General features: G+C 36.9%; 1 protein-coding gene across 10 annotated transcripts; it reads left to right on the top strand.

Moving 5' to 3' along the window:
- The first annotated feature begins 544 nt into the window (after positions 1-544).
- Positions 545-56488, top strand: LOC122400598. Of its 10 annotated transcripts, XM_043402124.1 has the most exons (7): positions 31743-32296; positions 33808-39032; positions 39402-40203; positions 49026-49187; positions 51568-51826; positions 52024-52317; positions 52980-56488. In XM_043402124.1, exons 3-7 carry the CDS (start codon positions 39700-39702, stop codon positions 53192-53194), a joined length of 1434 nt encoding a protein of 477 aa, XP_043258059.1. In that variant the 5' UTR covers positions 31743-32296; positions 33808-39032; positions 39402-39699; the 3' UTR covers positions 53195-56488. The 10 variants fall into 10 exon arrangements, with proteins under 10 accessions (XP_043258065.1, XP_043258059.1, XP_043258061.1 ...); XM_043402130.1 differs by lacking the exons at positions 31743-32296; positions 33808-39032 and adding an exon at positions 545-982 and having other exon boundaries at positions 39992-40203; XM_043402126.1 differs by lacking the exon at positions 31743-32296 and having other exon boundaries at positions 33626-34245; positions 39468-40203.
- Positions 56489-56954: the final 466 nt, after the last annotated feature.

The following is a 56954-nucleotide window of genomic DNA, read 5'->3' as shown; positions in this document are numbered from 1 at the left end:
TGTTGGAAGAGCAGTTATCCAAGTTTTCGTTCCAGTGAATTGGTGTATGCGGGTCGTGGGTAGGACATGTTTGTTATCTCTATGGTATCGAAATTTTAAAGTTGCAGAGAATCGTGAAAAGTATTATTATTTGGAAATTTTGGAATATTCTATCCATACGTGGAAAAATGTAGTTTGGAAAATCGAGGGTTGTCGATGAATTTGTATTACGAAAAGGGGTCTTTTGTACCTTTTATTGCACACGAAGTACTTTTACACTTTTTTTAGTCGTGTACATTAAATGAAAAAAGTAATACTATCATTATAAACTGTAGTAAAAGTCAAAGTTTACGCACCTGAAGAGTTAGGTCCAGATTCGTAGATTGACATTGTCATCACAGGAAGAATCTTTCTCCCGGTTCTCTAAAAATAAGTCTAGAAAGCCTAGAGAAGGCAAAGTGGCTTTTCTGACATGTACCTAACCGCGTGTATGTTGCGCTAAAGGTGATCCCGCGGTGTACGACAACGGAGGAAGGGAAGAGCCACGTTCTACAAAGGGAAGAAGACGGTTATTTCGGTGCTAATTAAGTGACGAGGTCCACCAGGCGATAGAGTGGCGCGGGACGCGAGCGGAGATCCCGAGGTGGCGGTGCCTAATTGGCACGGAAACAGCACGGGCCATCCTTAATTGGTTAATTTGCGAGGAGGCCCGTCGGCCGATGCGTCGCGGCGTCGTCGAGTGTTGCAGGATGCAGTCGTGCCCGGTTCACTCGGGATAATCGTCCTGTCGTCCACGTTGATCGGGGATCGCGACGAGTCCAGCGAGGCGGGGGCCTCTACGATACATCCTCAACGATAATCCGAACGACCTTTCTACTCTTTTATGACAAGTTCCTGCAGTACGTGACCAAATTCGCTACCATGACCAGCGGACAGAGAAACAAGTCCGTCGTGCATCCCGAGCAGAGGTACGCCTACATGCCCTGCCCGCTCTACGACACCGGTGAGTAAACGATTTTTTTACATTTTTTAAAAAATGCACGCACCTTTTGCTCGCGTTTGCTGTTTTTGCTTCGCTCGATCGTCGTTTCTGTCCTCCCCATTTGTTGTCGCGCGCTTTTTAACCTCTTATAACCACCGTGATTTCTGTTTTTAACCAGTCAGCTGTTTCAACCTCTTTTCAGACCGCTCAATTGTTTGTTTTATTTCGTTTTGATCTCCAAAGATTTTAAACATATTGATTTCTTTTTAATGGTAAATTACATCTATAACTAGCTTCATTGAGCTAACCAGCGAATTTGATGAACTACCATTAATGGCTACCATTACATGTGATGCCTCTTTTTTTACTTAAGTTTGCAAATTGGTCGGTTTGTTCCTTTTTAGTCTTCTGTGTTGTGGTGTCTGATTTAAATCCTTGACGTTATCGTTGGGGTGATTAAATATTCGTTTCTTGTGTGCTGTAGCAAATTTTTCTATCTGTTTGATATTATGTATGCCCAAATTTGTATGCAGAGAATCTGAGGTGATGTATTATGTGTCAGTGCTTTGTTCATATTGAAATTTACGAATTTATTTTAGTTTTCGCTAAAATTACAATTTAAGTAGCAAATGGTAACGAAATTTTACTTATTAAAAATATTGCCATTTCTCCATGACGGATATAGTCGTGAAACACAGTTGACTGGTTAAGGGAGGATTCTCGTGTAACGGCGTTAAAATTAGTTTCCTTTTTAATTTTTTTCGTACAAAATTAAAACTTCTATTGTACTGGACTTCTGAGGGCAGGAAGAGAGACTCTTAAACTATACGAAAATATATTTTTAGTCCATTTTTGATCATATTTTATTAAATAGTAGTTGATTCTATCCGACGATCTAACTGTGGCGTTGCCTCCTATGCTTGCCACCAGAGGGGTCGCGCTCTCACAAGCGCTCGACCGACTTCCCAATATCCCAGTCGTCTAAGGCAGAGCTTGCTAGGTCTTGCTAGTTCTGCTCTAGATTTAGTTCTGCTGTTCTTTTCTTTTCGGGATTTTTAAATCGTTTAAATACACATATAAAAATAAAAAATGTTGTTAGGTTAAATTTGAGAGGAATGTACGCAAAGGGAACGCAGTTATAGTTTAAATATTACACACAGCTTCGTATTTACGTTTTTTCTGAATACGAATTTTTCTATTCCATTTTTGTAGATTACGCATGCCAATAGATCTATACTATATGCACGTATTTGCTCTCGCGAGCAATTAAAAAACTTCGTAGTTTTGAAAAGATGTTTTCGGTGGATGCACGCTAATTATTCACACAAACCGGTGAAATTCTTCCTCGAAACAGGAAAAGTAAAATCAACCTTTCGATCGTGGTTGAAAAGTGGTCGCGACGTTTAAACGTTAATAAAACGTGCAATAAAATAACTAATCCTTCTTCGTTACATTATGCACATAGATAACGTTATTAACTGGATAATTATTTCAATATATCACGTGTTCCACCATCTGCCACACGTGCTCGACACGTATCCAGTAATCAGATTTTATTGCAGGATTGTGCAACGTTATTACAATGTTTAAAACACTGATTAATTTTGATCTCGTATGCTGGTATAATTCAAACGAAACGTGACTCTATTTAACATTCGCGAGCCATTCGTTCGAATAGAAATTTGCATTCGAAAGCATCAAAATACAAAATATCTGTTTCCACTTATAAAGTTCAATAGGTGAGATCATATTTATGCGAGGTTATCGAGTCACATTTTATTGCAAATCCCCTCCAATAATTATCACTTTGCGGTATTCTATTAAAAGCTGCATCAACGGTCGTCGATGGCGCGTTTCACCGTGTGGGAGACACAACGCGAAAACGTAAAAGGGGATTCCCGGACTTTTGCCCCGTCTCGTTCTATAGGCTTCTTATGATTGCTGTTCCACTTACTTGTTATTTGCCATCGGAATGCAAACAGTGGGGCCGCGTATTCTATAAGATCTCCCGCCGATCCGAAAGTTGGCGGTCGTACTTCGTACTAAAGGAAATTGGATTCCTATAGCGGTCGAAAGTTTCCATCGAATCGGAACGCGGGCACTTTTGTCGGTTGCCTGACTGCGGAATTTTCGAGTTACTTTGCATCCAAATATCCTTCGAGTTAATAAAGGCTGACTAATAAATAGGTTTCACTCGGAACTTTTTGATGAAACGACACTGCCTTTGTGTCAGACGCCTTCTCACCCCGGAAATGGTCGCCATGCTGATTTCTAATTAGATCCGTAAATTAAGCTTCTATTTCGTGGCAAATTTTTTCCAAAAGTCAGAGAAAAAAACCATTGCACGTGAAGAGGCTCTTTTGTATTTCGGTGCTGCAAAAATAGTATTTCTTAATTGGTTCGTTATATTTATTTCTTCATAATTAGCGTTTCAATACGTTATTTTTCGAGGCAATGAGAATGTGGTACTTTTTCCATTAATTCGAATAATTTTTATTTCATGAATTACTCTTTATTCAGATATTATATATTAAATAGACAAGACCTATGCTTGATTTGATTTTAGATTTCTAATGAATATTATTTTGTTGAAGACGATTCAAAACAAATCTGAACATTTTTAAGATAACATTATTTAAAATATTTCTTAATTATTTTCGTGCTGTGGTCATTTTTGTAATACCATTATTTAAAATACTATTTCCTTTTCAACATGTTATTCTATTTCGTAAGTATTTGGAATTATTGTGAAATTAGATAAAATATTCGAATTTTCGAAATTGTCGTTTGGTGAAAATTGTGTCCTGATTATTTCTTTGCGAAGAAAGTATTGCTTCAAACAAATTGTTATAAAGATCACATAAAATAAATCTATTTATTACCATTATTTTAAGGATTATTTCTTTGGCCAATTTGAAATAAAGAAATAACGAAATAATTCATTATTAAGGTCGAAAATAAATCATTTCAATTTGCTCAGGTGTGATTCAAAGCATAGTCGAAAATATAATATATTGCAATAAATTACTTAAATCGAGGATGATTTACGAATTCATTTTATTTTAACAATAAAATTACATTGTTTCTATTATCAGTTCGAGGTCCAGTGGTCTAGAAATGAAAATTATAATTTGTAATTGTTTCTTTATTCTTATTTCCGTGTTATTTCTTCAGTAATAAATTTTTTTGAACGGACGGGGAAGGAATGGGGGTAGGTCGGAAGACCAGTAAGCTGCCTAGTATTATTTATGACCGGGTCATAAATTAGTCGATTATTCCACGACTTACTTTTGCCATCAATATTTATTAAATCGTTATTCCGTTTCAAAGCGAACTTATGCAACAGCTTTTATATACGCACGACTCATCTGAATAACGAAATTGCGAAGTTTCTTAATTACGCTCGCGAGTAAAGTTGGCGGAACCATTCGCATGCATCTTCTACTGCACGATTTTTGTTAGCCTCTTCGTGGATGAATTAATTACATTGAAATATAAGAAAATTCAACTTTACATCTACCTGTGACGATACTGTGTTCCATCGCTTGAAAAAATTAATTATTTATACATTTTAATTATTCACAATTTTAGTGGTCACCTCTATATTAATATCAGAGTTCAGCAAAATTTTATTCAGAAAATAGATAATAGATACAATGCATAGCAATTTATTCTAAATTGATTTATTTATTTGAATTTATTTATAATTGAAAGTTTTATTTTTATGTAACGATTAACGAAAAAATAGATTCTTCTTTTATTCGTAATTTGACATTTTTATCTAAATAAGAATTTTGCCTGTCTTTGGTCGAAACGCATAAAGAAATCAAGAGAGGTTAGGAATAAATCACTATTCCTGACATCTCTTAATTTTTATAATTTAATTGGGAGTGAGGTTCTCCTAACGCAACCGACAAGATGTCAATTTAAGTCCGACTAAACACATTTGCTATATTTGTGCCAGTTCTAGATTAAACTGTTACGAAACCGTAAAGCGTAAAATCTGAAATTGGAAATAAATTCTGCGTCTCAGCGCTCGGGCCAAAACTCAACAGAAGATGGAGGAAATTCTGCGAACGAATAGCGTGGCTCGTTTTGGTACCTTTCGGTTGAAGGGTTAACGCGTCGACCGCCTCGTAATTCATTCAGAAATGACACTAATTATTCCGTTTGTGCGGCGTCATCTAAATTAGGTATGCCACAGCCGTACCTACGTCCAGTATCCTTTGACCCCTGTCACATTTACATAAGTACCGTTTACTCGTTTCGGATTAACATCTGAAATATGTAACACGCACTCGAATAAATTTATCCTCTAAAAAGTTTAAATTTATTCGAGTATACATACATACAAAAATAAAACATGTTGAGTAAATTATTAATTTACTCTGGTTGGACAAAAAGCATTGCATATTTCGGACAGACGTGAATGCTCTGTGTTCTTCAAAGTATAAAGACTTTTAATATTAAGAATACCAGTCAAGAGAAATTATAGAAAACAAGAACAATTTTCTTACATTTATCTTGTACTTATATTAAACTATATACCAATAAGCTGTATCTTTATTAAACATTATAATTCCTGTTACAGTTACAATTATTTTTCAAAAAAAATTGAGAACAAAAATTGATATACAGGGTGTTCAGCCTCTTCTGGGAAAAATTTGAATGGGAGATTCTAGAGGCCAAAATAAGACGAAAATCAAGAATAGCAATTTGTTGATTGAGGCTTCGTTAAAAAGTTATTAACGTTTAAAGTCCCGCCTGTAGAACGGCAATCTGCGAACAGCTGCGCATGCGTGATAGTGGCTCTCACTCTCTATTAAACGTTAATAACTTTTTAACGAAGCCTCAATCAACAAATTTGCATTCTTGATTTTCGTCTTATTTTTGCTTCTAGAATCTTCCATTAAAATTTTTCGCAGAGGTATAAAAATAAATTCATAAAAGTGCAGTTTAAGTGCCTTTTAAGTTCGTCGATGTGGTCCAACCCCTTGAAATGGTATTTACTATTTAGGAGAGAATTTCAAAATTTAGATGAAATCGGTCTGGTAACCCGACGCGTTAACCTAGGGATCTTCACGCCCATCCAGAAATTACTACGACCAGCTCACGATTATGTTTACACGCGGAAGGACTCCGCCATCGTTGCGGCGATGCTCCGCGCGCCGCATGCATGTGTCCAATTATGCTCGGAGATTAATTATAGTGACGAAACAATAACTCCCTGGTGCTCGTGATCCATCGCCGTAATTCCTGCGAGAGTCGAAGCGACGGCCGCGCATAATTGACGAAGTTTGAACATAGTTCTCGAAGCAACTTGACCGTCTATAGCGTGGAGCACGGTGACGACGTTTACGCCGAAATACGTGTATCGAACTTCGATATGATAAACGAGCCTGACAACGATCGTAAATTTATGGTGTCCGTGACGAGGCTGCGGTAGAAAATTCACCGAAATTTCGTTCAACGTAACCGTGTACCCGTTTAGGGTTCCACACCGTCGCCAATTCCCATCGTTCGGGGTAAAAAATGACACTCTGGTCTCGATAAATATCAATCGACTACCGGGGGTAGTTCGACTCGTTTCGATAGATTTTAGTTTCGTCTAATTTTATAGGTCTGAATTTCAAAATAAAATAGATGGTTGGATTCTATACTTTTCTTTATACTTTGTATCAATTTTTCGTGTTCGATTAATTCTCTAATGGCGTCCTCTGCGATATATTTCGGTGTTTTTCTTGACTAATATTAAGTTTTATGGGTCTGGGTTTTATTGTTGTTTCAAAGTAATGTACAAGGAAGGATAAGATTAGTTTTGACATTGACAATTGATGTTGGCGTTGAGAAATATTTTTCGCTTCTAATATTAAACCTTTCCAAACAATTAACATTCTGACGTTTCTTTTCATGTCGTTATACAACACTGGTTTAGCCTTGATTTCCATTATTAAATAACTCTAATAAAAAATACCACTAAAAATATATCGATGACCTTGAAATCTTGAAAGCATTCAAAAAAAAATTTTTTACGAGTCATGATAGTCGAATCTTCGAACCAAAAAATTATCTAATTTTCTGTTGATGGCGGTGAATTCATAACGTGCAAATAATTATGTACCCAAATTTTCGAGAATTTGAAATTTTTTAGTTACAAGTATTCTATCCCCAGATTAAAATCGTACATAATTTAAGAACTAAATTTCGTTTAACTCAGTGAGCGCAGTTTGGTTTAATAATTCAGAATGAACAGGTTGGAAGTTTGACAAAAGAAATTAATGTATCGAACGTTTCGCAACAGGGAATGCATTTGCAGGCAACATCGTTTCCGAGTACTATTGTAGACTGATTTTAGACAATGTACCAACCAGAATTTGCATAATTGAGAACTCGGTTTCTCGATTTGCTCGACAATTGGGGTGGCGCGTTCAACCAACGCGTGGCGAGCAGCGCAAACATGGCAGACCTAGCTTTCCAGACCACTCTGGACGTTAATGGATGGTTTTGACGAGCGTGGCATGGACATTGAGTCCCATACGTCCGGATAGGGATGAATGTGGGCCTTTCATTGACTACTATAACGTCGGTTATGCCTGTAAAGGGTCCTTTGCATCTAATCACGATATTCACTATATGTTGTCGTCGGGATCAAAGTCAATAGTATGGTGTTTGTGCTTGTTTCGAATAAAAGCAATCAAAATTTAGGGTTTTATCTAGGTTCGAAGATATTTGTTTGACTAAGTATGGTTGACTGTTTTAAAATTTTAATAATTATGTTAGCCTAACGAAGGAAATTGTTTAGGGAACTCTAACATGGGAATTAAATTCTTATTTTTGAATACAATCTAAAGCTGTTTAAAAAAATGTGTTTATAATTAAAAGATTTTTACTAAATTTCGATATTAGTATATCTTTTAATTTAAAAGTTTTCTATATTGTTTATGTGGAAAAAAGTATCTATGTTTTTTGTTTTGATGTTCGGGGAAGTCTCCAATTCCAGTTTGAGAAACGCTGCTCCACAGAATCTCAAGCATGTTGGAAGTCCTTGTACAGGATGTCTCAGATTTAAGGTGCAAAATTTCATTGGTAAATTCTACGGGTGCAGACAAGGAAAACATGTTACATAAACATATTTATGTTTGTTTTATATTGCTCGAATATTAAGCTATTGATATTAATTTCTACCAGAATTATTAATATATATTCAGTTTTCTAATTAAACAAATGAACTAAACAAAAAATTGAGGATGTATTTACAGACTCGAAACAAAATGCAAATGAGCTTGGTACAGTGATAAATTTCATTTTCAATCGTTTTGAATCTCGTGGTGCCAATTTTGAAATGGAATATTAGAGTTTCGCATTTCTATATGTAACATTCTAATAAATCGTTAAACAACCCACGTTTGTATAACATTTTTCTCTTGTTTGCACTCGTAGAATCTACTGATAAAGTTTTGCGCCTAAAATCTGGGACATCCTGTATAATTGAGGTATCCACTATCTGTTGTCTTCAAGATCGAAGTCAGTATTAATAATAGATTTAGTTGAGGCAAGTATGGAGCCAATCAAAATCTGGACTTCAACCTAGATTCAGGTATACGCGTTTCATTAAATCTATGTGACATTTCTGACAATTGACCGTGCTTGGTCGTCGAAAATTCATCTCACAAGTGTCTGTTGTCCTGCGTACAATATTGCTGCCATATTGGTCATCCCCATACAATCCGATAATGATATCTACCAGCTATTGTCTTCGAAATTGATAATATTGAATTCAACCGAAACTAGTACAGGCCACTCTTGGATAGATATTAGTTGTTTTATTATTCCATTACTTATTTTACGAGCAACGTAAATATAAGGTAACTTTATTTCGCGAGATACGAATAAATTATTTTCAAACAATTTTTTATTCGAGTTAATTCACTCAAATAATTTTATAGGATAGTAGCTGAGTTTATCTATTATTTTATTTGAACAAATAAAGAATACAAAATTACTTCTCTAATTATAACGATTATTTTTCAAATGCTGCACATAGCCTATAAAAACAAATGTATCTCTGAATATGTTTTATTAACATTAAAACTACCAAAGCAATCAAAATGACCTGTACGTAATTTCTAATAAAACTTGTAAAAAATTTACTCGACTGAATTTTTGAAAACCATAATTTTCTATAAGGGAATGAATAAACACTTATTTCCATTGTATTATACATTTCTCCAAGTATCTATCGTTTTAATTGCTTTGGTACAAATGAATACACTATAATTGTCGACAGTTCTAGTGTTAAATATTGACAATTCTAACAATTGGCTATCTCCATGCCATTATCCATCGTGTTGCTCATCTCCATTCGATCTAATTATGGTTCTCAGTAGCTATTGTCGACAACATCAAAGCCAATCCTAACATGACGCAAATATTAGATCAGAGACTATTATAGAGCTAATTAAATATTAGAGTATAACGTAGATGAGGGATGCGTTTCATTAAACGTTCGTTACGATTTATCAATTCTAGCAAATTGACTCCCAAAGTTGTCTAATTATTGACTTAGGCACGTACAGTAGATAGGAATTAATGTCAGCGTTCCAGTGAGACCATTAATCTCACGTAATCCTATTTTCTCATAATTTCTACGCATCCCCTTGATGTATTCTACCATCGATAGCTATTAGCTAGAGCCTCTAAGTAGGATCTACTATTAATACACTATGCAATACACGTTAATCATGCACAACCACTTAGATCAATTTCATCGATCAAAATTGAGCCAAAATTTCTTTGAAAAAATCTGAGAATGATAAAACTGCAGTTTCACGTGGTTTCTTTGATGGTACACCTAAGATAGGGACATTTGTCATCATTTTATATTTATATCAAAATATTTACGCAGAAAATAACGGTTCAATCCAGATCCATATCAGTTCATATGTCATAACTGTATTTCCTCGTCTATGTTCCCAGAAAATAATTACACAATGTCTCCTAATAACCTAATACCCTTTGGAGGTCAGTTTCGAATTAGGTAAACCCATTCGTCATAATCATATTTCTTCACGAAACTATTCTCAAAGTAGGTGAATAATAAAGAATCCGGGTAATTTATTCAGGATCGAAGCTTATGAATAATTCCAGATTCTACGAAAAACCTACAAACTTTGAGGTTCCTTGATGACTAAACGCTCTCGTGGTGCATGATTTATAATCGTTCGCCACGGAGAACCGCGTCGTTTCATGTTTCATTCACCGTCTGTTTTATTATGCGTCGCGGTGGTTAGCGGGCCTGGATTCCACGTGTTCCCGGATTAATTGCAATTTCCGACGCCTCGCGACAGAAACGTAACCAGCACCGTGACGGATGAAAGCGTCCCGGCGCCCAGCCTCTGTAAATATCGGTTTTTTCGGCCGGTTACTTAACGAGAGAAGGACAGATACGTCAATCCGCTTTATCAGTGGATTTCGCGAACGACCGACACGCAAACAAGGAGTTGCACGATGGAGCGTCGAGCGCCCAGATTAAACGACGCTGGGAAGAATTTTTGCCGTGGGATTTGAACGTACCGATCGAACAATGATTCGCCAAGCACTTTTTACTCTTATCGTTTCATTCGACGGGCAAAACTGTACGTGTTCGGAATTTAACGTTAGGAACAGAGAAATTCGGGACAGCAAGGACGTGGAAATAACAGGAGCTTTATTTTCTATAAAAAACGATTACCCTCGAGTACAGGACGACCTGGTAATCGTGGTACGATTTGGAGAGTGGACGATTTTTTGCGCAAAAAACACTTTGAACATGCAAAGTGAAATTTTATAAAATGTATATACCTATATGTATACGTTACCTGAATTTAAAATAGTATATTATTTTATTTGGTAATCTTAGTACGATCTGGAAAGTGGGTCATTTGTTGAAAATGCAAAACGAAATTTGATATAATTTAATATTTATGTATAGTATTTTCTATTAATTTGTAAGTACTATTATATATACGTCACCTGGATTTAAAGGGCTAAAATAATATATTATTTTATTATTTTATTTCGTAGTCGTGGTATGATCTGGAAAGTGGATGATTTGTTGAAAATGCAAAACGAAATTTTATAAAATTTAATATTTATGTATATGTCACCTAGATTTGAGGATTTAAAATAATATATTACTTCATTTGGTAGTCGTGGTTCGATCTGGATAGTGGACGATTTTTTGTGTAAAAAACAATTTGAAAATGCAGAATAAAATTCATAAAATACATATTCCCATAAATATCAATTGCAATTTTTCTGTCTTCTGTTATCCATAGAATCGCGATATTCCGTTTGCAAACATCCAGGAAAACAGTTTCTTTCGACCAACCAGCGACCAAATTTTTCGAAAAATAAAGAAGCGATTCTGTCGTTGATGAATCTAAATTGTGACGATAGATCGATCGGCGGATCCACTGGGGAAGTGAGTTAATGAGAAGTTGAAAGATTCAATAGCTCTTTTCAATCGTCCAAAGCTAATTGCTTGGTTGTTTTCGTTCTGACCAGTGCGGATCAGCGCTTTTATTTGGCACACGTAAAGTCTGCAGCGTTTCGTCGGCTCGATAAATATCAGAAATATCAGAAAAATCCGGCCGTGCTGGCAGCGACGCGAGAACTATCTAATTAAGGAAACTATCTATTCCGCAACGGGCGGTTCCCGATATTCCGTTCGTCGAACGAACTATTTGTCGCATAGGATCCACCGAACTATCGAACATAGATAAAACTATTTACCTTCGGGGCGAGCGACTGTCGAATTGTCTCGATTAATGATTTGTCTTCGAACAATGTCAGCGATTTTAAATTTTGGGCGACTTTGGGTCATTCATGATCCACGCCATTGTAAAGGGTTGCATAATACAGGTCACCACATATTGTCATTATTATTACGTTTGGCGCAAGTATAATTACTAGTTTATAAATTAAAATATTAAAATATGACATACGAAGATCATTAACATTTTTTTTTCAATGGAATAATAATTTTTATCGCATCAGTTGATATCCTCTACAAAAAAATATTAATCTATTTATGGTTTAGGAAATATTTTGATTTTAACGTTATTAGGAAATCATTACTCATTCGTCAATATTATGAATTTAATACACATTATATGACACTTTCTGCTTCGATAACATTTGCCCTCTTACTTAATGCTAGTTTTGTTTACGATTTTATTCAATGACATTATGAAATGTCGCCAGAATAGTTCAAGTTGAAAAATGAGGCGTTCGATGAGCCTCCGATTACAAAGGCCAATATAGGAGTATTAAAATAACACCAGATATATTGCACAATGTGCGTGAAACATTAATCTATCGATTCAAATTGTAATGCTAATGGTCGTTACATTGAACCTTTTCTATCATAATTTTCTAGCAACGTTTAAAATAAAATATCTCTCAAATTATTGATTTTTTAACATAGATAGGTTAATACTTTTCTGTAAAGAATATCAAAATGCATCATATGATGTAATAAAAAATGTATAATTTCGTTTAAAAAAAGACCTAACCCAGCCCTTCATGTCTTCTACACGTTCATTTAAAAAAAAGCTAGTATTAGACTGTGATTCCCTAAAAACAATATGTGGTGACCCACCCTGTATATTTTAGAAATAGTTTCCCTACCAAAATTCTACATTATTATATCACTAACGAATTTTTTCAAAAAGTAACTTTAAAAGAGATTATTTAATAAAATGAATATAATTATTTGGATAATTGATCCAATATCATGACTTTTCGTGGAAGGATTTTTACTAATATGCCCATTATAGATTTTACATTTCATTTGTAGCAGAATACTTTAAGTAAGAATCTCGAGAAATAGCGGACTTTAATTTGCAGCAGTAAAAATATGATAATAGCAATTAGGATAAATGCTTGCTCGGGAGTAATGAGAAAGATTCATTGTAGCCCTGCAAGTTTTTTTATAATGTTCTCGATCGCAATATCAGCCCTCAGTAAATTATACAATCACTATAAACGATTACAAATTATTAAAAATTATTCTTTCGTAAATCGCAATGAGTTTTTGTAATTTCTTTCGGGTAAATATTTATTTTAATCGATAAACTCAAAATAAATTGTTAACAAACAATATTTCCGTAAATGTAGCATTATTTTGGAGAGTCTAACAAATTGCTATTTTCAAAGCATTGTCAACGTTGTATAGGGAACACCACCTTCAGTTTAATTTTTTTAAATTATTAGGTTTCACGTTGGAATTATAAATATCTTAGAATGCAAGATATTCGTTAATTTTTAACCAACAATATTTCCGTAAATGTAGCATTATTTTGGAGAATCTAAGAAATTGTTATTTTCAATGCATTGTCAACGTTGTATAGGGAACACCCCCTTCAGTTTAATTTTTTTAAATTATTAGGTTTCACGTTGAAATTATAAATATCTTAGAATGCAAGATATTCGTTAATTTTTAACCAACAATATTTCCGTAAATGTAGCATTATTTTGGGCAGTCTAACAAATTGCTATTTTCAATGCATCGTCAACGTTGTATACGAAACACCCCCTTCAGTTTAATTTTTTTAAATTATTAGGTTTCACGTTGGAATTATAAATATCTTAGGATATAAGATATTCGTTAATATTGCAATAATCGCACGGGAACCTAGAAGAAATTCTTGTCGGGCCTATTAAACAGTAATTGCATGTTTCATCAGCGGAGAGTACGTCGGAGTAAACGATTCCAACTGTGGAAACGCAACTAGCTTGCGATCTAAATGCGTCAGGAAGTCAAGGTTGTCGGTTGGGGGAGGGGGTTTGATACATGCTAGGCCGCACACGGGGAGAAAAAGAAATTTTGCATGGGCGCATCAAGGTGTGCAATCGATTCCGGTGCAGTCGACCAAGCACGCGTCTAGCTGCTCTCGTCGCTGATATCTTTACGCTGGTCGACGTGTATGCCACCTGGAACAGATAAACTTATTTACCTACGAACGTTCAACGATGAAAAATTACGCGATATAGGGAAAGCTATTATGCTTGGTCATAATATAAATACATGCACTGCAGAGTCGAAGTTGGACGAATTTTATTCTGTGCAACCAACACATTTTTATTCGCAAACAACTTTTATTCGTTAGCGACGAATACATTTGCATTTCTATTTCTATGAAAATTGATTCGACTGCAATTTTGCTCTTTGCTCTCTGGACTTCAATTTCCAATATACGAGCGACCACGTGTGGTTTTTAAGTCCATGGAATGTACGTGACATTCGTGTGCACGAGAAACTGCTTTGATAGGAAAATTTGCGAATACAGGAACGATAACATTTTCCATTTCTGCTTCTGTTGTTGTAGGTTTATATGTACGTGTTATCCGTGTGTCGGGTATGCAAGGTCGGCTCATTCCTTGATACTATCACTGCGGACTATCTACTTTCTCCCTGGATCGCACGATGTTACAAGCAATACTTTAAATAGAGGCTTTGATCATACATATTCATGCTCGAATGAAAAATTTTAATGGTCGTGTAAGAGATCCGTACACTTGGCTTAATGACATGTAATCAGAAGTTGCTGCACTCAAGATGGCGACCACGAGATAACGGTACAAGTCCAGTTTGTATCACGTGTTGAAAATATCACTTGAAAATATCAACTTGTAAGCGTTTGTAGAGCCAGGAACAAGTACCGTTCGACCAGCGGTTTATCACGATGATTTATCGTCCAAGAGTTGTTCATTTTTGCATACGAGTGGCTCGGTTCTGCAACGGTGAAAGGCAGAAAATGTCGTTCGATGCAGCGCAACGTCGATGCTTAATTTTAATCGGTGAAACAGATGATCGTTATTCGGGTGGAAACAAAAATTGTCACGGTTTTGACTCGTAAACTGATGCACTTATTGTAATTAATCTTTTCGATCTTAAATGGTTAATGAGACAGATAATCGACACGATAAACATCGATGATTGATAAGTCTGATACAAGTCGGGGTCAATTTGAATATAATATAGTTAGTATTATATAGTGTTATTCAAATTATACAATATTATATTATACAGGGTGTTTGACCAACCCTGGGAAAAATTTTAATAGGAGATTCTAGAGACCAAAATAAGACTATAATCAAGAATACCAATTTGTTAATTGAGGCTTCCTTAAAAAGTTATTAACGTTTAAAGTAAGGCTGTCGATACGTCAGTGAGTAGAGAACACGAACTTTAAACGTTAATAACTTTTTAACGAAGCCTCGATTAACAAATTGGTATTCTTGATTTTCATTTTATTTTGGTCTCTAGAATCTCACGTTGAAATTTTATATGCCAGGTAAGTCGACTATACCTACATATGAAGTGATAAAAAGGGGGGTATAATCACAGATCTCTGCTTACACATTATATTTGCGGTAAAGAATTTTTTTCTCAAAAATGCGTAGGATTTCAGAGGTATGTGTATTCACCAAGATTGATTGTAATTGACCCCCACAGCCGACAATAATTTTTTTAGAATGATTTGAAACTTTTTAATTTTGTCCACTTATTCGAATTTTTTTCTCGAAAGTACGTAGGAATTCGGGGGCGTGTCTACTAACCAAAAACAATTGTAATTGACCCTTGCAACTGAAAATAATTTTTTCAGAACGATTTGAAATTTTTTTTTTCACCGAATAACTTAGGCACTGTCGATTTATCTTAAAAATGCGTTTTTCATTTTTAATGAATTTGTTTGACGCGCTATGGAAAAGTTGTTTAATACTTTTTTGTAGATGCCCATGGACTCTACTGCAGAAAAAAATTTCATTGAAATATATTCACTATTGTAGGAGTTATGGCTGTTTGAAAATTAAACCACTTTTATGAGGTTGTTTTCATTTTACGGGGTTAAGGAACAACTTTTCGGAACTTTTTAGAATTTCTACATATTTTACACCAAAATACGCGTTGTTTGCTTCTTTAAACATTAAAATTGTCCAATCCGTTCAGGAGTTATGATATTTCAAAGATTCGCATGAAATTTCAGGGCAATATTTCTGGCCTCACATTAGATTTTCGGTTCTGAATTTTTTTCTCGAAAGTGCGTAGGATTTCGGGGGTATATGTAATGACCAAAAATGATTCTAATTAACCCCCCTAGCTAAAAATAATTTTTTTAGAACGATTTGAAATTTTTTTTTCGGCGACAAATTTTAAAAACTACCCCTGTAGATTTTTCTTAAAAATTCGTTTTTGATTATAATAAATTTATTTGACGCTGTACGAAAATATTGTTTAATACTTTAACTATTAATTTCTGACTCCATGCACCTTAATAATTTTTTATTTTACATATATTCAACAAATTTTCGAATGGCATGATTAAATGTTACACATTATAGTTAAAAATCTCAAGGAGTCCTTCATATTTTGATAAGAAAGGAAAACTACAAACAATTAATTCTATGTTCCTCTTTATACAAAACAACTTTCGATTGAAACACTTTTTTATAAAACGTGTAGTTTACAGGAAAAATTATGGCGAAAGAGTTAAATGATTCACCCTGTATGTATGTCGCATATAATATTTTATATTGCCATATTGTATACTGCATTTCTAAAATAATCTTTGCAAAATTCGCCCAGCATCCGTTCCGAATTTCGTACAAACGCGATTCGTCACGATGAAATAGATGTTTCTGTTTTGTGTTTCGAGATCGCGAAGTATTTTCGACGCGGTACACGATCTGAAACGTCGCTCGGGCGGGCCAATATGCTTGATTAATATCGAGGTTAACGGCTCTGGCTGCCGGTCTCTTATCGGGTTTGCATACAATGTGTTATAGGAGTCGTTTATTCCTGCCAAAAATATTATACTCTTGACCGAGAGTGCTAGAAACCCGCTTCAATCGGGAGACAAAGTAGTTGAAAAACGCTCGAAAGTTTCGAGATCCTCGTGAAGGATGGAACTTCAACCGGTGTTTTGTCTTCGTCGTTCTACGACCTCGTTTCTTCGTCCCAACTCACGAACGTACCTGCGGAGTATAATTTGTTTCGTATTTACGTCCGTTTTTACGACGATGCGAATTTTCTTTAACGATCAAAACATCTTTCCAAGTATCGAGTCGACGAGTTTCCAAAAATTTTTCGGTTCAACTTCGTATTTCTACAGAAGCTTTCTAATTAATTTACTACATTATCGTATCCGTAAATCGTTCATCTAATACCGCCTTCTTGTAAGTGAAAGCTTAAAAATATTCTAAAATAATCAATTTCTACGGGTCACAGTTGACTCACGTCTAAAAATGGGATAAATTCTTTTTCGAAAATATCAGAGGACAAACGGGAATTTACAAAGTTTAGAATCTGTTCCAATTCGTTTTGGATCTATGTCGACCGTATTTCACCGTGTATCGTTTATCCATTTCGCGCAGGCGAAGACAGAGAGGAACGAGAAACAATACGACGGAGATAATTGGTTAACGCGTAAGTTGTACGCGATTCTGACAACGAAATGTTTAACTGCGAATTTATTCGCGACTATAAATTCCGTCGAAATCGTAAATCGACGCCGCCGGTTGTATCAAGCTTATACCAGTTTTACTACTACTTGTTGAACGGGTTCTGTACTAAAACTAGCATGGATCTCGGGCTTTTACTCTTTCTCGCGAACTTCGCGTCTTCTATATTGAATTCTTGGCTGCGTTCTTGCCGGGTACCGGCTTGTCCGATCCGTAAACTAGAATTTTAAAACATTGCGAAATTATGCAAATCGTTTGTCAAACGCAACCGTTCCTAGAATCACTGATGACTTATATTTTCTCTCTATTTTCATCAGTCCCTCCGTGCATACATCGTAGGTTGTACAGATTCTTCGTGAGAAAAAATAAAACTATTTTGTATGAATTTTCGAAAAAATGAAGTTTGAAAATTAAGGGGGCACGCGTGAAGTAGGGGTTGGACCTCAGCGCAAGTAGAAACAGCGAGTAATGGCTGGACGCGACAGGCAAATCGCATTTTTAAATACTCAAAAATTTAACTTCACATTTTCGAATTATACTTGTTAAAAGTATTATAAATGATTCGGACAGTACAGGATTGAACGATGATTGTGTTCACATTTAAATCGTTAAAAATCTATTTTTTTATTTTTGATCAATTCACGAGTCTCTAAAGTCTCTCAAAAACAGGGATTGAATATTGATATAATTTTTATATCGGCAAAACTGTACTGGAAACCGATATAATACCGAAAGACCAGTGTTTTTATAATATCGAAATCGAAATATTATCGAACACCAAAATACAGTGTAAGAGGTATTATTAAATTATCGATTGTTATCTCTGTTAGGCTTGATCGAATTGCAAACGAAGAATTGCAGTGAAATACAGAAAAATGTTCAACGTTTGTTTGTTCTAAACATTCTAAAATCGTTCAGAACTCAAAGTACATACATTTGCTCAGGTTTGATTCAAAGCAGAGTCGAAAATATAATATACTCTAATAAATTACTTAAATCTAAAATGATTTACGAATTCATTTTATTTTAACAGTTCGAGGTTCAGTGGTATAGAAATAAAAATTATAATTTATAATTATTTCTTTCTCCTTATTTCTGTGTTGTTTCTTCTATAATCAATTTTTAGGACGAATGGGGATGGAATAGGGGTAGGTCAAAAGACCCAGTAAGCTGCCTAGTATTATTTATATATTATAATTATAATTAATTATTATTTCTTATTTTTATTTGAAATGAAATTTGCCCAGGTCTGCTCATATTTCGTGGTCAACGATTACTCAATTGCTTCCTTTGTATGTTCCATCAAGGTATTTAAAAAATCACTTTCTATTTTACTTTGAAAGTTACCACACAACGTTTGGATCTCAAAATTGTGTAAATAGAATGATTAGTAATGCTAATTTTGTACACACTAAAACGGATTTAATTGAACAATCATTAGAAAGTCTAAAATGATCCTTGCAACATATTGTAAATTAATTTATTTCTGTGATAATGTTTGTGTTGTATGCTTATGGCCGCTCGATGGCGCTTTACGTTGGAGTACTCCACCGTAGGGGAACCCCCAAGTAAAGCACGCTAGTCTGTCACGGGGAATTCCCGTGCTTGTGTATTACTATCGAAACAGTTTTATAAAACATCTCTTCTTCGCTACCTTTGTAATTTCGTTGTATGGTTTATTAGAACTGAATAAATTAAATTTTATATTACTATCAGACCACAGTTTGACTACGTAAAATCCACATCTGTAGTTTCTTACATATTACATCTTTGTACTAAAGGGTTTAATCCCGTTAATAATTTATGAATTTCAGTCGAATAAAATTACGGATATTTACCGATAAAATACCTGTAAATTAAAAAATAGCGTAGTATTTGAAATAATTTTTTTTTTTAATCGATGAATTTAATTTACCATTCTTCGCTGTTTCTTGTCGATGGCGGACGCTTATGGCTCGGACGAAAGCACGAAAAGTGATTTGTCGGTGCGTGCCTCGGGGCGAGCTAGATGCTAGACTGAAAATAGAATGTAATTGCGCGTAGGCATTGCGAAGCAACGGGTGGTAAGTTCGCTCGAAGGACGGCCGTGCTACGGAATGCAGATGCACGCAGGTGCAATTGCGTTTCAATTTTGTCCCCTCCGCGAGCATTTCCGCGTGACGACACGCGGCCCGTTCATGCTCCGATCCGTGACTGCGGAATTGATCGAACGCCATTTTCGCAAGTCGACCGTTTTCTATCGATTCGTCTCGTCCCGTCCGTACTTACATGGACGTCTCGTAAAAACAAATCGAATTTTCCGTGTCGTTCGCTCGGCTCTTTTGAGCTCGATCCGACAGGGGGGGGGACCGGTTACGCCGTCGTTTGAATATTATCGATTGTCGAACGTTTACATGACTTGTTGGCGTCGAGCACGTTAAACGCTGTCGCGCTTTCGCGCACCGGGTGACCCAGAAGACGCTGTTTCTCGAACCTTTCGGTCCCGAATTTCCCATCGGGCCAACAGAACTCGATACGCGAAATTCCTGTTGAAATTCTGTACAGTTCTAAACAATTTCGAGATTTATTCAAGATTTTGAAGTCCTGATTTTGAGAAAACATAAAAAATGACTAGGAAATAATGTAGTCACTCCTGACTAATTTATTGTCAAATTTATTCTATTTTAAAATTTTCAGCTTAAATTTAATATATAAGTTTTTCTTATGAGCTTCTTACCCCGTCATGGGGCAAGTTGTTATCGCTCTGGGGTAAGATATTACTAAGAAATAAGTGTTATTTCCTAATGAGACATTTCAGTGTCTGATGTAAAAGACAATTTTATTAATAAGGTTTGTTTATTAACTTTGGATTAACATACATATACAGGGTGTTCGGTCACCCCTGGGAAAAATTTTAATGGGGGATTCTAGAGACCAAAATAAGACGAAAATCAAGAATAGCAATTTGTTGATTGATGCTTCGTTAAAAAGTTATTAACATTTAAAGTTCCGCCAGTGCTGAATTTTTTTCTAGAAAGTGGGTAGGATTTCTGGGATAGGTCTATTCACAAAAAATTATTGTTATTGACCCCCCCATCCGAAAATAATTTTTCCAGAACGATTTGAAATTTTTTAATTTTGTCAACAAATTTCACACCTTCTCGAATTTTTTTCTCGAAAGCGGGTAGAATTTCAAGGGTATGTCTATGGACCAAAAATGATTGTAATTGAACGTTGCAACCGAAAATAATTTTTCCAGAACGATTTGAAATTTTTTAATTTTGTCAAAAAATTTCACACCTTCTCGAATTTTTTTCTCGAAAGTGGGTAGAATTTCAAGGGTATGTGTAATGACCAAAAATGATTGTAATTGACCATTGCAGCCGAAAATAATTTTTCCAGAACGATTTGAAATTTTTTAATTTTGTCAACAAATTTCACACCTTCTCGAATTTTTTTCTCGAAAGCGGGTAGAATTTCAAGGGTATGTCTAATGACCAAAAATGATTGTAATTTACCGCTGCAACCGAAAATAATTTTTCCAGAACGATTTTTAAATTTTTTTTTTCGTTGAAAAATTTAGGCACCTACCCCCTGTCGACTTTTCTTAAAAGCTCGTTTTTCATTTTTAATAAATTTGTTTGACGTTCTACAGAAAAGTTAGTAAGTAAAAAACGATTCGCTGAAAGCAACGATTATTTAAAAAAAAAATCAATTCTATTTCCTGTAGCTTATACTATGATAAATTCAACCACAAAAATTTATATGAATCAAATGTTTATTTTCGTTTCCTCAATTATTTGTAATATGTCTTACTTCAAGAACGTGCTTCTTTATAAAAAAATACCCTAGAGAACATAAAAAAACGCGTCTTACAGTGGAAGACTCCCCCAAGGGTTAAACTCACTGAAACCATGAATTATAAAACAAAAATGTCAAAGTATATCGCATAAACACTCGTCGAAGGGAAGAATATTATCTATATAAATAATAGACAAAACTAAAAATCATCATTAAGTAACATAATTCAGTTGAGTGATCTTATATCGCATGTTTAGCGTGTATTAGTGTGTATCATCTTTCATCTCTCTCTAAAATGTTCTATATCCTCGAGTTCACCGAACATCATACATTTATTTCGAAAGTCGAAGAAACGTGACACTTTTTTACGTTTCTTCTCCCCGAGGAGACGATACGAAGCGTTTCTTTCCGCGGTGTCGCGTTTCCGCCATTCGATTCAACGTTCTTGTTTCATTCTGGTGCTTCGACTCGTTTCTTTACTGCACAACCCTCGTAAAGAACCACGTCCTTTACGGGGCTGAAAGTTCTCCGGGACGGGTGCGGATTCGTTGAAATTCGTTCGGTTTACTGTTCGTACGTTTCATCTACCGGCATGCGATACGCAAACGAGACGTCACGTGCGCGCGCGTGTACTTTCCATACACCCTGGTACGCGAAGTTCGTGTCTATCGGGAAATCAATGAGTACATGAACTTCGCGGTAGTTCCGTAACATTCTCCCGCATCAGTGACCGTAGAACGCAGACTGTCATTTGCTGGGACAAAGGTTGACTTCAAACGTTCGGTTTCGTATTTCTGCATGACGTGATCCAATAAAAATAACTGGATCGTGTAAATCTTCGATGGACTACAAAACCTTATCGGACCGCTCGCAACGCTGAAACGTCTCTGCAAACAGTTTTTTTTAAAACCTTAACTCGCGAGTGTCAAAAATGATGGAAAATAGTTTTCGAAATTAACCCGCGATATTCTGAGCTCGATCGATCGTCCAATTTTAAAACTCTGATATTCAAAACTTTTAACATTCTCAAGGAAACTACAGTCGTGAAAGAGTTGCTACTGGTCTTCAGGATGAATTTTCCGTATTTAGTTTTGAATTGAAAATATTCCAGACAAAATATGCGATTAAATAATAATTACTACAGTTGAATTTTTCGTTTATATTTTTAATTTAAAATGGTTCTCAAAAAAATGTTGTAATTTAGTATTCGTATACAACAACAGAATTTTATTTTTCGTTTCGAAATATTCGAACGATTTTACTATTTGAACATTGTACAAATCTCTGTCAGACGCGACAAGTTAGTTATTACAGTGTGCGTTAAGGATCGTTTAAAATCTGATTGGACCAGGAAGCAGGCACGATTCCAGCATGAGAATTAAGAGAATTTACATATCTGGACCGCGACGTCGCGTGAAATAATTAGAAACCCTTACACCGGCAAGAATTCCTTTAACGAACTATTAAATCGTACAATTTCCGTGGAATTTGGCAGAAACGTGGTAAACACAGTCGAAGAACGTACTTTGGAACTCAATTAGAGTCTCGTTTGGTCGTAAAATACATTTGTCAGATGCAAATTGAGGCGGTACGATTACGTTGAAAATTCTCGAACATTTTCCATTGCATCAGAGCTTGTAGAAATACATAAAGAGAAAGGCTCTTTTTAATTACTTTCAATCTATATTTGAAGAGAAGAACTCAATTCCATTCTAGTTTGGGGCCGTAAAAAATGTTGGAAACTGAAGTTTGAGAGACACTGAACCGAATATTGGAAAGTTATTAGAAATAATAAAAATCTTTACGCCGTCGTAATGTCGTCGATAGCGCCGTCAAAGAAAACACGAGGTTGCATCGAGGGTTCGTTGACCTCGTTAGAGCGAACAGCGTTGTTCCGCGACGAAATTAGCCAGCGATAAACGGTCGAACACGCGTACTTGAACTGTAGGTTCAAGTTTAACGATCCCGTTCTACTTTCCCGCGGACGCCTTGGCGGAAACTACGGACACTCGGCACGATTGCTAGAAGTTGTTCCACGGTGCGGTAAAATGCACCCCAGTTGCCATTATTGAGTCACTTTAAGGAGGGTTGCACCGCCACGAAATTTCCGTGCAAGCCACTATTAAATGGAAAAATCTTTTCGAGCACCACGAGATAAGGGGAAAGATCAAATTTGTGTGAAAATCATAAATAAAGCGTTAACAAAATACCAGACAAATATTTTGTCGGTTGGATATTTGTATTTGGCCCATTCGTAGCTTCTGATCAAAATTGTAAAAAAAGTTACTCGACTTTACTCATAGTTTTGTATAATAAATATTTATTTCGATTGCAATATACAATATTTCTTCAAGTATCTATTGTTCTAATTTCTTTGGTACAAATAAACATGCTATAATTGTTGGTAGTTCTAGTGTTACCAGGTGGGGTACCTGTTTGGTAAAATATTTTAACCCTTTGCACTCCGAATTATATTTGAATTCTGTTACCAGCAGCTCCCAACGCTTTTAAATGTTTTATTTGAAATTTACTAAAAAATAGGGCAATTTAAACAAATAGAGGAACAAACAAATTCAATCAAATATCTGTTTTATTTACACTATTGTTGTATTTTGTAATTTTGCAAGTGTATGATATATATTTGGTTTGAATTTGAAAAAATATCGAGTCACACTCGGCATAGGAGTGCAAAAGGTTAAAAACTGATAGAGATAGGGGAATGGATATAAATAAAATTTGTTTGTCGATAACTAATGTTTGAACAAAAAAATAAGATATGAATATCGATCGATGAAAAGGAATGTGTTTAACATTTGTTTTTGTTAATGTTTGATAGTATTAATTGGGTGGTGGTCCTTGTTGGAAGTTTAGCTTGAACGCGACCCGAGAGATGTCACTCTTTGTAGGTCCTTGTGGCGGCATAGTGATTTAAAAAACCATTTTTATTTTTCCAAAGATTCCAAGGAATGAACTTTATATTATTATAAAAATCGTGTTGGAAATATATAATAAATAATAGCAGAAGAAATACGCTACATCCCATTTGAGTTGGGAAGGACGGGTAAAGCCCCTGGCCGATAAAAAGCCCATTCCTCCTGGAACTGGTTTTTCCAGCTCCGAATAGTAGTAAAAACAAAATGTATTTTCTCTAACGTAAACTCGCGAGCCATAAAAAGCTAATGAAAAATATATAAGTATTTATAGAAGCTATTTTTAAGGCTACATATTTTTACGATGCGCTCTAAATAAAAACATTTACACAGAGAAGCTTCTTTCTAACTTTCGCGAAGTATATCCGTATTTGAACGTGGAATTAGCCATAAATATGTTTAAAAATTTTTTAAGGTTAGTCGTATCAGTAAACTTAAAATATAAAATTTTCGTTTCAATTAGCGTCTTCGTTGTCGAATTAAAAATTGACAATATTTTTCTACTACGATATCGTTTGTTTCGTAGAATAATTATACTCGTTTCCTATAAGGAACTAATACCGCGGAAAGACCAATCTCATCACGCCATTTTCTCTCCTCCGCCAATCAGTAGATTCGTCCCGGTCACGTGACGCGCGTGCAATCCGTGAAACAGAACGACCGAGGTTCGTGGAGGAAGATCGTTCCGCTGGAAAACGCGGAACGGCGCCCATTAAGAAGATTAACGAAGTCGTTCCGTTTCGATAAGCCTCTAGATCAAGGCCCATCGATCGCCATGACATTGCCAGATCGATGCGTTCCGTTGATTTCTGCGCTGAACTCGGTGGCATGGCCGAGTCTTCCGCGGCGGCCGCCTTGAAGTATTCATAGCTTTGTCGTATCGCCAGGACGCCGTTGATACCTATAACAACTCTAGTCTCGAAACGCGCGCCAAGAATAAGTACGTTGTATCGCGTAAACACACCGCGGGACCCACCTATAGGCTACTCTATACAGGGTGGGTCACTACCTATTGCCATTTAAATTTGTGTCATCAAAAATATTTCAGATGAAGTTGAACGATTTCTAGAGGGACATATTCTAGTGATACTAGTTTTTTAGGTCATCATCAATGGAATTATATATTTTTTTATTGTATCAATTGATGCTCCTTTATATTCTTTACAAAACTGTACTAACCTATTTGTGGTAAGGGATCATTAGTTTAGAAGATATTTTAATTTTAATTTTATTCAGAAATTATGACTCCTTTGTTAACATTTTCTGAATCGATAGATTTATGATTCACTCACACTACGTAATGTGTCTAGTGTTATTTTATTACATTCAGTGATGATATGAACACTCATATCAATCATGGTAGTCAGCATACTTATTTTTCAAGTTGAACTATTCTCAAATGTTTACATTTTATAACGTTGTTGAATAAAATTGTAAACAATGCATTGAGTACACTTACATTAAATTCATAATATTGACGCGTGAGTCACGATTTTCTAACAACATTAAAATTAAAATATCTCTTAAACCAATGAATTTTTAACATAAAGAGATTAATACTTTTTTGTCAAAAATATCAAGGAGCATCAATTGATGCAATAAAAAATATATGATTCCATTTAAATAATCGTTGATGACCTTCGTACATATGTTCTCTACACGTCCACCTACAAACAAAGTATATTTTTCGCTAGAAATAGCTTTAAATGGCAATATGTAGTGACCCAATCTGTTTTGTAAAATTGAAACGAAAAAAAATGTACAACGGTGGTCAACAGTATTAGATGTCTATAAAATTTCTCGAGCGAAACAAATTCAAAGGTAGCTTCGGAGATATTTTTTATTTAAGTGTAAGAATGTGTTTATCTACGTTTAATTTGCGATTCGAGATCGGTTGAGTTTTTCATAAAATTTTTCTAAGCGCGCGTAAAACTTTGAAACTGAAAAAATGGGTTGCTTTATATCAATACGACTGATTTTTTTCAACGGACGTCCGGGCTAGCCGAGTTGCGAGAAAAAGCTAGTTACGGATAAGGGTGTTGCTCGTTAGAGAAGTGGAATAAGCCAGGAGTCAGACTAGTAGCACGGACAGAGACTTCTCGGCCGCGGAAGACGATGTCGGCGAATGGGATTAACGAAACAGCGACTGGGATTCTATCGCGCGTATTTGTTTCTTTTATCGTATGAAATTTGTGCAAGACGGTGTATAAAACACGAAACGACCGGGAGGGTGATCGATACAGGAAGGTTGGGTTCGTTTGTCGGGAAGGACTGGCATCGTGTAATTCGTAGACGCGTAGCGATTCGACGAAATGCTATTAGATATGTTCGATGCAAAGGTTACTGACGTAGTTCATGACGACAACAGGTAGACTGCATTAATTTTAAACGAATAGGTGGGGCAAAGCTCGTGAGAGGGAAGTGCAAACGTACTTTAGTCTGAATATTGAAAGGGGACCTAGGAGTCGAATGAGAAGGTCGAAAGTGCACCTGACGATAATAAAAATATATGACATGTTGGTGGAATCAAATATACAGAATGTGCAATTTTAATTTATAAATGCAAATTGCTCACTGTGCAAGAAGATTGTTTATACAAAAATTGAATGGTTCCAGGGGTATAATTTGGGGTACTTATTTATATGGCCTCTTAATTTTATGTTCTGATTATGTGTACCTTTGAAAGAATTGTATGGGTGCCAAATTATTTATAATAATTATTAGTGTCTCATTATCTATTAATCTCATTATCAGTGTTTATCTATTCAGTATTTATTCTATTAAATAATCTTGTTTAGAAATAAAAAATGATATGATAGATACGACCATTTAATATTCACTGTATTGTCCCCAAAAAATTGTAAAATACAGTACGTCACAAAAGTAAGTAAACAGTATCACCAAAAAAGTATGTTTACAAAAACAAATATTTATTTTCATAAAGTGAAACTAATATTTATTTATACTATACAAAGGTACTTCCATAACTAAATCAACAAAAATTATTTAATGTTCTATTTAAAGAATATAATGTCTGATCAGGAATATTCTACTTCCAAAAAAAAATTTCAAATAGTTCTAAAAAAATATTTTCGGATGTGAGGGTCAATTACAATCATTCTTGGTCAATAGACACATCTCCGAAATCATACCCAGTTTCGACAAAAAAATTCATTACTGAAAGTATAATGTCTGACCAGGAATATTCTACTGAAACTTTTCGTCGAAAAAAAAAATTTCAAATCGTTCTAAAAAAAATATTTTCGGATGCGAGGGTCAATCACAATCATTTTTGGTCAATAGATATATCACCGAAATCCTAACCATTTTCGAGAAAAAAATTCCTTACCGTGAATCTAATGTGAGGCCTGAAATGGTTCCTTGAAATAACATTCATATCTTTAAAATGTCATAACTCCTGAACGGATTGATGGATTTTAATGTTTAAAAAGGCTAACGACGCGTATTTTAGTGACAAATATGTAGACATTCCAAAAATATTTGAAAAGTTGTTCCTTGAGCCCGCAAAATGAGAAAAACCCCATAAAAATGGTCCAATTTTCAAACGTCCATAACTTCTGCAATAGTGAATATATTTCAATGAAATTTTTTTCTGAAGTAGTGCTCATGGGTAGCTACAAAAAAGTATTAGACAATATTTCCGTACAGTGTCAAACAAATTTATTAAAAATAAAAAACGAGCTTTTAAGAAAAATCGACAGTGCCTAAGTTTTCCGGTGAAAAAAAAAATTTCAAATCGTTCTGGAAAAATTATTTTCAGTTGCAAGGGTCAATTACAATCATTTTTGGTGAATACACATATCTCCGAAATCCTACGTACTTTGGAGAAAAAAATTCTTTACCGAAAATATACTGTGTGACCAGACATATTCTACTGAAATGTCATGCGTATGTTCAAAATACACTGTATATTGAAAACAATTGAAACCATTGCCTTGAATCTAATTTCACATCTTGCAAAAATCTAATTCAATATAAAAAATGCTTATGTTTACATACTTTCGTGACTTACTGTATGTACAGACACATTCCTAACACAATCTTCAGAATCGATACAGAAAAATTAAAATTAACATCATGATGGTACAGCTACAGTCATTATTACTGCATATGATTCTCTGCAAAATCAAATTCTGCATCATTTCTTTCTAAAATGACAATCGTAGATTAATCAGATATGTCAAAGGCAGCTATCTATCATATCGAATCCATCTTTTCGAATTTGCTATTTTCAACTCCGAAATCGCAATCAGCGACCGGAAACTCGTCGCAGAACTCGTGCAACGAAAGGTCAACGGTCGAATACATCAAATATTGGTTAACCAGCAGCATGTTCAACCAGGTTCCCGTTTAGACGCAGACAAATGAATCCAGTTTCATCGTTCGTCATATTTTATCGCGAGAGAAAGTCGTGCCAACTTGGCGGCCGGTCGGTCGGATTCCCCGAAGTGCAAGGATCGCGACAGAGGGAACGACGACCGATTTCTTTCGGCGTTTTCTCTCGTCGTCGCGATGCTCGGTGACCCGCGAACAAAGATCCAAGCGCGCTAGAGAGGCTGCCAAAAATTCTGCGGGCGTGATTTTTGGCGAGATCGTCGGGACGAACAGACATCGAGGGTTTTTCATTTCGAGTCGCGGGCGCAGCGCGACGTTCTGAATTACGGTGACGGTGTGTCGTCGTAAATCTCGACGCAACGCGGTGCCATTTTTCACGACGAACCTTTCGTGACCATTCGTGATCGCGGCGCGGTAATGGCGCTCGACGACGATCGTGAAACAAAAGGCGAATTCGTGGCTCTCGACAGCAAAAATTCTTTTTGTCGTTTCTGGCTCACAAGATGTCAAGGTCATTGCCAGTTTTTTTGTAAGAAATTACAGTTTGGGCGACGATAAAGGGGAAAAATTGGCTCGAAATAAATATCCAATGTATATGTTTGATACACGCAAAATTACTCGATTGTATTGTATGTATTGTCTCTCTTGGTGTTTGAGAGAGAGAGTGAATTAATTGTGACACTTCACAAATTTACGGCCCCAGTAGCGTTGCGCCGTTATCATAAATCAGAATCGCGATTTGAGTATAATAATTGCTACAATATGAGTGTACAGGATTTTCCAGGATATGTTCTAAAAAATGGGAATGAAGAATCGTATAAAAATAGTCGAATGAATGATTTAGAGAAATATTAGGATAAGATTTGGCAAATTTTTCAAAGCTTTTCACTCGTTTAAAGCCTTATAATCTGGGAATTAAGTAGCTTATGTTTATTCGTCATGACTAGACTGCGGATCTTTATGCAAATTCACATTTTTATTAATAGAATTAATGAAACGGAAGCTTCGCAGGGGGCTGTCTCAACCCCTAAATATAATAATTCGTATCTTATTTTAAGAATTTCTTATATTTTTGCATATTAAATGCATTCTGTAGTTTTTTGAGGATTAAAATTTCCCATAAATGCATAAACATCTGCAGTCTAGTCATGACATAACGAGCAACTACATAATATTGTATCTTGATTAGAGAAAAATAGTAAGAATCATAAAGAAATCACAATCATACAGATTTTGAACGTGAATCTGTAGTGTAGATATACAAAATTATCTAGAATTTATTTCGCTAGAAAAATTTAATATAATTTAAAATTGTCTCATATTACGTGATATAATAACAATTATGGCTAATATTTCTGCAAATAAATTAGTCCATACTTTCTGTCGGAACATAAAGAACAACCAAACAAAAGTTCATCCGGATTGAACAGCAACACTTGAAGATATAGAGGAATTACAAACACATTTTTAATTTCATAGCAAGGATACTCGTCGATGTTCACTTATTATCAAACAATCTATAGTTACATCTACTTTACGTCTAATCTTCTGAATAATATGATTAATTTCTTAATTTTCTTAGAATTCTGAATTGCAAGAATCTAAAATAATAAAATATTATTCAAAAGATATTTCTGCAAATAAATTAGCCCATACTTTCTGTTGTAACATAAAGAACAACCAAGCAAAAGTTCATCCGGATTGAACAGCAACACTAGGAGATAAAAAGTAATCACAAACACACAGATTTTTAATTTCATAGCAAGGATACTCGTCAATGCTCACTTATTATCAAACAATCTATAGTTACATCTACTTTATGTCTAATCTTCTGAATAATATGATTAATTTCTTAATTTTCTTAGAATTTTGAATTGCAAGAATATAAAATAATAAAAGATATTTCTGCAAATAAATTAGTCCATACTTTCTGTTGGAACATAAAGAACAACCAAGCAAAAGTTCATCCGGATTGAACAGCAACACTAGGAGATATAGAGGAATCACAAACACATTTTTAATTTCATAGCAAGGATACTCGTCGATGTTCACTTATTATCAAACAATCTATAGTTACATCTACTTTACGTCTAATCTTCTGAATAATATGATTAATTTCTTAATTTTCTTAGAATTCTGAATTGCAAGAATCTAAAATAATAAAATATTATTCAAAAGATATTTCTGCAAATAAATTAGTCCATACTTTCTGTCGGAACATAAAGAACAACCAAGCAAAAGTTCATCCGGATTGAACAGCAACACTAGGAGATAAAAAGTAATCACAAACACACAGATTTTTAATTTCATAGCAAGGATACTCGTCAATGCTCACTTATTATCAAACAATCTATAGTTACATCTACTTTATGTCTAACCTTCTGAATAATATGATTAATTTCTTAATTTTCTTAGAATTTTGAATTGCAAGAATATAAAATAATAAAAGATATTTCTGCAAATAAATTAGTCCATACTTTCTGTTGGAACATAAAGAACAACCAAACAAAAATTCACCCGGATTGAACAGCAACACTAGGAGATATAGAGGAATCACAAACACATTTTTAATTTCATAGCAAGGATACTCGTCGATGTTCACTTATTATCAAACAATCTATAGTTACATCTACTTTACGTCTAATCTTCTGAATAATATGATTAATTTCTTAATTTTCTTAGAATTCTGAATTGCAAGAATCTAAAATAATAAAATATTATTCAAAAGATATTTCTGCAAATAAATTAGCCCATACTTTCTGTCGGAACATAAAGAACAACCAAGCAAAAGTTCATCCGGTTTGAACAGCAACACTAGGAGATATAGAGGGATCACAAACACACAGATTTTTAATTTCATAGCAAGGATACTCGTCGATGTTCACTTATTATCAAACAATCTATAGTTACATCTACTTTACGCTTAATCTTCTGAATAATATGTTTATTTTCTTAATTTTGTTAGAATTTTGAATTGCAAGAATATATAATAATAAAAGATATTTCTGCAAATAAATTAGTCCATACTTTCTGTCGGAACATAAAGAACAACCAAGCAAAAGTTCATCCGGATTGAACAGCAACACTAGGAGATAAAAAGGAATCACAAACACACAGATTTTTAATTTCATAGCAAGGATACTCGTCAATGCTCACTTATTATCAAACAATCTATAGTTACATCTACTTCACGCTTAATCTTCTGAATAATATGATTAATTTCTTAATCATTTTAGAATTCTGAATTGCAAGAGTATAAAATAATAAAAGACGTAGATTTGCCTAGATACCGACGCTCTATTCGCGATGCGTGTTTACCGAACGCGTTAAATAATCTATCAAGCGATGAAGTCATAGCACCAGCCCATCCTCTAATTATTTCTAGCACTGTTATAAACCGTTCCACGAACTCCCTCGATCATTCCACCCCTCTGGCAACGAGCGAAAGAAATTCCAAAAATATTCGCGCAACAGGCCCGTCGCCTCCGTAGCCTCCCCGCGCTGCATCAAGAACCCCCAGGTGTTCACGGTCCTGGCATGCGTCGCGACGCCTCGTGCACGTCAGCCAGTGCCAATCGGTCGGTCGAAAAGAGCATTGCGATCTGATCTCCGGTATCCCGCGGCGGGCGTAAACGAAAATCGACAGCCATCGGTGTTTAGAAACCTGTGAAAATAATCTCGCTTCATCGTTCGACCTCGTCTCGCCCATGCGATAATAAACCAACCGCCACGCATTTTGCCACCCAAAGATAATATATCGAAAGTTAATCTCGTCGATATACTGGACCATAATTATTTATCGACTTTTTCGTTCGATTCGAATAGTAAATTTTATTAGTAAATATAATATATCTCACGAAATTAAATAGTTACCGCTATTCGTTAATAAGTCAACTATCACGCAATTTGTCATCGAAAGAAAATACATCGAAGGTTAATCTCGTCGATATACTGGACAGTAGCATAATTATTTGCCGGCTTTTTTGATCGATTCAAATAGTAAAATTAGTAAATATATTTCACGAAATTAAATAATTATCGCTATTCGTTTCCATGGACTTTAAATTAAGGTCCTAACAGCTTGACACATTTTTTATGCAATTAAAATATCGATGAATTTGAAGCCCAAGATCTTCTCAAAAAGTGACATACACATCGACTATATTAAAAAATGGCAAATAATGATTGTACAACTCGATAATAAATGGACTTTCTATTAGTGTATTTACGCTAAATTTGCGTCTAAACTATTAACGTTGTTGATAATACAAATTGAATCATTTTTATAGAGAATTTTATGTTTGTTAAATTTTGTGTAATTATTTTTTGTCTAAAATCAACGATTTACGAGATATTTGCAAAAAACTACAGAACTGCAAGTAACGACGACTCTTTGTCTTTCGTGGCTATTCTAAAGAATTATTTATTCTACTGCAAACCTTAGAAAAAATCGATTTATTGTTATCGTCTCCCGAAGAATACAATCCGAAAAATATATATGCAGAATTTAATGTCCAAACTCCTCGTTTCTTTCATATTTTTTTAGTTTGCAACACGTAGAATGGAAGCCACAACGTTGCTATTTACCACGTTCTAGAACACACGTGATCAGTACTATTTCACTTGCAAACAAACATGTATACTCGTTCCATAAATATAGATAAACACGCGTGAAATATTTCGATATAAAAAAGTTGTGCAATTCGCTGTCAAAAAAAAAAAGAAATGGTCGAAGAGGGTCTTAATTAACCCCTTGGCGTACAATGACGAGTCTAACTCGTTACAAGTACTTGACGTCGTGTTTCACCATTCTAAGGGTACTCACTTGTCATCAAGTCTTACCTATACATTAAAATCAGCACATTTTTAATAAAACAAATCTATTTTTTTTCGTGGTTATTCCTTGTACGAACAAATTCAAATAAAATTAAATAGAACACGAATTACAAATTCAAATAAAATTAAATAGAATACGAATTACAAATTCAAATAAAATTAAATAGAACACGAATTACAAATTCAAATAAAATTAAATAGAATACGAATTACAAATTCAAATAAAATTAAATAGAACACGAATTTTTGACGAATTATTTGAAATTAAATCGTACGTCAAGGGGTTAATAGTACGCTGTCAAAAAAAACAAAAAAATGATCGAGAAGGGCCTTAATTAAAAGTACACATTTTCGATAGAGTATCCCTTGAAATATCTCCGCGAATGTCGAGAACTTTTCTAGTTATTAATTTTATTTGGATTCGGTGGATCGGGCCAGAATCGCCAGCAGTGGTTGGCGAACGATAGCGGACCTGGTCACCGTCGCGACGCCTCGTACACGGTCGGCGTCGAGGACGTCGCGTGGCGTAGCCAGGCTACCCTCACTTTCGCCGCGTCGGCCGTCGAGGACGCGCGCGTCTAGCATTCCCCCCGGCGATCGATCGATCGTCTGTTGATCGAGCTTCCGTTCGGGAAACAGTCAGTGCTCGAGGAAGGAATCGGCGGGGCCTTTAGGAAAGATAACCGTAAACGGGAGGTTGCTCGAGGACCTTGGCGCGCGCACGATACACATCAAACCGCGCTACGTGAATATTTCAAATCGTTTTATCGATCTATCGCGGAACACGTGTCCCGCGATCCGTGTGTCACAGTGATACCACGCGGGTTTTGAACTGCAGTTTCGTTTCGTCTCGCAACCACGCAACGAACGCACAAGGTACCGAGTTCAAGGACGCTGATCAGTGTCTCACTGTCGCCCGCGACTGTGTCTATTGTTCCCGTGTCAATGTTCCATGTTGGTTTATCATTTTTTTTATTTGTGAATTGTGTGCGTGAATCCGTGGCTGTGAAGAACAGGACGTACGCGTCCGGGGAACGTTCTCTGTGAACCCTTTATCCGTTCCACGCGCGAATCCTGTTACCCCGGAAATCGTCCTCCAAAGCCCTTCGACTGTACATACGTCCGGGAAACCCTCTTTCGGCGATTCGTTGGTCTGTGTAACGCTACCTAGGAAGTTGATAACATCGATCGCTGAATGTGTCCGTGATCGTGGTTTTCCTTTCGACACGTTGACCCGCCGTAGTGTTGCAATGTGCAATTTTTGTGACGCGAGAGGTCGATTTTCGATCGCGTCGGGATGTCTGAGGGATCGTTCGATCGATCCTGTTCGGGTAAATACATCTTTAACGCTTTGATTGCTATGTCATTCGTATGTGACAGGATTCACCACCATGGAGCTAGAAAAATTAATTTTCAAGTCGAGATGTCGAGGAAAATTAATTAGGATTTGCGAACTTTAGCAAGGTTACAAAAATAAGTAGCGAAACAAATTTTAGTTTAACATCATTTGTATTACATTATGTATTTTAAAAAATTATCTGATGTGGACTAATCAAAAAGCATTCGATTGTATGTAATATAACAATGTAAAAGTATAGAAATTGTTACGAATTTGCATACGAATTTTGTAAGGTTCAAACATTAAGAAACTGCAAAGAAGAACTAATTTATTTCTTTTTGATTTATCACCTTTACTAGGCCTCAAATGAGCGGTATTTTCACGATTTTTTTAAAAGAAATCGGTGCTTTTAATCGAGATGAATTTGAAAACAATACTTTTTAAATGTCCATATTTATTCATATCAGAGTTAATAAAAATATGCGATAACTAAGAAATCCTTTAAACGAATTTAATTTAGTACAAATATTCTCAATAACATTCTCTATCGCTTGATGCGCGATTTTTTAAAAATTAGTTCTCGAGACATCGATAAAAAAGTCTCCATTTTGAATGTGTAATGAAATATGCAAGAAATACGAATTATAATATGTGTGCATAATAATCGAGTAGGCCAGAAATAGAATCTCACACTTAAATCATAAAGTTCTACATTATATAAGATAGATGGTACATTACTCAGCGGATGATTGGACAAGGCGAACACAAAAATGTCTAGAACGTAAAGTTTTATAGGAAGAAAGATCAGTTTTCCATCAAATTGAGCGTAGAAATATCGATAAATCGAATGTGAACAGCGTCGAGTAATTTTTCTTGAGTCGCGGACCTTAGTCTGACCATAACGACACAATACTACTTGCAATTCCTTCCTGGACCAATCTTTCTTCCTACAATACTTCTATATACGAGCAATGTTTAACAAAATTATTTGCAAACATTTAGATTGAATCGTGTTACAATTTATATTTTGCCATACATTTCTTCTCTTATCATTTAACAGAGTGTCAATAATTACTCAGTATATTTAGAAGACAATCAGGATCCTCCACATTGTCCATACACGTGATTTATATTATTCGTGAGTTCAGACACTAATTTCCAGCTTCCGTTAGAAATCTCTGTCACTTTTCCATAGGTATAACATTTTGTTTAATATTGATTTCTTAGAGATGTATTTGCACGAAGAGGGTCGAACAAATAGATGATCGAAAGGAAGCAATAAACTGTTTACTTCCGAAGTTGATAGACATGATCAACAATCTTGACAAACTTCCTATCGTATTATTTGTGATCCATAAAGCAACAAATGAATTTCGAAATGTCGAATATTATTGTAATAAAAATCTTCGGCTAATAGACCTCTTCGGAGTTCACAATATACGATATAAAATCAATGCAGTGTCCTTAGTTCGTACACAAATGGCGATACAGTAAGTTCTCGAGTTACGCGGATTCGTAAATACTCCATTACGCTTCTACTTATGTCCTTGTATGATACATATTTATGTGTTTAGATATTAAACGAAATTTCCTTTTATTTAATCTTACGCGTAGATCCATTTAACATTTTTTAAGCCTGATTTTGGGACCCCATCTACAATATCCAAGACTCAGATTTTTAGAAACATTAAAATATTTTTGTTTTAATTGAAATTTAAAATTTATGAATATCGTCCATATAATTGTTCAGAAACCAAGTACAATTTGTAATATAGAGGGATATTATATGGAGAAAGAAAGTTCAGTCTTCGGAAGAAATTGCAAGTAGTATTGAGTCGTTTCAGTCAGACGTAAGACTCTCTACTTAAAAAATCCTATTATTCTTCCCATCGACGCAACGGATTTATCTGAATTTTATTTTACATTAACGCAGAACTAACCTTTCTTTCCTCGTGCAACATTATCTGTTCGTAGCATTTTTAAAAAAGCTCGTAGCAAAATAACCGTGAAACCCGAGAACTTACTGTAAACGAGAAACTTCAGTATTTACAGGTGTCCAATTTCATAAAAATGGCGGTCAATGTGTGGAGCTTCGTTGTATTTTTGAGTAGACGTAGAGAACTCTAACCAGACTAATCCTCGTGGTGTCGTGAACGTCTAATCAGATCGGTCCTCTTTGTCCAGCTGTTCGTTGCTTGTTGTTTGCTTTCCGTGTGAAGGTCCAAGAGTTTGTGCATGAAGTCGAGAAAGACGAAGGAAAGCAGCGTCGCGGTGGTTCTTCGGTCGCGTCGAAATCGAAGCAACAAAAGTTTTTCCACCGAACGTTGCGAAGTCGCTTAACGACTACGCCGAGATGTCGGTTTTGGGTCGCAAATCGTACTTGGGGACGATTACTGTCGTGCACGTGCCTCGTAACGGAAGATAGGCGGTCTCCAGTCGACGTCAAATCGGTAGGAAAATTATCGCGGGTAGAGGGAAACTCGTTCCATTGCTCAATCTATGGTCCAACGTTAGTTCAAATTACTTCTCAGGTCAATTATTAGTTGTGTTCGTTACGTTTAATTCTTCGCTCGCATTCGACAAATACTATACCACTGTGGCGAGCTCGTCAGATTCTAATCTTATAATGTTGCTCGTGTTTGTCGGATCGATTGTCAAGCATTACCGTTCCCTTACTTTATTTCCTCCCAGTCGTGAATAAAATCATCATCAAACTTAGTTCAATTCGTAATTATCGATCAAATTTTTATACAAAATTATTCGTTTCGGAACACTGACTTGTACAGACGTATACACCAAACGTAAATTAAACGAAATACAAATTATGTTGTTAGTTAATTGTTATGATACTCGTCTATGTCTTGTCTTCGATTCTTCGTTTGTTACTTATCACGCTAATTTAATAAAATGTATCAAGAGTCTGGATCTATCAGCTGTAAGTAGCATGGAATCCAATACAGAAAATTGTGATCTCAAATCCGGGATAGTCGAGTTATTGTTTTGGTCATCTGTAGTTCCCAACTAGGTGTACCCAGTTGTACTTTTAATTCGTAATCAGAATCGTAATAGGAGGCGATAGAGATCTTCAATTTCCGCACGAGCACGCTATCATTCGCTGTTTCGTCGACGAAGAGGCGCAATTATAATTGCGGACCTTGAAGTTTCCGTCGAGTTAAATCGAGCGCGGCTATATCGTCGTTCGCGCTAGAATCTAAGGGCGGAACTTAGATCGCGCGTAACTAAATTGTGAAACTTCTTTTCTTTCGCACGACAAGTTGGATCGAAACGATACAGGAAGATGAGATTAAACGTCGTTCGAAAGTAGGATCTGGGTTAGGTCTGTATTGCTCCTGGGAACTCGTCGACAGGGTCGTTTAAACAAGACCCGAGCCGCGCAAAAACAGATTGCATAATTGCAAGATGGCTTCGTTCAGCGACTCGAAAAAAAGTTTCGAATCGAGACGCGAATTGAAATGGATTGCTGCAAGCATTTTAGTAATATTACTTGCTCAAATATTTGTTTTATTTATGTGTATACCATTTCTAAGTTAGAAAAGACACTTAAAAAGTAATTAAAACGAAGCCATCTTCGAAGTAAGACTAAATTTAATTTTCAAAGAAAATGTTCTCTTACTAATTCATAGACTTCCAGAAAGAGTACAGCTTCTATTTTAAATATATTCCCAATATTTTTCTTAGTTTGGCAGTTGTATAGAAATAAATAAAATTGGTAGTTCTGACGATACTATTTATTAGTCATTAGTAAACGCGACGAAAAGTTTTGAAGTAATCTTCGTCGAAACTTCTGATCGGTAAATTTGAATTCCATCCAAGGACAATCTCTTCAGTTTCCAATATAGGAGGCAGGCTGGCTGCGGTATAAGTAATTTCGAAGGCCGGGAAAAATGGCGCGGAATAAAAGTTTTACGCGGCGCTGGTGATTGGCTAGATACGGGAAACGCTCGTTAAGACCCACTTGGAAACTTTTTACTGGACAGAAAGCGACTCTGACACCTCTCGCGTCGGCGAATAAATCATTCCGGAATCCCCTAACGAAACCCTCGAACCTTGGCGGACGCGGAGCCACTTAATCGGCGTGCACCTCTAACAAAACGAATAACTCGAGTGTGTCGAGACACGTCGAACCGCTTAAAAACACTCATTAACACCGTTGGCATTCCCCTTGGCTGATGCCCCTAGCAGCGTCCATTTTTCCTCCGAAAACGAACCTTATTCCCCACGAAACATGCGATCGAGGGTTTCGATCGTAAGTGCAACAGTTCGGAGCTCGACAGCTCCGACTCGTTAGACTTAAAGTCCCTACGTACGTAAAGTACCGTCTAAGTTAACGCAGTTTTTATGTTTCTTCGTCAGACTGGAAATTCTTTATAAATGAACAAAAATTAATTTTGTCAATTAAATTAAAATAATGCGATTTATAAATATAGGTTAGTTTTCTTGTGCTTTCTTAACGTTCGTACTCCAAAATGTCCGCAATGGGTTGATATAGGTTAAATGTTTTGACATTTAAGGATACTTCGTCGTATCGCTCTAGTAACCTTATATACCAGTCGCATAATTAGCTCGCGGTGAAGGGGGAAAGGTGGGTAGCACTAGGAACTCCCTCGTGGTACGGAAATTATAATATAAAATATCGTGAATATACAAACTCGATGGTGCTTTACGTATCTAGTGACTTTGGTTGGCACGCCTGAACGGCGCCACCGCGCGATACGATCGTGAATTAAACTCGGCGTAGGCTCCCGCCAAAGAAACGCTCTGGTGAATTAGTTGCTGATCGAATCGAAAACGAGAAACGGAAACACATAGTCGCGGACTGGACACAAACACACACATAGGGAAGCTTTCGTGATCGTCGAGCACCACCACCACCGCCGCCGCTGCTTGTTTAAAAAGCAAAACTCGACACCGTGTCACGAAACACACGGTGATACATTTTGGACGTGGTTCGGTTGTCGTCATTGTCAGTCATGAATCTTATGTTCCGCAAGAACTTCAGCGGCGAGAAGGGCTTCGGTGGTGGTGGAGGAGGAGGTGGAGGCGGATTGGAGGGTCGCACGGCCCTAGGAGGCGCGTACACGTCGGGTACCTTGGGGTACTCGGGGCCACGTTTCGGCGTCGTGCGTGGCGCCACTCAGGCGGCCGTAGGGGCGCGGGGACCGATCAGACGGAGCAGAGAATTCGGCTACTTCCCGTCGATGGCCGATCACGAGCACCAGGGCTACGGGTATAGGACTCACCTGTTCCTTACGCCACCGTCAGGCGGCGCCCTTGGGTGCCCGCCCGAGGAACCGACCGAGCGATTGGGACCACCACCCAGAAGGAACTCCGGGCCTCATGTGATCAAGTGGGGCGGTGGTGGGGGCAGCGGGTCCGCGCAAGCGTCAGGGGCTGCGAGCCAGGCGAGGAGGAAGACCCAATCCACGCTGCAGAAGGACCCTTCAGAACCTCCGACACCGACTGCCTCCAGACAGGTGAGCTATCTAGCAGAACTAGGAACATCACTGGGGTAAAAGAAATCTGAACAGTATTTAGTATAATTAATGAAAAAGTGTTGTATATAATATTTACTAAATAATTCATAGAATACAAAATTTATATATTATTGTCAACACAATTGCAACAGACTTTAGCAGAAACTTTTCTATTTATAATAATTTTGTTTAATTAAATTTATTTATTCTTACTTACCTTACTAATCACTGTTCTCGGAGGAACGCTGCTACAAACAGTCGGTTTACCGTTCACATGTTTTTCATTTTTTACATCACAAATAATTAATTTAAATTATACTTACTTCAACTTTGTATTTTTCAAAGTCAAAGAAGGCCCAATCCAATTCGCGAGCTTTATTTCTCCAATTGAGATAATTTTTCTGTTTAAAAAATTTACAATTCCTCCCAGAACTGATCTTTTAAGGTCCCAACAAAGTACAGGCACCGAGAATGATCTGAGAGGTATCACGAATTGGATTAACCAGGGTGAACGCGTTAAATATTCATGATTTTTGAAAAATTTATTGCAGTGGATGTACACGTTCGTGGAGTCTGTGGCCCGTGCTATATGAATATACATTATTTATAAAGGACAAGAATATTTGTATTTTAACCCGGAGTTGATTTTTTATTCAAAATGGAGGTTTCATCCGGATGGGTGTTCTCTCGTGGTGCGCTAACAAATTTTAACCGCTGCCATTTTAATACCTTTTAACAGAGAATATCTTTAAGTACTAATAATATTTATTCAGATTTAAAATCCACATCTGTGAATGACATAATATTATCTGCTTAAACGTAGATGTTCAATTTGTCGTTTTATTTCTCGTCTTCATCGATGGATTAGAGCAGTGGAAAGTGTGACCCTTAACTGTAGATGTACTCCGTTGAACAAATATAGCGATATTTTGTGAGGACAGTCTTTGGTAGAAAAGTCTTGCAAATTTTACTTTAAGTACACGTTTAACGATAAAATGCTTTCATTCAAGAAGTTGAAGTTATAGAAGATACAAGTACTCGGTTTTGTACTCCGAAGCGTCACTTTAGATATCTCTTAAGTGTGTCTCGAGCAGACTGAGCACACTCGAGGCAACGTTGTTCGAAAGACTATTTAAAATAACAGGTTATCCTCCTTCACGGCTATTTCATTTTTTAAATACACTTACGTTATGTTATTTCGTAAAATAACTTTCGAAATAATCATTTCGTCGTTGAAATAATGGCATAACCGATGATAAAAATTCACTGGAAGTTCTTTGTAAGATGATTTAAAAATATTTGAAACGATCGTTGCTCAAAACAGAGTCAAATTAAATTCAGTCAGATAATTCTTCTCGACTTCGACATTCGAAAGGAAGGAATTCCAAAGATAAACTTAGCCCGTGTAACGTCGAGAAGCAACCTGCTTAGAGCCTCTGGCGATTCCAGGATGGTTCGCAGATCCTATTTGCCAACCCCAAAAGGGCTAGAATTAATCTCCAATCATGGCGTCGGGCCGACCTAAGAGACGAACGATCTTGATGCACCCGATTGCACGCTAGAATCGTTCTCTCGTATCTAACCAGAGATTAGGATTCAAGTGTCGCCAGTTAGTAGAATGTGGGTTGAATTTAATCAGTCAGGAGCCGCCTCAGCCACCGAGCTGGTTTCAAAGCTTAAAAGTCGACATCCAAACCAGGCGTTGTCACTCGTGACTCGTTTGCACGGGGACAATATCGTGTATCTCGATGTGTCGTCGACTTAACTCGTTCAATTTATCAAGGAGAAGTGCTCCGGCTCAGAAAACACAGGATCCAATGCGACTCTCGACGAGAATCTTCAATCTTTGCAAAATGTAAAGAATATTAACTGCGTTAAGGCTTTTTTCGTCAAACAATTTTACCCTCAATAATCGGTTATACATTTCTTGTTATATTTTTCTTAAGGAAAACGAAAATAAGTAGAGTTTATTCAATTTACACAGAAATTATTATTAAATGTTTTTCAACTCGTAAAAAATTACTAAATATATAGGAAAAATGTATTTTTATTTATGGGGGTCTTCTACTGTAAAACGCGTTTTATATGTTCTCTTTGATATTTTTTTTATAAAGAAACTATACAACTTCTAGCATGGACATTTTACATATGTATTTATTACTCTTTCAGTAATATTTACAAATATTTACAACGAGAAATAGCAAAAATTACAGTAGAAGACTAATTTTGAATGAATGTAGTATGTGTTTGGTCGAAGAATACTTGTAATTAAGAGATAAAATAACAAACATAAGGGGGATTAGGTGAACACCGACTGCCAAGTAACTTTTAATATAAAACTGTATTAAAATTATGTTAATTAAATGATTATGAAATGCTTCTTTTGCGAGAAGATCGAATAGTAAAAAAATGGTACATTGACTCAAGACCAGGAACGAAATACCCTAGATCGACGTATGTAGGACCGCGAAAGCTCAAGTCACGAATCGAGGGGTGGAAAGAGTTTCGGAGTATAGTTTTTTTTCCAATGGCCGACCGAGCAAGACCGAGTAATCGTGCAAATTGTACGGTGTAACCCATCCCTCGAACAAGACTGGCCATCGACGAGTGGTTAGCTACCTGAAACACGGCTAGTCGGACACTCGTGACGATATTTCAGCGGGGAAGTGGACGCCTTGGGCCAGGATGCACGTACTGGGAGAACGACGAGTGCCCTCGAACACGGGATAGTTTCGCGGGACGGAATTATGGCGGAAACGAGTGGCCGTGCACGGAACCGACCGCACGAAGTTACACCTACGCCGCGGCACGCAAACTCGCTATCTTATTGCACGCCAAGGCGGATCTCGCGACGTGCCATAAATTTCCTGGGAGCCGGCCGGACTATGCTCGATATCCGCCGCTCATTGTGCCCATTCCGGACCACCGATTGATCCCGAATTCCTCGCTAGATCGTTGCGCTGACTCGTTGTCTGAGGACCAGCAGGACTCCTGGTACATCGCCATTCCGACACGAAAAATCCAACTACGAAGCACGAATACTCCGTCGACGAGTCTACGATGCTTCTCGATGATCTTACGATCTCTCAAAATGGCGTCAAAACGCTCTGCAAAAGACCTTTGTCGTCGAATGTCTTGGAAATTCTGTAAAGTCTACGGGGCCCTCGAAGATCTTAAATATTATAGTTTACAAGTGGCAATTTTTAAAATAAAATTAATTTAGATGCTTCTCGATGATCTTACGATCTTTCAAAATGGCGTCAAAACGCTCTGCAAAAGACCTTTGTCGTCGAATGTCTTGGAAATTCTGTAAAGTCTACGGGGCCCTCGAAGATCTTAAATATTATAGTTTACAAGTGGCAATTTTCAAAATAAAATTAATTTAGATGCTTCTCGATGATCTTACGATCTTTCAAAATGGCGTCAAAACGCTCTGCAAAAGACCTTTGTCGTCGAATGTCTTGGAAATTTTGTAAAGTCTACGGGGCCCTCGAAGATCTTAAATATTATAGTTTACAAGTGGCAATTTTTAAAATAAAATTAATTTAGATGCTTTTCGATGATCTTACGATCTCTCAAAATGCCGTCAAAACGCTCTGCAAAAGACCTTTGTCATTGAATGTCTTGGAAATTTTGTAAAGTCTACGGGGCCCTCGAAGATCTTAAATATTATAGTTTACAAGTGGCAATTTTTAAAATAAAATTAATTTAGATGCTTTTCGATGATCTTACGATCTCTCAAAATGCCGTCAAAACGCTCTGCAAAAGACCTTTGTCATTGAATGTCTTGGAAATTTTGTAAAGTCTACGGGGCCCTCGAAGATCTTAAATATTATAGTTTACAAGTGACAATTTTCAAAATAAAATTAATTTAGATGCTTCTCGATGATCTTACGATCTTTCAAAATGGCGTCAAAACGCTCTGCAAAAGACCTTTGTCGTCGAATGTCTTGGAAATTTTGTAAAGTCTACGGGGCCCTCGAAGATCTTAAATATTATAGTTTACAAGTGACAATTTTCAAAATAAAATTAATTTAGATGCTTCTGGATGATCTTACGATCTTTCAAAATGGCGTCAAAACGCTCTGCAAAAGACCTTTGTCGTCGAATGTCTTGGAAATTTTGTAAAGTCTACGGGGCCCTCGAAGATCTTAAATATTATAGTTTACAAGTGGCATTTTTCAGAATAAAATTAATTTAGTTACTTTATTAATTAATTTAGATGCTCCTCGGTGATTTTACAATCTTTCAAAATGGCGTTCTTTTCTTGAAATGCTAAGGTTTTCGATGATTATAGAATTCGACAGAAATTGACTCCTGAGGACCGATACTAAACAGGGCCCAACAGTGACAAATTGAAAAAATAATACTTTATTATACTTTTTAAATGGATTTTATTAAAACAACTTAATACTGAGACACTGATCGTAAATTATAAGCCTCTGGAAGAAAAGTAAGGGATAAATATTATATTAGATGAACTTGTCAAAGTATATGGAAAGGTACGAATTAAATAAATAATAATACTAATTTGAAATTAACAACATCAAGAGGACCCCGGATAACACAATTAACTTTTGAATAATGTACATATTTAAGATCACTTATGTTGCTAATTTTAAGTATTATTTAATTTTTAATTTAATTCTTCTTTAAAAATTATTTCACGTGCTATGATTTTGACAAAGCAGCCCTGACCTACAATCGCACCTAAGTTCCACCTTACGATTCTCTGATAGTACAGATTGAGATTAGGTTGAAAAGCATGACTGGGTCAGACGCTTCACTTTTACGCAATTTTTCTAATTACTTATATCAAAAAATATCTCGTTTTCTTTGTTTTAATATTATCGTAGTGGGATCAGAATGTTCTTAGTGGTTTTGTAATAGCACGAATGGAGGTGTCGACTTATAAATTGCTAAGCAATTGTCATTAATACTAATAACACAAGCGTAGGCTGGCAAGTTTCAAGGCCACTGTCATTGGACATTGGTTCATCCATGTAGGTTGCTGGGGCTATAGTTGTTCCGAGAAGTGGATACAACCTGTCGTCCGATATTGGAACAAATTGAATGCGAGTGACCACGCGATTATTGTTTATGTAACGCTTGTTTCTCATTTTATCCTCAGCATTTACCCCTCAGCAGTGTTCAAGAGGAATAAAATGGCCTCTCCTACTCTGTGCAGAACGTGTTTCATTTTAATATCGTCCAAAGTAACAGTTATACTAAACAATATTTTCCTCGAAATTTGGAATATTCTAATTTTAATAATTTCAATTATATTTCGAGTTAAACACGGCATTTTAATATAATATCGCCCAAAGTAACAGTCATATTAAATAACATTTCCAACGAAATTTGGAATATTCTAAGTTTAATCATTTCTATACAGATTATTATTATTTCTATTTCTATTTCGTCGATTAAAATCTCATACCTTTGACCCAAATTTTAAGGGCAGTTTTTGAAAAGATTTCAAGGAAGAAAAAAACATTATTATTGGAGTATTCTAATTCTAATAATTTCAATTGTATTTTGTCAATTGAAGTCTCCTATCTTTGCCCTAAATTTTAAGGGTAGTTAGAGAAGATTTCGGGAAAGAAAAAATTAACTACCCATATCGTTAGGATGGGTTATTTTTACAAATTGTGTGTAGACTCGTGTCTGCATGGTATATTTATGCGAGACTAAAGGGTGGAGCCCTTTTCTTAGACCACCGCCCTGTTCGATGGAGTAAAGGAGCTTCATAAAGTCCAATAAAAAAATTCTCCGCTTAAAAACAATTTACGAACGGTCTCGTGCCGGGCAGAATGGCGGACCAAAAATTAACCTTCGTCCTCTGTTAATCGGGCACCGCGAATCCTGAACTCTATACTTTATTTCCACTCGAAAAAACGCGCCACGCTCGGCTGCATCGACGCGGAATAATACATCGCCGTGGAGGCAACATCGTTAAAGTTTTACGGGGTCAGCACTCGGGCGAATTAAAAAAATTGTCGGACGGGAATCCATTTCCGTGGAACGTAAAGCGACCCGCCATCTGTCAGTCGGACATTCGCAGCGTCTTCAGGAGCCGCTGGTTTTGTATTTCGCACCCGACTTTACTCGGTTTCCCGCCGAATGTAAATATATCCGGAACGTTGTCGTTTCTCTTCGCCAAACGTGAAACCTGAGGCGAGAAAACGTCCTTTGGAACGATATGAAAAGAGGACAGGAAAATGGTAGGGAAATTACTCGAGACCTCTCAGCGAAAAACGCGTTAGAACATTCTGTGCAGGATGAAACACTCGGGTGTCTCTTATGGCTTCTAAATTTTACACGAATCGATCCTTTAAAAACTATTTGTACCAGGATATTTCTCGTTAAAGACACTTCACTGTGGTCAATTAAAAGACACCCTGTACGTGTCTTAATATCATTGATCTCTTCGAGTATTTCATCTCGTTCTGAAATCTACGATAAATTATTCTAAACTTCCGCGCAGCTCAGAATGGCTGTTTTCGATGCTTCGAGGGAGCATTCGTGCAATGAAAATGGCGGTTGCGACGTAAGGTGTCTATGGTTACGATCAGGGCTTGAACGAACCTGTAAACTTTTATAAATAGAAATTATTTGATGAAATTTCTAACTTATAAATTGTATTTTTTTCTGTTTCACGTTAACACTTCAATTCTGTTATTTTATATTCGATTAACAGATACTTCAAAGTAAAATACAAAAGTTTTAACAATCTTTTACTCAACATTATTTTACAAACAGTAGAAACGTAGATGAGGGAATAACTCGTGATTTTTGTGGAATTATTTCAAAATATCGGAACTAATTGATAATTTCAAGTTTCGTTGGAGCCTCGGTTGCGAACTATCGAGCCTCCGCAGTCTTCGTCGCCGCCCAAAAGTCTCCAACGTCGAGAATGTCACGCCCTGTCGTGCAACCTGGCCCAAAATGTCAGGAACAGTCAGAGGCGTTCGCGTGTCGCCATAAATCACGGCCCGGTCTCCGGGTACTTCGTGCACCGCAACGAACAACGAAAGGAATCGCGTTAACCTACATCCTGGGACGACGCTATCGACTTCGAAATTCACTTGTTACTCCGAGGAGCAATTCGGCGGACGCGGGCGTTAAAAATGCAACGGAACCGGGGCCTAGAAGGAAACTCTGCTAAACACGGGGCAATGGACGTCCTGTTTACGATCGACATTAAACGAGTACATCGGGAGAATGTACGTGATCGGACACGGAACGGTTCGTCGTTCGAACGGATTAATGGCCGCCCGGTGCAGGATCACGAGGTTTGGATAATTGAATGGCGGATGCTTCGTTAGCGGAGGATCGCTGGCACGATGGGTATTCTTGAGTATACGGCCACGACAGGGAGGGAAACGCCAAGACAAGCTTGCAAGTCATGCGAATAATGACATCAGACTCGTGGGAGGGATTCTCGAATATACAGTGGCGGGCAGATACTTAAAAACATTTACATAATTACATATATCTTCGCTGTTTGCGTTCTTATACAGGGTTAGGTATAATTAAATTTGTCTTGACAACTGTTTTCATGCTGAGTGAATCATTCGATTTAAAAAATTTAAGGTCCCGTTCGTTTCTCGAAAAATATTGCAAGTATAAGAAATTAGTATCATTCATCTTATTGTACATAAAAATATTTAAACTTTTCCCTCTTTCGTTTTTTTCATGTACTTACTGTTTGCGAGAAAAATGCTGGTCAAATTTAACGCGAACACCCTGTATACAGTGACCGAAGTAATAGATTCATTTTATTGACATCAGATTTACTGTAATTTTATATCATAAAGCTGCATTTTCTTCAACATTTTTGTTCAAAAACACTGTTCTCCATTTTTAAACCCACTTCCGCTTTACGAAGTTCTCTTAGAGGAGGTTTTTTCGCTCGTTTTTCATAATATATAGTTCCACTTGAGTTTAAGACTTGTCGAACATGTCGAGCAGTTACTCTCAAGTCTAATTTAGTTTTTATTTGACTTGTATTGAGTTCATTTTTTCGAGTTTCTTGAAAGATTTCTCCTCGATCTTTCCTAGAAAGTCTTCCTGAAGGACACGTAGACTCTTCACTGCCATATTTTTCTCCTAATTTTACAATATTATTCGTAATTTTTCAGTTCGAAAGGCTCATATCCTTTAAAAAAAATAACTTGAACTTTTCAAAATCAGTTAAACGTTTCCCGCAGTCCATTATGCTATGAAGGCTCAATTTAATCTAAAATTGAATACAAAATATTTAGAAATTATAGTTCTACATTAACTTCGAGAAAAAAATCCAAAATTTACATCATTCTTACAAAGAATATCTTAAACCTAAAATTATTTCGCTCTATTAATATTATGATTTTTTACAAATTTTTGAAGAAGTTACGTTTTAATGTTTAGACTGCTCCAACTCAACTAAGTGGTGCAACAAGAATGTTCACAGAGAATAGTAAACCTATAATTATTTTCAGCCATTGCATTTGATACACATCGTCCAAAAGTTATTAATTGTTGTGTAAAAAAGTTCCTCAAATTGTAATGCGTTGAATGATCTATTGATGGTTTAGAAGATCGTTGAATTTATTTTCGTCTGTTCGATTAGAACGAAAGAAAAAATATTTAAAAGTCTTTCCAGGGCTACATATGTCTCTTAAAACTGTGCAACTTTGAGAAAAACTGAGAAATTCTTTCGTAAAATTATTTCCACCTGTATAATTTACATGATTTTATCGTTGCAAGCAGTAAATAACATTTTGTCATAAATCTATTGCGAGTCCGTGGGAATTAATTGATTCAAACGATGCTCATAGGTTTCCTTCAGCGGCAACCGGACATCCGGCGCGTACACGCCACTCGTGGTTTCCGGGAACAGTCCACCCCGCGGGGAACCAATTTCTTTGGCCACGTTGGACCGAGACTGTTTCATCATCCCCCTCGCGTCTCTCGAACGCTTTTTGCCAGCAGGTGTACCGGTACGTCTAATTTATTTCGCACTAATTTGCATTTAAGCTTCTATTTAACTATTGTTTAAGCTTTCGAAGACATCTTGAATCGTGTATGAGAACTCAAAGAGTCCCGTAACCCTTTGCAAAAGACCTTTGCCTGCTTTGAAAATTTTGTAAAGTCTACGAGGCCATCAAAGATCTTAAATATTATACTTTTTAAAGTAAAATTAATTTAGCGCTGCCACGTTCGTAAAAATTAGAACTCGTTCGATATCAATTTCAATATACGAGGCTTGGCATTAGACTTTCGAAAATAATTTACTAAAAAGTTTTGTTTTTGCTTCGATATTAATTTGAGAGCGAATTAGTACCAAATAAGAAGTGTCTATAAACTGGGCTAGGATATTATAATAAAATGTTGCGTGGTTAAATAATCTATATTATTCTATAACCTGACCTTTTCCAAGTGCAATTGAATTTTTCTCTTCAACCGGAGGCTCCTCGTTTTCTTCGCATAAATCGATTCATTGGGTAATCAAAAACTCAATATTTTATGAGATACTTCATTTTATCTTTAATATTGCAACTGCTCGAACTCCGATTGCATTCTAAACAGTTCCTTGCACTGTTCTCGATACTTTTCCATTGTTCGGTTGTTCAGCCCCTTTTTAACAGAAACAAAACTGCACAAACACACTTTAGCTTTTAATTTTAATACACTTTTCTATCCAAGAAAACCTGACGTATCTCCTATAATATTGATTTTATGCTATTGTATAAGTGTTATAGGATAATAAGGGTTATGAAATCACACAAAATTTTTTTCCGGCCCAGTGACTAGAGTCACCCAGTACAAAACGAAGCGTTCGAAGCGCTACGATTTTGGCAACTCACCCTGTTCGTTGGACAGAATTTTCCAGCGCACGGAGAATGATCTGCATAAAACTACGTTAATCGTGAATGCACCTGCTGAAACCAGAATGCTCGAGTTATTGGCCTTAGAGTCGCGATTAACCGCGACCAGCGGTGACCTTGCTGGACGGCCTCAGACGCTTAAAAATAGACAAAAGTGTGGCCACCGAGGCGAAGAACAACAAACGCATGTCCAACGAGTGACGTACTAACGTAACGGAAATAACGCATGTACCGCGACTAACGAGTAAAAATATCCTGTTTTCCCTATTATTTCATTCTATCAGATCGGTCCGCGCTTACCAGAGGGAGTGTCTTTGGATGGAATTCAAATTCAGTCATATTGAAAAGAATCGCATCGTTTTCCTATTATAAAAAAATATAAAACTAATTAATTTCGCTAAATTAGATATATAGAACTTGGAAACAAACTTGTAACGAGTGACTAGTCACGGTTGACACATTTGATATCTTATGAGAGTCAACTGTCAAGGAACATCCACGAAACGTCCTCCATTTTGACGTTTCGCAAGTTCCTAGAGCGAATAAGTATTGCTACCCTTTAAAGTTTCAATCTTCCGATCTTTAAAACTGTTGGACGTACAAGGAAGTTCTTTAAACGGTTTTTGTGAATGAAAATTACGTACAAGGAAATTACCAAGAAAATTGCATCGAAGTAATTGTTTCTATTAAGGGTTGGAAACCATTGTCATGGCTGAGAATAAAAGCAATTTTCAAGAATTTTTTGGAGGGTGACTTTGAAACTTTTTCTAATAAATGTTTAATGTTCTTGAAGGTACATTTCTTGAACTACTTGCTGTAAAAATTTCGTATAAAAATATTAATTATTATAGACATAATAGTAATATTTTACTGCAAATTCTAAAACAAGAAATCATGCAATTCTCTTAAGCTATAAGACAGTAGCTTCAATTGTACAACTATAATAATTTATTATAAAATGGAGGAACTTTGAAGAAAAGATGCCGAAAACCTGTGAGAAAGTCTATATTTCTTTTAACACCACGTCGAAACTAATTATTCGATCGAAAATTCCGTGGGCGCAACCAAAGAGAATAGTATTAGGAATCATCATACCAAATTTTGAGTAAATCGGATGAAAATTGACTGAGTTATCGAGCCGCCCAGTTTGAAAAAGTTTCATCCCCTTGATACAAACACTCTTCATTCACGTTCATTTTTGCGAATTCTACTTTAATATCCTAGGTAGTCAATTTTAAAACCCTAAACATTAAAACAAGTTTCAATTTATTCAATTCGTCACAGTAGTTTAAAATGAATTCTTGGAGCGAGATTAATAAAGAGATCTATAATAATCTTTTGCACAGCCCTAATGCCTCGAGCACATGGCCAGCCCTTTGACTTTTACGACGAAAGAGTAGGAATTATTGGACTGTCCTGATGAATGAACGATAATAGCCGTGGCTGGTAGTCAAACGGAGGAGCGAATTAATTTGTCTTTTTCCAATCACAGCTTTATTCCAACTCGTTCCAGCACGCCCCGATCGCGGATAAAAAGAGACCAGGCAGCCCGCTGTCGGTCCTGGAGGTCGAGGACCCGAAGCAATGTGTTCTGGCGCATTTCATGACGCCCCTGGAGCCGCTGGATCCTTTAATCGAGACTCCCGTTTCCCGTCCGTTGGTTCTGCAACGGGACACTGCGGCCGAGTTGGTCGCCGAAATAGCACCCTCCGCCTCCCAGAGCATTCTGCTCACGAACATGGAGAAAAATGGTAATTCGACGTCGCCTTGTAATAGATTAGAACCGACCACGCCTCGCTTGTAACGCGATCCAACGCGCCTCGTCGGTTGTCGAAACCGCGGACAGGGGATCTCGGTGGACGCGATGCTAAATTGGACGCTTCGTCATCCCTTAACGAGACGTCTCTCATTGTTCCCCGTCGTTAACCCGATACTCGAATACTTTCAGCGGATTTCCCGTTCATCACCTACTACCTAATCAACAAACAGAACACGGATCCCGTGGACTTTTATAACGAGGTTCAATGCGCTGCTCTGAGGAAGTTCGATCCACGCGATCTGCGATACGCGGCCAGCCACACGCTGGACCTGTTCAACGAGGTGGCGACCATCGCGAGGCCGCCATTGGAGCCACCTGGTGTAAGACCACCGATTCCGTCCACTGGCTACATTGTCTCGATTTTTAAAGTGTTCGAGGGCGACGACGGCCTCAAGTTCGAACAGAACTGGCTCTACTGGACCGGTAACTCTATTTCTCTATCTCTAACCACACTGTCCCAACTTGGAGTTCCAACAATGCTTAGATAGATATGGGACTCCAACGATATCGTTTTAATTGCAATTTACCTCTACTGGCTGGAAAACTAAGTCGACCTTTGTGACTCGGGGTGGTCAAGAATAAAAAAAAAGTAATGGCTTAAAGTTGTGGGGTCCATCGGCTTCCGTAGTTGTCGCCAGAGGGTACTGTTCCTCTCGCAAGCACTCCGACCTTCCCTCTGCATATACATATACGAACGTCAAATAACTCCCAATATCCTGACGTCTAAGGCAGGGTCTGCTAGGATGCCTTATCGACGAGTTAGCAGACCCGGGACGAAACACTCTCCCTGTCCTCTCTTTTCCATCTAATCGACAGGACCCCCCAAAAGTCATGTAAATTTCTCTCGTTGAACTTTTTTATGACTTGAACCGTTTACGAGATATTGGTATGGGGCGAAGAGCGTCAAGGTGGAGAGAGCAATACGTTAACAAGGGGACCTTACGATAGTGGAAATCACTTTTGAAACGCTAGTAGGTTATTAATATGTTTACTACATCCGTTTCAAAAGCGATTTCCACTACCCTACAGTCTCTTTGTAAGATACATAACCTGAAACTACAACATGAAAACTTGATTTATTGCAGGCGCCCGTATGATGTACCGATATTTGCCGAAGTCGGTGGGCCTGAGACGCATCACGCTGCACAAATCCATGTCACAGGGCGACAAGATGTACCTACTGATCTGCGAGTGCTCGCAGCTGCAAGACAATCTTTCCGCGGCGGCCATACTGTTGCCAGCGTTGCGCGCCCGACTTTGCGGATACACGGGTCTCTACAGGCCCTCGGTGTGTTTCTGATTCGTCAAGAAACGTCGACGACGCGCCAACGACGCCAGGATGCAATTGGGCAGGGCAACCCTGTGAGATTCGTGGTCGGAGAACGAATTTCGAATTGCGCGCCGAAGGACCGTTTGCGATGCGCGCGCAGCGCCAGCGCGGGTTGTTGACTAACGTAGTCTTCGACACTCTAGTCCAGGGATTCCCAAACTTTGTCGATCATGTGCCACACTGTGCTTTCGACTCGATTGATTTGTCATTCGTTGTGAGCACTTTGGGAAATCCTGCTCTAGTCGATAAGATATAGCACGTTCCATGAGACGATATCGAATGTGAACAGTATATTTTATTTTATACCTTTTCTTTTTGTTAATACGATGTACATAGAATTTAGAAATGGTTCGTTGCTATTTATACATATAACAGCGGTTCTGTTACAGTCACGTTGTTTCGTTTTGCTCCACTTGGTCGTCTCATGGAAACAAAAGTTGTCGCATAAGGAAAGTTGGGAAAATTTAATTTTCGAACGGCGAATAAAATTGTTAAATTCGTTGGCTAGCTTTCGTTTACGTTTCGGTCGTAAATAAGGATTCATTCGTGGACTGTAAGCCAGCAAAGCATCGAGCAAAAGTTAGGTTACGAACGAATTTAAAGTTAATGTTCGTCGTGCGGAAATAAAGGCTGCCCAACAATGTACTACATAGCGATTTCCGGGCGAGACGAGGCAGAATCGTTCGAAGGCTCGTTTCGTGCAATCGTAAAGCCTGCCCGCGACACCGGTAGCCCGCCAATCAGTGCGATACGATCTTCTCGTTTCCGGTTCTATAAAGTCACTTATTTTCTTACATCACCGTCGCGCCACCATCGCGGCGCCACGAGGTTCGCGTGTCATAACACGCCGCTTGCATCTTTATCGGCGGAGTCGCCAGACACCGAGGCAAAATGGTTGACAGTAATGAAATAGACGAAGAGTGAAGGCACCACGATGCACTGCGAGTTATTTTTATTTCGTACCGTGTATTTCTCGCACGTACCAAGCAGTACCAGGCGCTTCACATACTTTTCCCCAATCTGTTTGATTCTAACATATTGACGCTTCCTAGAGTAATATGTAGTCAATTAAGTCCTGAAAAAGCATACAAAAAATTAATACAATATTATCTTCTAATTAAAGATTCGTATCTGAAACTATTTAAATTAAGGTTAAGTTCATTATTACGGTTAAATAAACATATTTTTCCACGTCCATTTCCATACGACTTTGGCAAAACTTGAAGCATACAATTTGTTAGATACTGTAAAGGCCATCAAACTAAATACTTATACCAAAGATAAATACGAATAATGTCGCTTGTTTTGAAACGGATACTTGAGTAAATTTCGTTACAAACAGATTCTACTACTGATAACAAATTGTATTACAAACGACATTATTCAAACGTCGATGTCAAGTCGTTGGACTTATTCTTCTACGTTTTGTCGGCCATTTTGTCCCGGTTGCCGGTAAGTCTGGTCGACGTTATCGTACGAATCCAGCAGATCTCGCGAAACGAGTGCCCTGGTCGATGAATCGGAGAGCTGTGATCTCTGTCGAAGAAACGAAATCGTAACGGAGGCAGCTTCGTATACGCTTTAGGGAAATCTCAACGAGAATCTTGTACGCTTACGGGCTGCACACCCGTCTAGTTACGCCTCTGGCCAGTTTGTATTTTTCGACTTTACATATATTTCATCCGACGTTCAGCGAAACGTTATTATATATCGCGTCCGCTCGACCAACGAGAAACGGAACGAACATTTGCATGTAAATAGACACACCGCGAGACAATTTTTATTACTATCGAACGACTTATCGATCGAATCGCTGACTACATATCATATATACTCGATAAACTGTGATATTCGAACGATTGCCGTATTATATCACAAGGACGATGCGAACGCGTTCGCGAATACTTCTCGATAGACACTTCTTTGAAAATGCTGCTCTTTGAAATAAATTTAGGCGAGACCGGAACTCGACGGTAGAGGCTACTGTAACGTAATCTCCAAGTCTTTTATCAATTACAATTCACACGTTTGATAATTACATATCCTTGCCTGGATTGTCCGTGTCGTGAGCGTGAACGGATGAATTATGACTTTGAAACTTAAATGGCGACGAGGTTTTTTCGTTTTGCTCCGCTCGGAGATGCGCGATCGAACTTGTTCTTCTTATTCTTTCTCTTCGGGATTCAGATGTCGCACAATAATGATTACGAAAACGTTTGCAAAGACAGGATCGCTGTTTAAATTTTGAATTTATATTCTATTCGTTGTTAAACCGGATGGATCTCCGAATTTTTTGGGGATACGCAGGGAGAGGGTAGATTCGTCGGAATACGCGGGGAAAGCTTAATCAAATCTTTCTTAGGTGCCCGTAGAAGTTTTTAGAACGAGGACGAGTAGCGTGAATTGGCATTGTAGTACAAATAAATAAAAAAAAAACTTAACGAAAATATCAAATAAAAAAACGTATAGTCAATATACGCTTGTTGCATACAGACAATAGCTAGGACGATTGCGCAGGCGCGATCGGTAACGTAGATTTTTAAGGACCCGGACGGCGTATACTTACAATACGTCCCTTCGTACTCGCTGAAACAAAAAAAATGTGGAACAAGATGATCTTAACTATAAGGCGGCGACGAATAATAAGAATAAAAGAAAAAAAAAAAAAAAGAAAAGAAAAAAAAAATTTTCGCGATTTTACTGTGATCCCACGTGTATCGCGACGAAAAACGATACACGTAAGTATTCGTGTGCGATTGGTCGCGGTTGTGGACCGCGTGACTGCGTGACTCGATACGTGAGGTGTGATTGGTTTCTGTCCATTGAGGAGAATACGCCGTTGAATAACGATTCTTTGTCTGCACAAGTTTGTTTACGAAAATACTTTTGCTCCACGTGGGAGTACGCCTGTTCAGGGTAACTTTACGATCGGGTTTGTAAAACGCCCTTGGATCCGTATCGCGGATTCGAAGAAATTTGTTTCGTCGGACGGGATGAGATTGTACGATACATTGATACTTTGCGATTACGATAGGTTTATTATATCATGTACAACGAATACGACGAGGTAATAATAAATAACTTCTACTAATCACGTCACGCGAGCTGTGTGCTTTTTCTCTCATCGTACGCCTAGGGGTTCGAGTGAACATTTTACCAGCTATTACCTCTCTATTTGAAAATCTAACTTGTATATCGAAGGCTAAAGTCACATCTAGTCGATTAAATACTTTGAACACACCGAACGTTTACTTTCTGTCACGAACTTGTCAAGCCGATTAGAAACCTATCCCCTCCTATTTAAGTGCTCTTGTATACGATTGTATCGATAATTATTTATATTAGACTGTTTGTGGAGTGACTGTGATTTCATTCAGCTACTCCCGTCAACCATTCCTTTCCGTCAGATTTATGGCAATTTAGGTATAAAAAGGTCAAATTAGGTCATAAAACTGTTTCAGATCATTCTGAGAAAATTATTTTTAGTTGCGGGGGTCGTTTACAATCATTTTTGGTGAATACACATACCCTCGAAATACTACGCATTTTCGAGGAAAGAATTCTTTTCCCGAAAATACAATGTAAGAAAACCTGGTGGGAAAACGTCCAAGTTTGTCGTGAAATAGTTCGCTATCTTCGACGCTAGATGGCAGCCCTTTCTCTACCTTTTGGCCGGTTGCTTATTTATTAGCGCGGATCTTATAAAATACGGAAGAACTCAAGTTTTGTC

This window comes from Colletes gigas, unplaced genomic scaffold, assembly GCF_013123115.1.
Source record: "Colletes gigas isolate AHSC1104 unplaced genomic scaffold, ASM1312311v1 Colletes_gigas_Sc00019, whole genome shotgun sequence".
NCBI classification, from domain to species: Eukaryota; Metazoa; Arthropoda; class Insecta; order Hymenoptera; family Colletidae; genus Colletes; species Colletes gigas.
Note: the sequence above shows the minus strand (reverse complement) of the source record. Positions and strands in the feature narration are given on the sequence as shown.

Excerpts from the sequence above, each read along its gene's own strand:
- LOC122400598 (XM_043402124.1), top strand. The coding sequence starts at position 39,700 with ATGAATCTTATGTTCCGCAAGAACTTCAGCGGCGAGAAGGGCTTCGGT. Across the intron at positions 49,188-51,567 it reads TTTTGCCAGCAGGTGTACCG|CTTTATTCCAACTCGTTCCA; the intron begins GTACGTCTAATT and ends TTCCAATCACAG. Across the intron at positions 51,827-52,023 it reads CACGAACATGGAGAAAAATG|CGGATTTCCCGTTCATCACC; the intron begins GTAATTCGACGT and ends GAATACTTTCAG.